Source organism: Dama dama, chromosome X, assembly GCF_033118175.1.
Source record: "Dama dama isolate Ldn47 chromosome X, ASM3311817v1, whole genome shotgun sequence".
Classification (NCBI taxonomy): domain Eukaryota; kingdom Metazoa; phylum Chordata; class Mammalia; order Artiodactyla; family Cervidae; genus Dama; species Dama dama.
Genome location: NC_083714.1, coordinates 92,167,068 through 92,239,156, shown reverse-complemented (window position 1 = coordinate 92,239,156; position 72,089 = coordinate 92,167,068). Strand labels below are relative to the sequence as shown.

Genomic DNA, 72,089 nt, shown 5'->3' with positions numbered 1-72,089 from the left:
GGGGAATTTTTCTTATTTTTCTATTCCCTGAACAAGTTTCGTGTGAGTTTGGATTCATCTGCTTCTCGAATGTGGAGAGAACTCATCTGTGAAATCATCTGGGTTGTGAGATTTGGAGTGAGGAACATGGTAGCATTCTACTATTGATGTATTGCTTTAAGGTTTATAGGTCTATTCAGGTTTTCCATTTCTTCTGCAGTTACTTTTGTCAAGTTATGTTTTCCCAGGATATTGTCCATTTTGTTTAAGATTTCAGATTATTGTCATAAAATAGTTCATGGTAATAACATTATTTTTTGGTAAAATATGTAATTTTACAGAAGTAATTCTTTTAAAATTAATAAAAATATTTGTGCATAATATAGAAAGAGTAAGAGAGGGACATAAAACAGTAACACTTAACACTACCCAGCCCACTCAAATTAATCACACAATTTTTCTATTTCCTGTGATGCACTCTGTGTTACAAAATGAGAATCATCTCCCAAGCATAATCAATGATCCTTATTGTTATTTTGTTTTGTTTTCCTTTCTTTTTCTTTTGGCTCTAACTTTATACCTAAAAATATTTTGGAACTCAACTATACATACATCTCCTTTCCTGATTTACCATCAGATATAGTCTACCTCCTTAGATAACTTTTAATTTCAAAAAGCTCATTATTGCTGCTTCTCTCATATTGTTTCTATTTAATCTTATTATAATGGTATAAATATCAGTTTTGGCTGCTCTACATCTACCAGGACTATCTTCTTAAAGGATGCTTTCATTTTCTCCTTAGCTTGGTATTTCTCAAAGCATTCACTCCAGAGGTCTGCATACACTTTCATAAATGAGTGTCAATTAATGGAGTAAAAGGATAAATAAAAATGGTAAAATAATTCATGAATGAATAAAAATATTTAAAGAAAAGTTAACACCTTATTTCTAAATAAATATCACCTTGAAGTGTGGCCTATTAACACCAAGGTGATTCAGATTTATCTAACAATAAAAATGTCTCAATATAGTCAACACATACAGCAGAGTAAAACTGTATTTGTAAAGCCCAGGACAGAGTCAAAATCACTTCCATGTTTTTATATGAAGAAGGTACACATTATGCATTGTTTCTACTTTCTCTGCTCTAATTATCCACTCCCCCCTTATTCAGTTCAGTCAGTCACTCAGTCATGTCCGACTCTTTGTGACCCCCATGAAGCACAGCACGCCAGGCCTTCCTGTCCATCACCAACTCCCAGAGCCTACCCAAACTCATGTGCACTGAGTCGGTGATGCCATCCAACCATCTCATCCTCTGTCATTCCCTTTTCCTCCTGCCTTCAATCTTTCCCAGCATCACATCTTTTCAAATGAGTCAGCTCTTCACATCAGTTCAGTTCAGTTCAGTTCAGTTGCTCAGTCATGTCCGAATCTTTGCGACCCCATGAATTGCAGCACGCCAGGGCTCCCTGTCCATCACCAACTCCTGGAGTCTACCCAAACCATGTCCATCAAGTCAGTGATGCCATCCAGCCATCTCATTCTCTGTCGTCCCCTTCTCCTCCTGCCCCCAATCCTTCCCAGCATTACCATCTTTTCCAATGAGTCAACTCTTCGCATGAGGTGGCCAAAGTATTGGAGTTTCAGCTTCAGCATCAGTCCTTCCAATGAACACCCAGGACTGACCTCCTTTAGGATGGACTTGTTGGATCTTGTTGCAGTCCAAGGGACTCTCAAGAGTCTTCTCCAACACCACAGTTCAAAAGCATCAATTCTTCGGTGCTCAGCTTTCTTCACAGTCCAACTATCACATCCATACATGACCACTGGAAAAACCATAGCCTTGACTAGACAGACCTTTGTTGGCAAAGTAATGTCTCTGCTTTTTAGTATGCTATCTAGGTTGGCCATAACTTTCCTTCCAAGGAGTAAGTGTCTTTTAATTTCATGGCTGCAATCACCATCAATCAATCAGAATGCAATCAGCACTCTTTGGCATTGTCTTTCTTTGGGATTGGAATGAAAACTGACCTTTTCCACTCCTGTAGAGACTGCTGAGTTTTCCAAATTTGCTGGCATATTGAGTGTAGCACTTTCACAGCATCATCTTTCAGGATTTGAAATAGCTCAACGGGGATCACCTCCACTAGCTTTGTTCGTAGTGATGCTTCCTAAGGCCCACTTGACTTCACATTCCAGGATGTCTGGCTCTAGATGAGTGATCACACCATCGTGATTATCTGGGTCATGAAGATCTTTTTTGGCTGAAGATCAGCCTTCTTTATGGTCCAACTCCCACATCCATATATGACTACTGGAAAAAACACAGCTTTGATTATACGGACCTTTGTCAGCAAAGTGACGTCTCTGCTTTTTAACACACTGTTTCTCATAGTTTTTCTTCCAAAGAGCAAGCATCTTTTAATTTCATGGCTGCAGTCACCATCCACAGTGACTTTGGGGCCCAAGAAAATAGTCTGTCACTATTTCTACTGTTTCTCCATCTATTTGCCATGAAGTGATGGGACCGGATACAATGATCTTAGTTTTTTGAATGTTGAGGTTTAAGCCAGCTTTTTCACTCTCCTCTTTCATTAAGAGGCTCCTTAGTTCCTCTTCACTTTCTGCCATAAGGGTGGTGTCATCTGCATATCTGAGTTTTTTGATGTTTCTCCCTGTGATCTTGATTCCAATTGTGATTCATCCAGCCTGTCATTTTACATGATGTACTCCGCATATAGTTAAATAAGCAGAGTAACAATATACAGCCTTGCTGTACTCCTTTCCCAATTTTGAACCAGTCCATTGTTCCATGGCCAGTTCTAACTGTTGCTTCTTGACCTGCATACAGGTTTCTTAGGAGGCAGGTTAGGTAGTCTGGTATTCCCATCTCTTTAAGAATTTTCCACAGTTTGTTGTGATCCACACAGTCAAAGGCTTTAGCACAGTCAATGAAGCACAGGTAGATGTTTTTTCTGGAATTCTCTTGTTTTTTCAATGATCCAACAGATGTTGGCAATTTGATCTCTCATTCCTCTGCCTATTCTATATCCTGCTTGTACATCTGGTAGTTCTCAGTTCATGTACTGTTGAAGCCTAGTTTGAAGGATTTTAAATATTACCTTGCTAGCAAGTGAAATGAGTGCAATTGTATGGTAGTTCAAACATTCTTTGGCATTGCCCTTCTTTGGGATTGGAATGAAAACTGTCCTTTTCCAGTCCTGTGGCCACTACTGAGTTTTCCAAATTTGCTGGCATATGGAATGTAGCAGTATAACAGCATCATCTTTTAGAATTTGAAATAGCTCAGCTGGAATTCCATTGCTTTCCCTAGCTTTGTTCATAATAATGCTTCCTAAGGCCCAATTATCAATTTAAAATTTCAGTACTTTGGTGGATTTCATCCAATTACATTTATTCTTATCACTGTCATATTTTTCATTTATTCATATCATCTAAATTAATGCTTTATATTTACTCTGGTTTTTTATGCTTCTTTTTTCTCCTTTTCTGTCTTATTTACAAGTAATTGAAGTTTTCTTGTTAAATTTTTCCGTCTACTAGTTTGTATGTTGTATGCTCTATTTTCTATTCTTTTAGTAGTTACTATTAAATTTCAATATTCATACTTAAATGAACAAAGTCTAAATTTAACTACTATTTCTACCTTCTGGTTTCCCTCATGGCTCTGAAGGTAAAGTGTCTGCCTGCAATACGGGAGACCTGGGTTCAATCCCTGGGTTGGGAAAAGTCCCCTGGAGAAGGAAATGGCAACCCACTCCAGTACTCTTGCCTGAAAAATTCCATGGACGGAGGAGCCTGGTAGGCTACAGTCCATGGGATCGCAAACAGTCGGACACAACTGAGCAACTTCACTTCACCTCACATTTCTCTCAAATGATACAAAGATCTTCTAGTGCTTTAATGCTGATCACCCCCTCAGCTTACTCGTTGCTGTCCAATAAATTAATTGCACCCTTTTAAAACTCCCAACTCAGTCACTATAGTGTCTCACATAGCAAATGGTTGTTTATATTTATCTAAGTTTCTTTGCTCATTATTATTCTTCTCATCTCATTCTTCTTTCTGGAAATTTGATAATATCTTTAGTGAGGATCTGATTTTATATATATATATATATATATATATATATATATATATATATATGAATGACTTTATTTGGCTCTTATTTATCAATATTAACTTTTCAAGGATGAATATTCTAGGTTGACAGATATTTTCCCTTGGCACTTTGAAAGTATTATCCCTATATCTTCTGACTTTGTTGCTTTTGAGAAGTCTGTTCTCAGTTTAATAGTCATTGCTTTGGAAATAATTCCTTATTTCTGCTTGGCCCCTCTATCTTTTTACCACAGTGTGTCTCTATCTTTTTACCATACAGCTTTCTTTGTCTTTGTTCTGCCTGAGATTTATTATAATTCCCAAATCTAAGTATTCATGTCTTTCATCAATAATGGAAAATTATCAGCCATTTTTCTTTGAATTTTGTTTCTCTCTCATTTTCTTCATTCTCTCCATCTAGAAATGCAATTAGATTTATGTTATATTAGCTCATTCTACTACCCATATCTTTTAATTTCTTATTTATAATTCCTATCACTTTCTCTCTCTTTCTGTTGCATTCTGAACAATTTCTTCAGATCTATTTTTCTAATCACTAACAGTCTATTTCTGTCTAATTTGCTATTTAATCTGTCAGTTGAATATTTTAAATTAAACTAACAATTACGTTTTTCAGTCTGAAAAAATGTATTCAAGTTCTTTTTAAAAGTGATCTAGGCTTCCGTGACACCAGATGTGATGGTATAGGTTAACTTATCCCTACTCTCCTTGTGGCAACTAGAAATCCTAGAAATAGCACGTGAGGAAATAAAAAGAGAACTGTGAAAGGTGGAAAGATGACAATGAAATGTTTAGAGAGCCATGGACTTCAGGAAAGGGACATCAGCAGGGCATCTAAGAATCTCCTACCCGACAGATGTTGACCCAGGCCTATCATAATTGACCCCCAATCTAGTAACACAAGGAAACCAGGTAGGTTCATTTCTTCCCCAGATGGAGCAAGAGTCCCAGTAACAACCCCAAGTGATCTTAGCAACACTGGCAAGGGAGATTAACAAGGATCACCTCTGAAAATAAGTAACCAGAACAAGTTTCTCCTTCCACACCAGTTCCAAGAATCTCCTCCACCACAGAGACATAATATGTGGCCAGATAGTATCAGCATGGGGTACCCCACCATAACAAATGACATAGGCCTGAAATTTATTGTACCCATGGGCCTGAGACTCCTCTGCCCCAACCAGGGACATGGAATATGGCAGCTCATGGGTACCAACAAGGAAAATCCCATTGCAACAAGTCATCTTGGCCTGAAGCCACTCAATCTCCCACAGACAGGAGGGTAATCCTGCCACAGGAAGCACCTGGCCAGAAAGAAGTCTCCTTCTCTCACAGAGCCAGAGACATCCCTCCAAAATAAGTGAGAGGCAGGGCCAGTGGTGAGGGAGACCCCACCACAAGTGGCTTGGACCAGGAAGCATCCTCCTTCCCTGTAGAGGATCGCTTTCCCCATCAACAGGCACTAGGCAGTCTGACTTGAGAAAAGTGCTTCTGCAGAGACCAATGAGAACCCAAGCAGCACCAGATAAGCCAAGGAGATAAATGGATAATAGCAAAGGCTATGAAAATTAAATTATCATTGGAACCAGAACCTACAAAAGTAGGCCAGGACCAGTATGCTGTACCCAAACAGGATGAAATGCCTGCTAAAATAAGAGATTTAAATAGGACCCACAGTGTTTCAACATAATGGCCAAAATGTCCAAGATACAATAAAAATCATCTGGCTCTTCATAAGAAGAATCAGAGCCAGAAAAATCACAACATGAATAAGAAAAAAAAAAAAAACAATCAAATAACACCAACACCAAGATGAATCAGATGTTAGAACTATCTGTCAAGGATCATAAAACAGCCATCATAAAAATGCTTCAACAAGCAGTTCAACATCCACTGGGAAAAAGTGAAAAACAGAAAATCTCAGAAAATAAATGGAAGTTACAAAAAATGGAAATTATGGAACTAAAAAATGCCATACAAAACTTGCCACATGGGCTAAATAGTAGAGTGGAGATGACAGATAATAAAATCAGTCAATTTGAGGACTGGTCAATAGAATTCACTATTTCTGACGAACAGAAACAAAAAGGATTGAGAACAAAATTAAGTGAATCTCAGATGCCTGAGGGACAAAACAAAAATCCAACATTCTTTTCATCAGAGTTCCCAAATGAGAAGAGAATGCAACTGAAAGAATTGTTGAAAAAGTAATCTCTGAAGCTTCCTAAAATTAGTGAAATACATAAACCTATCCATGGAAGAAGCTGAGTGAACACCATAAAGGATAACTCTAACAAAATCCAAACCAAGGCACATCACAAATGAACATCAAAAGCCCAGTCTGTAAAAGGAAAAACTAATAAATTGAACTTCATAAAAAATTAAAATCTATTGCTCTGCACAAGACTTTTAAGAGAAGAAAAAACAAAGACTGGGAATATTATTTGCAAAGCACACATCTGACAAAGGATTAATACCTAGAATATATAAAGAACTCTCAAAACTCAATAATTAGGGACTTCCCTGGTAGTCCAGCGGCTAAGATTCCAAGCTCCGAATTTAGGGGGCCTGGGTTCGAACCCTGGCCAGGAAACTAGATCCGACATGATGCAAATAAGACGTGGCACAACCAAATAAATAAATAAATATTTTTTAAAAAACTCAATAATTGAAGAAGAAAATAATCCAATTAGAATATGTGCAACAAACATGAATAGACATTTTACTAAAGACTGTATACAAGGACAAATAAGCACATCATTAGGGAAATGGTAATAAAAACCATAATGAATTATTACTACACACCTATCAGAATGGCTAAAATAAAAAATAGTGACAATACCAAATGCTAGCAAGGATGCAGGGAGAAGGCAATGGCACCCCACTCCAGTACTCTTGCCTGGAAAATCCCATGGATGGAGGAGCCTGGTAGGCTGCAGTCCATGGGGTCACAAAGAGTCGGACATGACTGAGGGACTTCACTTTCACTTTTCACTTTCATGCATTGGAGAAGGAAATGGCAACCCACTCCAGTGTTTTTCCCTTGAGAATCCCAGGGATGGGGGAGCCTGATGGGCTGCTGTCTATGGGGTTGCACAAAGTCGGACACGACTGAGATGACCTAGCAGGAGCAGCAGCAGCACCAAGGATGCAGAGAAACTGGATCACTCATACATCGCTGATGGAAATATAAACTAGTAAAGTCACCCTGGAAAGTAGATTAGTAGTTTCTTTTTTTAAAATAATGATCACATGATCCAGCAATTGCACTTTTGTGCATTAATCCAAGAGAAATGAAAACTTCTATTTACACTAAAACCTGAACACAAATGTTCATAATATCATATAATAGTCAAAAACTAGAAACAATCCAGATATCCTTCATCTGGTGAATGGGTAAACAGACTGGTACATCCATATTGTGGAACAATAAAAAGGAACAAACTATTAATAAAAAACAAATTAGATAAATTTATAGGCGATTATGTCAAGTGAAAAAAAAGTTAACCTTGCAAGGTTACATACTGTAGGATTCCATCTATATAGCACTTTTGAAATGATGAAATTATTGAGTTGAAAAACAGATTAGTGGTCATCAGGAATTAGAGAGAGGCATGGAGGCAGGAGCGTAATGGGTATGTTTATAGAAAAAAGAAACATAAGAGATCCTTGGGTGATAGAACTGTTCCATGTTTTAACTGTAGAAGTTGATACACGAACGAACCTAACACACATGATAAAATGGCATAGAATTAAACACATATGCATACAGAGAGAGACAGACACACACACACATGAATACAAGCAAAACATAGGAAATCTGAATAAAATTGGTGAATTATAACAATACTAATATCTTGTTTATTTTTGCTTTTATTTCCAATATTCTGGGAGGTGGGTCATAGAGGATCCTGCTGTGATTTATGTCGGAGAGGGTTTTGCCTATGTTCTCCTCTAGGAGTTTTATAGTTTCTGGTCTTACATTTAGATCTTTAATCCATTTTGAGTTTATTTTTGTGTATGGTGTTAGAAAGTGTTCCAGTTTCATTCTTTTACAAGTGGTTGACCAGTTTTCCCAGCACCACTTGTTAAAGAGGTTGTCCTTTTTCCATTGTATATTCTTGCCTCCTTTGTCAAAGATAAGGTGTCCATAGGTGCGTGGATTTATTGCTGGGCTTTCTCTTTTGTTCCATTGATCTATATTTCTGTCTTTGTGCCAGTACCGTACTGTCTTGATGACTGTGGCTTTGTAGTAGAGTCTGAAGTCAGGCAGGTTGATTCCTCCAGTTCCATTCTTCTTTCTCAAGATTGCTTTGGCTATTCGAGGTTTTTTGTATTTCCATACAGATTGTGGAAATTATTTGTTCTAGTTCTGTGAAAAATACCGTTGGTAGCTTGATAGGGATTGCATTGAATCTATAGATTGCTTTGGGTAGTATAGCCACTTTCACAATATTGATTCTTCCAATCCATGAACACGGTATATTTCTCCATCTGTTTGTGTCATCTTTGATTTCTTTCATCAGTGTTTTATAGTTTTCTATCTATAGGTCTTTTGTTTCTTTAGGTAGATATACTCCTAAGTATTTTATTCTTTTTGTTGCAATGGTGAATGGTATTATTTCCTTAATTTCTCTTTATGTTTTCTCATTGTTAGTGTATAGGAATGCAAGGGATTTCTATGTGTTAATATTATATCTTGCAACTTTACTATATTCATTGATTAGCTCTAGTAATTTTCTGGTAGAGTCTTTAGGGTTTTCTATGTAGAGGATCATGTCATCTGCGAACAGCGAGAGTTTCACTTCTTCTTTTCCTATCTGGATTCCTTTTACTTCTTTTTCTGCTCTGATTGCTGTGGCCAAAACTTCCAACACTATGTTGAATAGTAGTGGTGAGAGTGGGCACCCTTGTCTTGTTCCTGATTTCAGGGGAAATGCTTTCAATTTTTCACCATTGAGGGTAGTGCTTGCTGTGGGTTTGTCATATATAGCTTTTATTATGTTGAGGTATGTTCCTTCTATTCCTGCTTTCTGGAGAGTTTTAATCATAAATGGATGTTGAATTTTGCCAAAGGCTTTCTCTGCATCTATTGAGATAATCATATGGTTTTTATCTTTCAGTTGTTAATGTGGTGTATTACAACAAAGGAAACTATAAGCAAGGTGAAAAGACAGCCCTCAGATTGGGAGAAAATAATAGCAAACAAAGCAACAGACAAAGGATTAATCTCAAAAACATACAAGCAACTCCTGAAGCTCAATTCCAGAAAAATAAATGACCCAATCAAAAAACGGGCCAAAGAACTAAACAGACATTTCTCCAAAAAAGACATACAGATGGCTAACAAACACATGAAAAGATGCTCAACATCACTCATTATCAGAGAAATGCAAATCCAAACCACATTACACTCCAGTCAGGGTGGCTGCTATCCAAAAGTCTACAAGCAATAAATGCTGGAGAGGGTGTGGAGAAAAGGGAACCCTCTTACACTGTTGGTGGGAATGAAAACTAGTACAGCCGCTATGGAGAACAGTGTGGAGATTTCTTTAAAAACTGGAAATAGAACTGCCATATGACCCAGCAATCCCACTTCTGGGCATACACACTGAGGAAACCAGATCTGAAAGAGACACGTGCACCCCAATGTTCATCGCAGCACTGTTTATAATAGCCAGGACATGGAAGCAACCTAGATGCCCATCAGCAGACGAATGGATAAGGAAGCTGTGGTACATATACACCATGGAATATTACTCAGCCATTAAAAAGAGTTCATTTGAATCAGTTCTAATGAGATGGATGAAACTGGAGCCCATTATACAAAGTGAAGTAAGCCAGAAAAATAAAGACCAATACAGTATACTAATGCATATATATGGAATTTAGAAAGATGGTAATGATAACCCTATATGCAAAACAGAAGAGACACAGATGTACAGAACAGAATTTTGGACTCTGTGGGAGAAGGCGAGGGTGGGATGTTTCGAGAGAACAGCATCGAAACATGTATATTATCTAGGGTGAAACAGATCACCAGCCCAGGCTGGGTGCATGAGACAAGTGCTCGGGCCTGGTGCACTGGGAAGACCCAGAGGATTTGGGTGGAGAGGGAGGTGGGAGGGAGGATCGGGATGGGGAATACTTGTAAATCCATGGCTGATTCATGTCAATGTATGACAAAAACCACTACAATGTTGTAAAGTAATTAGCCTCCAACTAATAAAAATAAATGAAAAAAAGAAAAAATAAACACCTCTAATATAAAAAAATAATAATAATAATATCTTGGTTATGATGTTGTACTATAGTTAGGCAAACTCTCACCCTTGGGGCAAATTGGGTAAAGGGTACATGAGTTCTCTCTATATGTCTTACAACTGTATATGAATCTACAACTACTTCAAAATAAGATTAATTTTAAAAGAATTATAATAAATGTGGTATATCCTTATGATGTATTATTCAGCAATAAAAAGGAATAAAGGATATTGACTTCCAGAATTGCAGTGTGAGGAATGCTGCAAGTCCTCTCCCCAGAGAAAAACCAATCTCACTGCTGAAGATTATTTTTAAAACAACCATTTAAAGTCTCTGGAAATTGTTCTAAGCATGTACCCCAAACAGAGAAACATCTATTCAAAAAAATGTGTAACAGTGAGAGTCTGTGATCTTTGAGTCATGACACACTCCCTTATCAACACCCCAGCTATCATACCAGTCATGTGTGGCCAAGAAGACAAGCCTCTCTCTTCATCTACCTCCCAGTCTGGCACTGTGGTTTCATCTTTGGAGGGGCAAGTGTTATTTCTCCAAGATTCATATTTCAGAAGCTCTGCTTTTTGGGCAAACACTGCCAAGAGGACCAGTCTCCTTTCCCCAACCCAATCTCCATTGGTAAAACAGAAGCTTGACTCTCGGCATGAGAGGTTGAGAAAGTTGGGTCCCAAATGCCCTTGTTTCAGCTTATTCACAGGGTTAAGGGGTAAGTTCAAAAGGGGCTACTGTCTCAGCTGTGAGCCTTGCTCATAGAGCAGTACTGTCACAGAAGCAGAAGAATCAGGCCACTGCCCCCACCCTTAACTCCTGTATAAGGGCAAAGAGTTTCTACCCAAAGTGAGACAGACCATAAGAACAGAGAACTCACACTTACATGGGTAATTAATCTACAACAAAGGAGGAAAGAATATACAATGGGGAAAAGATAGCCTCTTCAATAAAAGGTGTTGGGAAAACTGGATAACTATAAGCAAAGAATCAACCTGGGCCACTCTCTCACACTATGCACAAAAATAAATTTAAAATGGATTAAGGACTTAAATGTAAGATCTGAAATCATAAAACTTCTAGAAGAAAACATAGGCAGTATGCTCTTTAACATCAGTCTTAGCAATATTTGGGTGGTATGTCTCCTCAGGGAAAAGAAACAAAATAAAAAACAAACAAATGGAACTCGATCAGACTAAAACACTTCTGCACAGTGAAGGAAACTATCAACAAAATGAAAACGCCACCTACTGAATGGGAGAAAATAGTTTCAAATGATATATCTGATAAGGGGTTAATATCCAAAATATACAAAGAACTCACACAAGTCAACATAAAAAAATTTTTAAATGGGCAAAAGACCTGAATAAGTATTTTTCCAAAGAATTTATATAGATAGTCAATAGGCACAGGAAAAGATGTTCAACATCACTAATCATCAGGGAAAGGCAAATCAAAACCACAATGAGTTATCATGTCACACCTGTCAGAATGGTTATCATCAAAAAGACAATAAATAATAAATGTAGGCAAGAATGTGGAGAAAAGGAAACCTTCATACACTGTTGATGGGAGTGCAAATTGGTACAGCCACCATGGAAAATAGTATGAAGATTTCTCAAAAAATTAAAAATGGAACTAACATACAATCCAGCAATTCCATTCCTGGGTGTTTATCTGAAGAAAATGAAAACACTAATTAGAAAAGATATATGCATTCCTATGTTCATTGTAGTATTATTTACAATAGCCAAGATGTGGAAGCAACCTAAGTGTCCATCAACAGATGAGTGGATAAAGATGTGAGATAGATAAATAGGTAGATATACACACATGAAATATTACTAAGTCATAAAAAAGAATGAAATCTAGCATTTGCAACAACATGGATATAATATGTAGAATCCAAAAAACAAAACAAATGAACACACATAACAAACAAAATTGAAACAGAGCCATAGATTCAGAGAACAAAAAGATGGTTGCTGGCAGGGGGATAGGGGAAGGAGAGTAATAGGTGAGGGAGATTAAGAGGTACAAACTTCCAACTGCAAAATAAATGAGTCACAGGTATGAAATATAGTGTGGAATGTAGTCAATAAATATATAATATCTTTGTATAATGACATATGGTAACTAAATTTATCATGGTGATCATTTTGAAGTGTATAGAAATATCAAAGAACTATGTTGCATAACAGGACTTCAAAAACAAACAAACTCATACAAAAAAGAGATCAGATTTGTGGTTACCAGAGGCAGGAGTGGGAAGACAGGAAATTGGATGAAGGCAGTCAAAAGGTACAAACTCTGTTATAAGATAAATACGTACTAGAGATGTAGTATAGTGGTGGTGATTTAGTTGCCAAGTCATATCCCAGAGATGTAGTGTACAGCATGATAAATATAATTAACACTGCAGTATGTTATAGATGAAAGTTGTTAAGAGACTTAATCCTAACAGTTCTAATCACAAGGAAAACATCTTTTTCCATTTATTATTTTTGTATCTATATGAGGTGATGAATATTCACTAAATTTGTTGTGGTAATAATTTTATGATATATATAAGTCAAATCATTATGTTGTATACCTTAAACTTACATGATGCTGTATGTCAGTTAGATCTCATTAAAACTGAAAGAAAAAAAAAATGTTAAACAGAAGGCTCTGTAGCCCTCCTCAAAGGAACTGACATTACTTGGAATAGAATGTGGGGAAGTTCATGTCTAAGTCTGTTGTTCAAAACAATGGAGACCTTGATGGTAAACAATTAAAAGGAAGTTAGTAGCTCCAGAATACTCAAAGCAACAAGTAAAATAGTATACCATCTAGAAGTTTAACAGAAAGACAGAAAGCCTATGCAGGATCTGAGCAGCCACAAACATTGGCAACACTAGGCTTCTACAAAGGGAATCTACTTTAATCAGATCAGACCATGGAGTGACTCACACCCTAGGGCATCATCACAATCAATAGACTAATCAGCTAGCAATTAACTGAGGCTAACAACTGGGTGGGATACCAGTAGAGGAAGACCATCCCAGGTACTCAAGGAGACTGTGCACTTGTCCAAGGCTGTGCCTCTGAGGAGGACAGAAGAGGCAGCAAACTGTAGGGGAAACAGGTATCACTGAAATAGTCCAGCCAAGTCACTAAACCATAACCAAGAAAACAAGCAAACAACAATAAAAATAAACCCCAGGGAACAGGGGAATCAGTATCCAGGGTTGCTACAATATATTATCTAAAACATTCTGTTTTCAAAAAAAAAAAAATCATGAGATGTGCAAACAGTAGGAAAGTGTGACCCATAAACAGGAAATAAAGTAGGGGCAATACAAACTGCTTGCTAGGAAGCCCAGATGTCAGACTTAGCAGATAGACTTCAGAACAGTTATTATAGGTATGTTCAAAGAACTAAAGTAAACTATGATTTAAAATGTAAAGTAAGCTATTTTGGCAATGTCTCATCAAACAGGAAATATTAATAAAAAGATAGGAATCATTTTTTATGAAAACCAAATAGAAATTCTGGAGCTAAAAATGTAATAATTGGAATTTTAAAATTCACTAGAGGAGTTCAAGAGTAATTAGAGCTAGTAGAAAAAAGAATCTGTGAACTTGAAGATAAATCACTAGAGATTATACAATCTGAAAAACAGAGAAAAAAGAAAGAAGAAAAAATTAACAGAGCCTCAGTGAAGTGTGAGACACCATTAAATACAGCAACATATATGTAATGGGAGTACCAGAAGGAGAGGATAGAGAGAAAAGAGCAGAAAAATACTCAATGAGACAATGACTGAAAACTTCCCAAATCTGATGAAAAACATTAACTTATACATCAAAGAAGCTTGATAAACCCCAAGTATTAATACAATAAAGACAAAGAGATCCATATCCAGATACATCATAGTTAAAATGTTGAATGACAAAGACAAGGAGAAAATCTTGACAGTAGTAAGAGAAAAACAAATCATCAAATGCAAGATGCCCCAATAAAATTAGCAGCTAACTTCTAATCAATAATGAAGACTGTAAACAGTGTGGAGATTTCTTTAAAAACTGGAAATAGAACTGCCATATGACCCAGCAATCCCACTTCTGGGCATACACACTGAGGAAACCAGATCTGAAAGAGACACATGCACCCCAATGTTCATCGCAGCACTGTTTATAATAGCCAGGACATGGAAGCAACCTAGATGCCCATCAGCAGACGAATGGATAAGGAAGCTGTGGTACATATACACCATGGAATATTACTCAGCCATTAAAAAGAGTTCATTTGAATCAGTTCTAATGAGATGGATGAAACTGGAGCCCATTATACAGAGTGAAGTAAGCCAGAAAGATAAAGAACATTACAGCATACTAACACATATATATGGAATTTAGAAAGATGGTAATGATAACCCTATATGCAAAACAGAAAAAGAGACACAGAAGTACAGAACAGACTTTTGAACTCTGTGGGAGAAGGTGAGGGTGGGATGTTTCGAAAGAACAGCATGTATATTGTCTAGGGTGAAACAGATCACCAGCCCAGGTGGGATGCATGAGACAAGTGCTCGGGCCTGGTGCATTGGGAAGACCCAGAGGAATCGGGTGGAGAGGGAGGTGGGAGGGGGGATCGGGATGGGGAATACGTGTAAATCCATGGCTGATTCATATCAATGTATGACAAAACCCACTGAAATGTTGTGAAGTGATTAGCCTCCAACTAATAAAAATAATAATAATAATAATAAAAATAATGAAGACTGTAAGGCAGTGGGATGACATGTTCAAAGTGCTAAAAGAAAACAAAATTATCAACCAAGAAATATATACAACAAAACTGTTTTTCAAAAATGAAGGGAAAATTAAGACATTCCCAACTTGGCAGTTGCTCTAAATGTAAACACAAGGTTACCTTAAGAGACAAGAAAAATTAAAACACATCTACACAAAGACTTGTACATGCATATTCATAGCAGCCTTGTTCAGAACAGCTGAAGGGTGGGAACAGACCCAATGTGCATTGACAGACGAATGGATGAACAAAATGTATATCCATACAATGAAATGTTATTTAGCCATAAAAAGAAATGAAGTACTTATGGATACATGTTAAGCATGAATGAGCCTTGAAAAGATTATGCTAAATGAAAGGTGCCTGTGTGTGTGCTAAGTTGCTTCAGTCTTTGTGACGCTGCGGACTGTAGCCCACCAGGCTCCTCTGTCCATGAGAGTCTCCAGGCAAGAATACTGCAGTGGGTTGCCATGTTCTCCTCCAGGGGATCTTCCCAACCTAGGGATTGAACCTGTGTCTCTTTGTCTCCTGCACTGGCAGGCAACTTGTTAACCACTAGCGCCACCTGGGAAGCCCAAGTGAAAGATGTCAGTCACAATAAAAACATATTATGCCATTGGTATGAAATATTCATAATGGGCAAATCTATAGAGAAACAGAGTAGATTAATGGTTGTTTAGGACTGGGGGTAGGGACAGGGGGAGCTGGAGAGTGGTGGCAAAGGGGTTTAGGGTTTCTTTTTGGGTTAATATTCTAAAATTGGTGTGGTGATGGTTGCATGATTCTGTGAATATACTAAAAATCAGTGTATTGTACACTTCTATGGGTAAATTGTATGGTATGTGAATTATATCTCAATAAAGCTGCTTCCAAAAAGAGGGGGATAAAGTATCTCATAAACACAATAACATGTAGAATGTAAAAACATTATATGACCAAAAAAACCCTAAAAAGTATATACTGTTATTCCATTATATGAAATTCTATAACAGTAACAGAAAATATATGCATGGTGCCTACAGGGGCCGAGTAACTGAAAGTAGAAATGAGAGAACTTTCAAGTGTGATAAAAATGTTTTACACATTTTTGATTTAGAGTGGTAAAAATACAATGTACACATTCATAAAAACGCATTGAGTTATTACATTTGGGATAAGTACATTTCACTGTATGTAAATTTTATCTCAATTGAGACAGAATATAGGAGACAAGAGGAAGGAGAGAAAGGGAGAGGGGAGGGAGCAGATATAGAAGCTATTTAAAGTAAAATCTATAAATTTGGCATTCAGTAGGATACAAAGGGTAAAGAAGAGGAAGGGATCTAAAACAACAAAAGGTGGCAGATTCTATTAGAATCCTGGCTTAAAAACCAGATAATCCTCCAAGACCTGTCTGTGAGACTGGCAATCTCACCTCTCTGAGCCTTGGTTTATTCATCTGTGAAAAAGAATTGTGATCCCTCTTTCACAAGATTTTTATGAGAACTAATGAAATAATACATATAAAGCACCTAGAGGTCTTTATTATTATGACTCCAGATCTCTAACTTTGCCCCTAGATAGGTCAAGTTCTTCCTCTGGGATGGGATAGGGTCTTGGATACAGTTAGGATTTGTATAAGGAATACCTGAAGGAAGGAGCCAAAAGTGAAGATGAGCAGCAGTCTCCCAGCTTGCTGACGGATGGACTTAGAGCCCAAGATGAAAGTCGCTATCTATTGATATTTCCAGGAGCCCTTCCCCCACCTAATTCTTAAGCTGAGAGGTGAGATGCTGGTGGTATCCTTACTCTGCCAGCTCATATTCAGAGAGGCATAAACCCCTCCAAACCTTCTTATCTCTGTCTGGGCGATCAGGCTTGGCTTTAAACTCATTTTCTGGCTCAATAGGTAGAGCAGTACTCTCTCTGAGAGCAATGGGACATTTCTCTGAGGTCCATGGAAGAGCCTACATCATTTGCATCAGATAAAGAGTCTGTTTCCTCTTCCATTCATGCCCTAATGTCCAAAGGTGTACAGAGCCCAGAGGGTGAGAGGTGGGCCAGCTGGGTTCTGGATCATGTTTGACCTATCAGAGCTACCTGGCAAAGAAAGATAGAAGCTAAGTCATGACACCTAAGTTAACTTCAAGGCATACTTAGGATGCCTTTGAGAATACTTGTGATAGACTTTGAGACAGATGCTTGGGGATCTTAAGGGGCTTCATGCTGATAATTTTGAGACTGAGCATGCTTTGAGAGGAATTATAACCTTCCCAGTGTCTTGAACACCCTCTTTCTCCATTCACTTTCCATATCCCTAGAAGAGCTCTGACAGAGGAAGTCTGGGTATAGGCCAAAGTGATGGTCTGAGACTTACCAGTCTCAGGACTTGACCAGGTTGTGTCTTTCTCCTGCCCCGACTGAGAGCCATGTTCTTGGCAGCACTGCAGAGAGTGTTGAGAAAGCCACAAGGAGCTAGAGAAAGCAGCCAGCAGTTTGGAGATCTGACAGCCTTATTTCACAAGTCACCTCAGGTAAGGAAAAGTAACCTCAGTTACCATGGGGGGGCAGCAGAGGCCAAATTACAGAGCCCTTAGCCTAGACTCAGAACTCCTGGGTTAGAATCTGTTTGTGCCTGTGCATGGAGCCATGCCGGGGCAGCTCAATCCTGGGCAGCATCACTCCCTGAAGCCCAGTTCATATGGAACCCAATGTAGAGGATGGAGTCAGCCCAAAGAGCAACCAGCGAAGTTAGAGAAGATGAAACGCTCCAGGACAGTGGGGCAGCCTCAGGGACTGAAAATACTGCAAAAGAGAAGTCCAAAGCATGGTAAAGGAGGAAGGCAGTTATTTGCAAATAATTTAGTTCAGTCCTTACTATGTCTGTGGGGCTTCCCAGGTGGCACAGAGGTAAAGAATTCACATGCCAATGCAAGAAATGCAAGAGACATGGATTCGATCCCTGGGTCGGGAAGATTCCCTGGAGAAGGAAATGGCAACTCACTCCAGTACTCTTGCCTGGTGAATTCCATGGACAGGGGAGCCTGGTGGGCTATAGTCCATAGGGTTGCAAAGAGTCAGACACAACTGAGCACACATGCAACTTACTACGTCTGTGCACAGAAATTTCTCCCTCCCTAACTGACTCTCACATAGAAACTTTCTCCAACTTTTGATATTCTAGGCTGAGCTGTGTAAGCCGAGAACTTCTGATCAGCTGCTTCAACTTCTCCCCCAGATCATCCTAGCAATGACTTTTATTCCATGTCATTGCTGGGAAACCATGCTGGTTTCTCTGGCCTGGAAAAGCCACCTTCTTACTTTTAAGGTCCATAAATTTAAGGTACCCAGATATTGTAAGAAGGCAATGCAGGGACTCTTCCTAGAGTTTCACCTTCCCCTTGGGTAGACCAAAAGAGTGAATAATCAGTGATTTCTTGGGGAAGAAGGTGAGTCTGGTAACCAGTTCTAGCTTAATTCATTACTAAACTCAGAAGACACTGGCCATCCACATCCTGCAAATGAGCTAAAAGCCAGAAGCACTCCTAAAAAATAGGTCCTTATTGGGAGAGTCCAAAACCAAGCTCAGAGTTCAGAATAGGAAAAGAGAGACTGCTAACTGACATATCAGAGCCCCAAAGGGGTTCAAAAGACCATGGAGCTGATAGAATAAACAGGCTCAGATTTTAGACCAACCCATGAAGGTGCTGAGCTTCCCTGAGGGATACCTTGCAGAAGGAAGCCTCTCCCATGCTTTTCCTCCTAAGCTCCCAAACCATGTGTGAACTTCATATCAACTCCAAGAGACCCACTAGCTTCCTTCCTGAAGACCTAGGGATTCAGTCTCCTTTCCTTTTCTGTCTTTTTTTTTTTTTAATATTATTATTTATATGGCTGTGTCAGGTCTCAGCTGTAGCACACAGGATCTTTGTTGCAGCATGCAGGATCCTTCACTGTGTTACACGGGCTTCTCTCGTTACGGCACACAGGCCTAATTGCTCTGCAGTATGCAGGAACCTAGTTCCCCGAACAGGGATCGAACACATATCCCCTCCATTGGAAGGCAGAATCCCAACCACTGGACCACCAGGTAAGTCCCTCTTTTCCTGGCTTACCACCAAGGCAATACAGAGCAGAAGCAACACATTGCACATACTAGGTTTGGTGAAGTATTACAGTGGAATGAATATGAACTGGTGAAGTTTCCATCTTCCAAAGTTCCCAGATTGAGGAGATTGAGATTGAAGAGGTTGTGCTCTACCTCCTGACTCCCTTCTGAGATGCCCACTAGAAGGTCTGTGAGGCTTTCTCCCTCTGCATTATTTATCCTGAGGGTGGGAATTACTTCCCCCAACACCCCTTCACACACATTTCTCCCACTCATACCTGAGCAGCAAGGGCATGGAGGCTCCCTTTCTCTGGATCTCAGAGGATGTTTATCTTGAGGGGCGTGAAGAAAAGCACCCAGCCCACAAGCCTCTAATATACACAGCATTTTCTCTTAGCCGAGAACCAGACTTAATAACCTGCTACTGTCTCAAGCAACAGAATAAAGACGCCATGAGAGACAAAAAGGAAATACCTACCTTGTGCTATAGGGGCTTCTCAGGTGGTGCAGTGGTAAAGAATCCGCCTGCCAATGCAGGAGACACGGGTTTGATCCCTGGGTCGGGACCATCCCCTGGAGAAGAGAATGGCTTCTCCATTATTATTATTATATTATATGGCTTCTCCATTATTATTATAATATTGGCTTACTCCAGTATTCTTGACTGGAAAATCCCATGGACAGAGGAGCCTGGCGGGCTACAGTCCATGGGGCCGCAAAAGGGCAGACATGACTGAGCATGCATGCACCTGGTGCTTCAAGGAACAGTTCAGCGTGGACTCATACATACTGAGGGCCATATAGCAGACACTTCAGAGCCATCATAACATTTTATCTGCACAAAAGCTTTATGAAGTAGCTATTTTTTCCCATTTTGCTGATAAGGAAACTGATAGGCTCTGATGGCTTGTGCTGGGCTGGGAGGCAAAACCAGGCCAGGTCTGCCTGACTCCAAAGTCTGTACTGGTTTTACTACAATGTGCTGCTTCCCAAAGATGGTGGGAGCCATAGACTAGAGCTCACAAGGTCAGCTGAAAGAGGCAACTTTTAAATCACTGTGCATGCATGAGTGCTAAGTCGCTTTAGTCATGTCCAGCTCTTTGTGACACTATGGACTGTAGCCCACCAGGCTTCCCTGTCCATGGGATTCTCCAGGCAAGATACTGGAGTGGGTTGTCATTCCTTCCTCCAGGGGATCGTCCCAACCCAGGGATTGAACCCACGTGGCTTAAGTCTCCTGCATTTGCAGGTGGGTTCTTTACCACTAGTGCCACCTAGGAAGGCTTAAATTACCATGCCATACCCCAAAACTAAGGAGGAGAATCACAGACCCTCCAGGGGACAGGACAGCTACAGAGCCAAAGTGCAGCATATGCCAGGATGCAGACCCCAGTCAGAATCAGTGCAAGAGCAGGTTGTGGGAGGGACTGGGGAAAAAGCTCAAGTCTAGGAAATCCAGGCCTTCCTTCCTTCAAGGTCCCAGATCATAGATTGAGCAGCATCCAAGGTAATTTGGACTCTAGGGCTCAGCCCAGCTCTGTTGCATTACAATCTCCACTCAGTTCCCTTCTATATTCATCTCTGCTGGTGTCAGAAGATGAAACAGGCAGTGACTTGGTATTGAGTTGTGGAGGATGGAGGCCTACATTTCACCACACAACACAAGAAACTGCAGAAGGAGACTTTCTGGCAATCGACACTGGATCCCAGACTGGGAACCTTTTGACCAAGGCCTTGCCCAACCTAGGGGGCTGGTTCCAGAGAAGATCTAAAGGGCAGTGCTGGACAGGCCCCATCTGCCCAATGCCAACTGGAAAATCTACTTGTCTCTATAGATAGGTCCCTTGTTAACCCATAAGAAAGTACTCAGTGAATATAGAAACCAGTTCCCTCATTATGCACTGAAAAGAGCATGGGAAAGAGGCTGTGGTTGCCTCCCAACTCTGGTCTATTAAATCTCCCTTACCTTTAGGGCCCTAGGTCTCACTCTGATCTTACCACTGTCACTCCTTTGGCAAAACAGAATATGGAGTCTCTCAGACTAGAGCAATGACAACCTTGAGAAGGAGGGTATGCAGGAGGGAAGCTCTCACTCCCAGGACCTCCACAGTGGGCCCCATGGTAGGGTTCTGCCTCTTTCTCATTGAACCTGCTGCCATATACACAGCTTCAGAGATATGACACTCTCTTTTTAACACTCTGGCCTAAGAGGGCTACAAAACCAATCTTTGGGTTTTCCTAGGCACAGCAGAGGCAGCGGGAAGCATTTACATGAAGAGCTTCCTAAAGCATCCAGGGGGAAGCACAGGACAATGACAGAAATCCAAACAGCCCAGCTTCCACAGCAACATCTCTGAGCCAACTATGGCTAACTCTTCTCTGGGACTCACACTCTGTCTGTACTACATTCAAGCTCCAAAGGATCAGAGGCCAGGCTCCTTCCCTCTCTGCCCCTGGCCCATGTTCACAGGGTAGACCACTCACCTCCAACTTCAGCGAGGAAGCATTTGAGGGCTAAATTCCCTCCCAGCCAATACCACAGAAACCTGATTCCCAGACTTTCTAGAGGCCTCCTCCTCAGTCCTGGTTCCCTGTCTGACAAATACATTTCTTTCTCAGGTGATCCTCAGGATTATGATAGATATCATTTATTAGTCCACAGTTCAGGTGAGAACCAGTCCCCTACACTGAGAAGCATGGCTTTGACCCCCATGGTTTTACAATAGTTCAATCTTACAAGACCCTTAATATCTGAATACCAAAAGTGGCCCACATACAGTAAAACAGATGGCACCTCAGTTCTCTGTACTGTGAAATGTGGGGACATATATCCAGCCCACAACAATGACCTTTATTAAGAACTCTTTGGAAATAGCTAGGGCAGTGTACTTCTAACCTTACTAGGAGGAACATGAGGAAATAGCTTTAAATTTAAGCAGGAAAGATGAAAATTGGAAGCAAGGTTGTCAGTGAATGACATAATTGAGAGAGCCCTGGAGGTTAAAGAATCTCTAACCACCCCCTAAAGCAATCCTCAATGTAAAAAAAATGTTGGTCTTCCCAAATATGGACTAGGAAAGATCTCAAGGAAGAGATCCTAGGTTTGGTCTTGGATGTGTTGAACTTAAGTTGCATTTTAATCATCTCAGTAGAGATATAAAAATGGGATACATACCATAATCATGGATGAGATTTCCTAGAGAAAGAGAAAGAAGATAATGCAGATTTGAGGAACTCCAACATTTAAAAGTCAGTTAGAGGAAAATGAGCTCCCAAAGGAAACCAATGAGGCATTCTCAGGTAGGAGAGGTAGGAGAAAAACAAGAAAAGAGGCTAATGGGAGAAAGTATCTCAACAAAAAGGAAGCAATCAATAACATCAAATGCCACTGAGATGTTAAGGAAGATAATGACTGAAAGAACTCTTTGAATTTAATGACATGAAGATCATTGGTGACCTGAGTGAAAACAACACTTTCAGGGTGGTGGGGAGGAAGCATATTTGGAGTAAGCCAAAAGTTAATGTAGACAACTCTTTTGAGTTTATTTTGGCAGGGGAGAATAATGACTGATAACTTCAGAAGAGTGTGGAGTTGAGGGGACATTATTTTTAAGACAGGAAAAATTTACCTGCTACTGAGAAGGGTCCATTTGAGAAAAAAGGTTGAAACAATAGACTAGAAAAGAGACTGTTGATAGTGTGAAAAGGAGGGCAGGAAAAGGCTACAAATACCAGTGGAAGGAATGGGCTTCTGAGAAGAACAGACACCTCCTCCACTGTTACAGGAGGAAAAGTCCGACAGAGATGTTGATTAGGTAATGTGGGAAGTGGAGGCTCTGCCTAGTGCATCAATCTTTTGATAAAGTAAATGATATTATCTCTCATAGTCACCTGCTATGGTAGAGAGAGAGTAGACACAAGGATTGGAGGTTTAAGAAAAGAGTGGAGAAGTTTTGAAATAGTCATTCTGGAGTGTTACAGGTACTAAAACAATTGAGTACCTAGTAAGATTATGAAATAGTATTGATGGCTCGATTGAGATTGCTGGTTTATAGTAGAGTAGACCCAATTTGTGACAATAGAGGTAGGTGGCTCAGGTGGAGTGGAAGAGATGACGATGTTTAGGAAGCAGGAGGTCCAAGTGATGGCTGAATCATCAACAAGGATAGTGAAGCTCCTTAGGATCATGACAAGATTTGCAGTGGGGAGAAAGCCAGGGAAACAAAAACCAAAGTCTTCACTGAGAAAGAGGATGTATTCATTTCCTAGGGCTGCTCCAACAAATTACCACAAAATGATTTGCCTAAAACAGAAATTTATTCTCTCACAGTTCTGGAGGCCAGAAGTCCTAAATCAAGGTGTTGGAAGGGTCAATTCCTTCTAGCACCCCTGAGGGATTATCTATCCCATGCATTTCTCCTAGTTTCTGGTGATGGTCAACAATCCTTGGCATCCTTTGACTTGACCTATAGATATCACTTCAATATCTGACTCTGTTATCACATTCCCATCTTCCCTCTGTGCCTGTCACTGTGTTCAAATTTCCCTTGTCTAATAAGGACACCAATCAGGGACCCACCCTAATTTAGTACGACCTTCTCTTAACTTGATTACATTTATAAAGGCTCTATTTCCAAATAAGATCACCTTCACAGGTAACAGGGGTTAGGACTTCAACCCACTATGGAGGATACGTACATGACACCAATGAAAAGGAGTGAGTGATATATCAACATGATGTGAGTCTCAAACAAGCTACAGTTTTTGCAAGAGGGAGGAAAGCTAATGGGCTGGAAGTAGTAGTGGGGAACAAGGAAGGTATCTATCCCACCTCCTGACCCTAAGATACTGGACAAGACACCAAGAAGCCTTCACATAAGAAAGCAACAGGGGAAACAGAGCCTTCTGGGTAGAACTAGGTTTCTAGGTTTCTATGTAAAAGAGGTTGAGACTGCTGATTAGGGAGCAGCTGGTCAAGAGGGCTCTAGTGGAAGACTCAAGAAAGTGAAGAAAAACTGGAAGAATGGATTGGATAGTAGTACCACCACTACTCTGATAGTAATGTGAAATTCAATGGGAGGGTAGAGGTGAGGCTTACACTTTGGGAATGAACTGATGACATCAGGAAATATGGATCAGGGTGGATTTACTCCTAATGTCTATAAGGAGTTATCAGACTCTGGGCCTGGTGGCCAGAAAATCAGGTCTCTTGGCCTGGGTTGGTGGTAGCTGCAGGAGCTGCAGGCCCCAGGGTAGAGGTGGCTGACCATCTCTACCATTGTGGGCTACAGTGGAAGAATCTACAGTGAGGTCACTCTGTCAATTTTCTAGAATTGAGGTTGGATTCCTCACACTAGAAATTGGAAGCAAGAGGGAAAGCCCAAGATGGGCTAAGATACGGACATTTACTTCTCTTGGTTTCAACTGAGAAGCTATCAAAGTATCTAAGAGGAATCCCCTGAGTTGGAGGTCTTAAAATGGTGCCCTATATCTGTCTGCACCATCTATGCCAACTTACTCACCACAGCTGAACAATCAAGCAAGCTGCAAATGGTCTCTGGTATTCAAATCTCAGAAATTACCCAGAATTACCAGCCCTTTTCAAAGAGGAGGTAAGGTGAGCATGAATTCTTACGTTCAATTTCTACCTCAGCCACTTTCTAACTGGATAATCTTAGGCAAATGACTTAAGGTGTCTGTCATCATCTGGAAAATGGAGACAATAACAATTCCTATCTCACAGAATTGCTGTCATAGAGGATTAGTTCAGTTCAGTTCAGTTGCTCAGTCGTGTCCGACTCTTTGCAACCCCATGAACCTCAGCACTCCAGGCCTCCCTGTCCATCACCAACTCCCGGAGTTCACCCAAACCCATGTCCATCGAGTCGGTGATGCCATCCAACCATCTCATCCTCTGTCATCCCCTTCTCCTCTCACCTTCAATCTTTCCCAGCATCAAGGTCTTTTCAAATGAGTCAGCTCTTTGCATCAAGTGGCCAAAGTATTGGAGTTTCAGCTTCAACATCAGTCCTTCCAATGAACACCCAGGACTGATCTCCTTTAGGATGGACTGGTTGGATCTCCTTGCAGTCCAAGGGACTCAAGAGTCTTCTCCAACACCACAGTTCAAAAGCATCAATTCTTCAGCGCTCAGCTTTCTTTATAGTCCAACTCTCACATCCATACATGACTGCTGGAAAAACCATAGCCTTGACTAGTCTTGACTAGACTTGACCTTTACTGGCTTAATATATGTAAATGCTTAGACTGGTACCTAGGACATAAAACAAGTACTGTATAAATGTTTGTTTTTATTGTTATTGATTCTCTCTCCCACTTAATCTCTTGATACTACCCTGGTTGCTATAACATCCCTAGCTCTGAACCCTAACTTTAAAAATTACATCTGAGCCTTCCCCCTGGGTCTATTTACCTCTAGACAAATAACCCCAGGTATTTCAAATGTTCCTCATATAATGTGGCTGTTGGTGCACCACTCTAGTGACTTGCCTTTGGACACTCTGCACTTTGTCATGTATCCTTATTTAAAGGGGATGTCCAGGATGGAGCACAGTGCTCTGGGTGGGATGTGACAAGTGTAGAGAAGGGCAGAACCATCTTTTCTCTTGTTCTGGTTCTACACTTCTATTAATACAGCCTAAAATCTAATTACCTCTTTTGGCAGCATCATCACTCTGTTGGCTCACACTGACTTTACAATCAAATCAAGGTCTTTTTCACACGTGCTGTGGTTAAACCAGGCAGGTCTCTTCTATCCTATGCTAGAAGAACAAACCAGCTGTAGTTGCTGTGAGGAATTTAAGTCCAACAGTCAAAGCCCAGTATCTGCAGAATTTACTGAAAAAGGAAAGGTGGTCCAGGCAAGCAGTTGGTGGTTGGGGTTCATGACAGATGCTTCCAGTTGCCTACTTAGTATGGATTTCTCTTTCCTGATCATTTACAGTATCCCAACTTTGCTTGGAGCAGCAACGTGCCCAACTAAAAGTATTGGATTTCCCAGCTTCCTCTGTAGCTAGGAGTGTCCATGTGACATAGTTCTAGTCAAAGAGATGTAGGTAGAGATCACTAGGTAGAGTGCTCCATTCTGGATTAAAAAAGTAAAGCCTCTCTAGAAGCTCCATTGTCCTTAGCCATCTTGCCCTGTGAATGTTTCCCTTTCGTTCTGTCTATACTATAAACAAGAAGTCCAGAGCGACAGCAGCTGTCTTGTCACTATGAGACAAAAAGCAAGTAGATGAAAGCTGACCCTAAGGGTGGTGGAGATAATAAGCCAGGGTCTGGATGGCATTTCTGAACTTCCCTTCCATCCCTGGGCCATGTACTCAGGGAAATTTTGTTGCATAAGACAAAGAAACCTATCTGTTTAAGCTACTGTTGTAGAGTTGTCTATTTCTAGCCTAAAGCACACCTAACTGACTTAGGGTTATAGTATAGGAAAATTGGGGATCTAAATGGAAGGTAAACATGACTAGAGGCATTTAGACATTTATAAATACAAGTGGGCAGCAGGATCAAAGGAATCTATCAGTAAGCCATCAGCCACTGTGTTAGGGCTTGGGGTTAGGACTCTCTCCCTAGATGGTGAACTAAAAAAGCATGACTGGGCCTAGGCCTTAACATGAAACTGGTGATCAGGTTGCGAGACTCAGACATAGAACATGAGACAGAAGGCCAGGGATCAGAACTGAACAATAAGATAACTTCAGTGGAAACTTGAGATCAGACTCAGACCTGTGGCAAAGGGACTACTTGTTCCTGAGTTCCAGTGCACAGAGTGGGGTTAACTTCAACCCTTCCTGTCTTAGGACAGGTATAGCCTGTAGGTGGGAGGGAAATTAGTCCAACTATGGAGGAAGGAAGGGGACAGAAAGTGGGATCAGGCAACACCTGACAAGCTTTAGCTCAAGTTGTGCTTTAAGCCATCCTGGCAGTCTTCCTATGTGTTCTTCGATTCACTTTTAATTATGGGCTCTCGTTTTCATCTTTTGCCCATGCCCTTTTAAGATCTGAGCTTAACAAGAATGTCCCTGTGTCACCACATTAGTCTATTTAAATGGATCCCACTTCTATTTCTGCCTAATTGTCAGAATTTCACTATGGGGAAAACCCTTTCCCTCTTCCTTCTACTCCAACTTGTCTTCTCCGCTGTCCAGATCGAAGGCACTCTATCACTCTTCTTGGGCTCCCCTCAGAAGTGATCCACCTTTATCCTCCGGCTTTAGACTCTGCTGACCTGGGAGCAGGTATAGAGAACGGGCTGGAAAGAAGGCTGGCCAGGGCCCACAAGCTCTGGGGAGCAGCAGCCACCCCCCAGCCCCCCACCCCACCCACAAGGCTGTTCTGTTCCAGGGGTCTGATTAAAGGCCAATGCCTTCCCTTCCCTATCCCAATTTCTTGTGTCATATAGAGCAGGATAATTCCCTCTGACCACAGATGTGCTACCACTTCTTTGTGTGCACTGGGTACTGTGTGGATAAGTTATTGCTACATTGCATTCCTGTGATAAATGGACCTTTGTGAGACACTTTTCATCCTGTCTGTGCTGGACAGAAGGGAGGAAGTCTTGCCTGAGTGATTTCTCACAGAAAGCTCCAGAGGTGCTCAGAGCTGATAGCCTAGGTCTGGCAAGTTGCTCTTTCACTGGCACTCAAGAATGTCAATCATTGTGGTCCTGCCAATCATCTGTGAACTGGGTATCTGTAAGCCATTAGCCTTCTTTTTAAAACAGAACTCTGAACCCTCCAAGGACTAAACAAAGAATGGTTCTGGAAAGATAGTTCCTAGGTGGGCAGAGGCAATTGTGCCCATGTCACTAACTCAGACCCTTTAGTTTCATCCTCATCCTTCAAGCCCTGTCTCTACTTGATTCCTTATATCCAGGCCAGTCCCAGGTTCGTTCAATTCTACGCCTGTCATTTCCCTCCCGGGTGCATTTCTTATCTCTACTGCTGCTGCTGGCCTTGTTCAGCCTCAATACCTCTTACCTGGACTACTAACCAGTCTCATAATTGGTTTCCTTGCCTTGAGTCCTCCTGACCCACCCCCTGTCCCACCCAACCCAGCTCCATCCTACAGCCAAATCAATCTAAAAATGAAAATCTGATTGTGTCACCTCCTGCTGAAAACCTTTCATCCTCTCCCATGGTGCTTAGTACCCTTGGGATAAAGTCCAAACTACTTAGCATGGCACCCAGGGCCCTTCATGATTTGGCTCCTGCCAAATCTTCAGCCTCATTTTTGGCATTGCTCCCATTTCACACCTAGTCACAATGAACTACTTTGCAGGTTTCTGAGCACGCCATTCTTGGCTTTGCTCCTAGGCCTTTACACATGACATTCCCTCTGCCTGGGACATCCTTCACATCCTTCTCTCCTCTCTGTCTAGCCAACTCTTACTCATTTCTTAAGACTTGGATTAAACTCCCTCAGCCCAAGACACGTATTTTAGTGCTGTCTGTGTCTCTGATGCCTAGTACAGTGTCTGGAATATAACGGATCCTCAGTAGATGTTTGCTGAGTAAATAAATTCATTTACTCAGCGACCCCATGGACTGTAGCCCACCAGGCTCCTCTGTCCATGGGGATTCTCTAGGCAAGAATACTAGAGTGGATTACCATGCCCTCCTCCAGGGGATCTTCCCAACCTAGGGATCAAACCCAGGTCTCCTGCATTGCAGGTGGATTCTTTACCATCTGAGCCACCAGGGAAGCCCAATAAATGAATGAATGCTCCCCAACTCAGTTGGCTGTGTGCAAAATCATCTCTGACAGATGCTGGCAGAGTTGATCAGTCCCTCCCTCTAAGGAGGGAGCCCTCTCTCTGTCTCTTGCATATTATCCTTATTATACTGGGTTGCAATTCTTTCTCTGAAATTCTGCCTCCCTAATTCAACTGTGAGCATCTCAAGGGCAGAGCCATGTTTGATCCACCTCAGGCTTCTACCTAGTCTGCAGCATAATGCTTGAAGTATAATGAATAAGCCTCCCAAACACCTGACAGTTTTGTCCCTTGTCTCATATTCCTTTACTCTCTTCCCCACAAATTCTCACCACTAATACAGCCAAATTGTCACACTTGTAGCTTCACAACCATACAAAACTCCTCCTCATCCCTGAGACTTTTCACCTGCATCCTCTTATTTAATATGCCCTTCCCTTCCACCCACTCAAATTCTGCTACTTCTTTAAGAACCGGCTCAAATTTTCCCTCCTCCAGAAATCTTTCATGCATCTGTCCCAGCCCACCTCTGAGTAACGCTAATGATGCCCACCCATCTCATTCAGCCCTGGGCATCCCCTCATGTTACTCACGGGAAAACCAAAACTCAGAGAGAGAAAGAGGACTCTCTCAAGGGCACAATGCATGTGCAGTGGTAGAACTATTACCTGAACCCAAGTCTCCAGCCCACGAGTCCTCCCAATAACCAAAATATATGTCTTATCTATATTTTCCTCATGAAGACTACAATTTCCTTGAATGTAAGACTATCTTCCACCCATTTATCTTTCCAGGACTTAACTGGAGTCTTGAAGGCTCTAGAGCCAGACTGCCTGGATTTCTCTCTTGGTTTCATTGGTTACTAGCTGTGTGACTTTAGACAATCTAACCACTCTAAATCTCAGCTTCCTCATATATAAACGAAAATAAGACCAATGCCTATGTAATTAGACTGTTGTGAATATTAAATGAAATAATGAATATAAAGTGCCTAGCACCTAGTATACACTCAATGAAGGCTACTATTTTCTTAATTGTTGGTATTCTTAATACTAACAAATCCTTGCTGGTAGTGGTTGATCAAAAATTGGAGGTGGGAGTTACTGGGGTAGGAGGCAATGAGAAAAGGAAGCAAACAACCAGCTCAGTCTGAGATTTGGTGGAATCCAAACAAGGTTAGTGGCGCGGCAGGACGTTTGTACGTCTGAGTTCCTAGTGCCATGTGACTGTGAGGGCCCCAAGCACATGGTTCCATCCTGGCGGCGTAGCTTCCCTAACTCTCGCTCAGCTATTCTCAGCAGTCTGTAGGGGGAGCCAGGAAGCTAGGACAGGGAGAGGTTGCTGGAAATCTTACTAAGGGCAGACACCCCATCGCTACTACCCACTGTCTTGCCCCTCCAGGACGCTCTCCAAGCTCTGTCCTCTGCGGTAGCTTAGCCGGGAGCTGTCCTTCAGCACCAGAGGCCGCGTTGGCCTCAGGCAGGACAGTAAGGGCGACAGCGGAGTTAGGGACAAGGGACTGGTCCGATCCGCAGCCGGCTCCAGCGTCGCCTAGTCACGGGAACGGGGGCGGCGACCCAGGGTGGCAAAGAGACGCTACGGAGGTGCCTCCCGCTTTCTGCCTCTAACAATCACCCTCAGAAGTCCCCTAGCCCTCGGGGGGTAGTGAGTGGCCGCTACGGGGACGAAGGCGGGCGCCCGGGTCTGCGGGGGAGGGGGAGCACCGGGGCCTGGGACTCAGCGGGCGGCGTGTGCACGCGGAGAGCGGGCGGATGAACGGAGGCGCTGAAGTGAATGGAGTTGGGGGTGGACTGGAAACATCCCCAAACAGCACAGGCTGCGGCCGGCTGGGGGGTGGCGGGCGGGGGGGCGGGGGGGGCGTAAGTCCTGAGGCGCAGGCGCAGTCGGGGCCCCAGTCCCGCTCCCTCCTCCTCTTCGTGGCTCTTTCTCCGCCCCACTCCCCCCCCAAACACACTCGCACACGGGCTCTCAAGGTGTTCTCCGCACAGCGGAAGATGGCGACAGACTGAGGGGGCATGGCTAGCGGGAGCCACGGGGCCGTGCCGCTCGGCGGCCGCCACAGCGGTCCGAACGCGAGGCGGAAGCTAGAGGCGCACTAAGTAAAGCCCCGCGTCGGCGTCCGGCGCCTGTGGCGCCGCGGAGAGCTAGGTGGCCCGCCCGAGCCGGAACTCCGGAAACGACGGGCGTTGAGCCGGAGCGGAGCTGGCCCGGGAACGGCCCCGGCGAACAGCCAGAGCGCGAGCGAAGCCCGAAGGGCTGGGCAGCGGGCCGGCCGGCGGGCCTAGGAGGGCGCAAGCGAGGCAGGGAGCGGTGCGGAGCGGGCAGCCGGCCGGCGGGCGGGCGGGTGGACGGGCGGGCGGGAGCGGAGCGGCGCGGGGCGAGCAAGCTGAGCGGAGCGCGGCGACCGGGCCCGCACGGCGGCGCTGAGGGGCGCAGAGCTGCGCCGAGCCGAGACGGCCAGAGCGGAGTGCTAGCCGGGCGGCCGCCGGCGCGGAGTGGAGTGGCGCTGAGCTCGGGGCAGCTGAGGGGCCCGACACTATGAGGAGTGCGGCGCTGCCGCCTCAGCCGCCACCGCCCCAGTGCCCCGCACCGCCCCGCGCCGGGACGCTGGGCAGTGCCTAGCGGGCCGGGCGGCCGCGCCCGGGCGGCGAGCGAGGGAGCGCGGGACGGGCGCGAGGACGGCGCGAGAGCGCCCCGCCACTCCGGCCTGAGCGGGGCCCCGGGCCGGCCTGCCTCGCCATGCAGCCCCCGAGGTAGAGCCTGGACGGCGCCGGGGAGCGCGGAGCGGCGCGCAGCCGCCCGCCCGAGACGGCCGTCCGGCCTCGCGCCCGCCTGCTCCCTCCAGCCCGGACCCCCCTGAAATATGTTCAGGGGCGCTTGGATGTGGCCCGGAAAAGACGCCGCCGCGCTGACTATCTGCTGCTGCTGCTGCTGCTGGGCTCCCAGGCCGAGCGACAAACCTTGCGCCGACTCCGAACGGGCGCAGCGATGGCGACTGTCCCTGGCGTCCCTGCTCTTCTTCACCGTGCTGCTCGCTGACCATCTGTGGCTGTGCGCGGGGGCCCGGCCCCGAGCCAGGGAGCTGAGCAGCGCCATGCGGCCGCCCTGGGGGGCCGGCCGGGAGCGGCAGCCGGTGCCTCCTCGCGCGGTGCTGCCCCTGCCGCCGCCGCCGCCGCCTCCCGGCCAGCCCAGCGCGCCCCCGGGCACCTGCGGCCCGGGATACAGCAACCTGACCAAAGCCGCCGCCGCCGCCGCCGCCGGTCCCGGGCCGGACTGCGGCGGCGTCCCAGAACCCACGGGGCTGGACGCAGCTTGCACCAAATTGCAATCTTTGCAGAGACTTTTCGAACCGACTACCCCAGCGCCCCCTCTGCGGCCCCCCGACTCCCCTTCCCGTGCCCCGGCCGAGTTCCCCACAGCCAAAAAAAACTTGCTCAAAGGCCACTTTCGGAACTTCACTCTTTCCTTTTGCGACACCTACACGGTCTGGGACTTGCTGCTGGGCATGGACCGCCCCGACAGCCTGGACTGCAGCCTGGACAACCTGCTGGGGGACCTGCTGGCCGTGGTGGCTAGCCCGGGCTCCGGGGCCTGGGAGGTGTGTAGCAACTGTATCGAGGCGTACCAGCGGCTCGACCGACATGCTCAGGAAAAATATGACGAGTTCGACCTCGTGCTGCATAAATACTTACAGGCAGAAGAGTATTCAATCCGGTCCTGCACGAAAGGCTGTAAGGTAGGGACTGGCGTCCGCGGCCACAACGGCTACCGCTTTGGCGGCGGGAACGGTGGCGGTGGAACCGGGAGAAAAAAGGTTTCCCCCTGTACCCACCCGACCGCCTCCCATCACCCCCACCGTTCTCAGTGGGCCACGGGTAGTGCTGCTGTGGGACCCTCCGCGGAGAAGGGGCCTCAGGGATTTAGGTCAGGTAACCACCTGGCCAACTTCAATTGATTCTGGGTTTGGGCACCATCGGACAAGGGCTTTCTTGCATCCCGCCCCCTGCATGAGGCGGGAAGGGTTGTGTGAGGGGGAGGGCCCAAGTCAGCAAAAGGGTGGAAAGAGGGCTCTGGTTCCCCCAGCCCCCATCCTTAGCCAGCGGTGCCCCTTTCCTTTCCTGGACTGGAATGGAAGTCCTGGGACTGGCTGCTACAAGGGAAAGGCCAAAGGTGAGGGGAAGAATATTTGCCATCTAACCCTCACTTTTCAGCCCCTGACAGTGGGTGAGGGGAGGGGCGCTTGGTCGTGGGACACAGCACACTGCTGACCTTATATGACCTGAGGTGGCTGGTCAGAGCCTAGGCAAGTGGAGCCCCGGGGTGCCTGTTTTCTCCCAAGAAAGGAAGCTGCTAGCTCCTCTCCCCCGACAAGAGAAGGAGCTGGGAACGGAGCACAACAGCTTGTGAGAGGGTCACTGGAGGCTGGTGCATTACAAGTCTCAGGTGCCTTCCCAGCACACTGGGGTGGCAGTGGAAGAAAAGCCGGCTTTCTAGCTGTTGGGGACAGGCATCCAGAGGAGAGGTGAGGCTGCTGCAGAATGCACCCGCCTGGGGCAGAGCTGAGTGTTGAGAAACTTCTTGACCCTGAGCAGGGTCTTTCTGGACAGTGAGTGTGTGAGGGCTGTAAACATTTGGGACATGGTGCTACTCCTTTGTTTGTGCAGCCTACCAGGTGGCCTGCCTTTGAAAGGAAAAGGAACAGCAAGGTCAAAGGGTCAAGTGAAGAAGAGGCCAGGTGGGGTGCTGGCCTCACCCATCCTAGAACTGGGGGCTGAGAGGGAGACTGTTACCTCCCAGCCTAGCTTGTCTCCCTCTGAGGCTTTGGGGAGGGGCGGAAAGTGCGCCTTGCCATGCAATGTGACACCGTGGCCTTCTGCAGGGTTCCAAGTTCTCGGTGGGCTCCTTAGGGATTTGAGCAGGGGGTTGGGGAGGAAATGGGTAGCTCCTTGCTCCTGACTTCACTTTCTTGTTCTCCTTTTTCCTGTTCTCGTAACCTAGCAGTCTCCCTCCCGCCTCCCTCAGCCTCAGCTGACTCACTGCCTCACTCACACTACCAAATGAGATATTCCACTTCTTAAAGGTGTACAGACAGATAGACATGCACACACTGCCAAACAGCACCACCACCACCCCAGGCAAAGTCACACAGAGATGGAGAGAGGTCGGCACACCCACAAACAGTGCCACTGAATCAGACATGGTGTCATACACTTGCACATCTCCCCAGCATTTCAGGACACACAGGCAGAAAAACCGTCACATGAAAAAAGGACACATTTTGTCACATAGGGATAGACATACACCCTTGATGTCAGCCACAGATACACACACTCAGCACAAACAGAAGGATGCAGCCCACTAGCAAGTAGAATAAAGGATGTCTGTCTTTTTGTGGTCTTCACTCTGACCCCATGGCCCTGACATTTTCTTTCCCACAATCTGCAGGATAAAAGAGAGACCATGCCACAACTTTCCCATGGGGTTTTCTTTTTCTCCAGGTCACAGTTGGCTTCAAACTCTGTCTAATGTGGCACTAAATAATAACCCCTCCCATTGATTATTTTTATCAGGCAGTTTGATGGAGAAAGGCAGCTGGTCTCTTGGATTCAGAAGGCCTGATTATCTCTACCACTTGTTCGTAGTGTGACCTTGGGCACGTCACTTCACTTCTCTAAGCTTTTGTTTCCTCATTCATAAAACAAGGATAATAACCCTGGCTCTGCCCACATCCTGAGACTTTTGTGAAATTGAAGTGGGAAGAGGTAGCTGATAATATTTTGTAAGAATAATAGAACATCTGATGGTGATGTCCTGCTTAGGGTTTTTATCCTCTCTCACATATATTATGAGATCACAACTGCCTGGGGAGGCTGGTAATACCAGCATCATTAGCTCCATTTTACAGATGGGGAAACTGAGGTGCAGGCTCAAGCAGTTTACCCCAATGCCACTCAGCTAACGAGCAGGAGTACCAGGCCTCTAACCCTCATGGTGTTGGTGCTAAGCCCATGCTTTGGCCATGGTGTCTTATGTAGTCCACAGTGGCCTGGGTCCTCCCTGCTCTCCTTTGTCTCCTTGTCGTTTTCGCTCTCTCACTGTCTCTCTCTCTCCCTCTCAAGTGAACTCCGCCTGCTCTCTTGCTGCCTGCTGTGCCGGGAGAAGGGCAGTGCAAGCTCCACGGCTTTCTTCCTGTCTTTCCCACCCTCTCCGAGAATGTGCTCTCCCTCCGCTGAGGCCTACACCCACAGGCCTCTCAATCCAGCTGTATTACAGGCCCTACAGGAAAAGACAGCCCTGTTCCCCTCCTTCCTGCAGCCTTTCTCACTTCACCCCAGTGCCCCATCTCTATCCCAGACCTTTTTTGCAGATCCCTAGTCTGACCTGCAGCTTCAAGCCCTCCTGCCCAGCCCCTCCCCCAAATGGGACCCCTTGGAGATAATGCCCCGTCCTCCAAGCTTCTCCAGGGTGGAGAGCCCACAGCCCCAGGCCAGGGTGAGGAGGCCTCTTCTGCTGCTGGAAAATAAACCTAGAGACTTTGCTCCAGGGCCAGGTGACACCCCCCCCCACCCCATCCCCAGGGGCCTGTCCCGAGTATCTCAGATCTTTCCGGGGCAGCCCCAGAAACCCTGTTCTCTCCCTTTGCAATATCTGCCCCTGTTTTGGGCCACACAGGGCCCCACGCATCATACCTGTCCTCACTGCTGCCTGTGACACCTCCCAATTTAGTACCAGCTGCGACATTTCCTTAATGTGCGACTGACTTCCTCTCTTACAGCCTGGCGATGATAACTTAGACTGATGCCCATCCCCACCCTGGCCTCTCCCAACCCCCAGGGCCACTCTCCACCCCTCCCTTAAGTCCCTGTGCAGGTACCCCCTCAGGCTTTGCCTTCCCGCTCTGCTTGGCCCTCCTGGCCCTGCCTACAGTTACTGGACCACCCCCTCACTCCCCCAGCCCTCTCCATCTCCCAACCCTGCCAGGCCCTGCCTGGTTCTGATTGCATCTTCCTTCACCCCTGCCCCTTCCCTATTCTAAATTCAGTATAGTCTGATGGGGACAGTGGTGAAGATGAGAACAAAACCCTGACCTCTTCTCTCATAACTCTGATCCAGGAGGAGATAGAAGCCCAAGAGAAGGCCAGTTCTCAGCTCTCTCACTAGCCATAGGGCCAGGGAAGGATGCAGTAGTTCTCTTCTCCTCTAGACTGACCTGCACCCACCTGGCAGATTGTATATTTGGTTCCGGGTCTCACACTGAGCAGGTAGGAGGAGGCTGAAACCCAAGTTCTCCTGGATATAGTTGAAGGAGCTATTTCACCACAAGAGGAGACTCAGGAGGGTATGGTCTCTGACTTCAGACCTCAGAAGAGTTGTCGGGGTGCCAAAGAAGAGGCATGTCCTGCTTAACCCCAGGGGGACTTCATGGTTAGAAAGTCCTAGGCTCAAACCCAGCTCTTTTATGTATTACCCATGTGACCTTGAGCTAGGGACTTCAGCTCTCTCATCCCCACTTTTCTCATCTGTAAAATGGAGCTAATTCATTAGAATGGCCCTGTGAGCTCATTATTAATGAGAAATCTGCACAGTACTTAGACCTGGCATATCAGAGTTGTTCAGTTAACAGTTTTTTTCCTTCCAGAGAAGAAACAGAGTACCTTGAGAGGTGAGTTCCTGCTCCCAGGGGAAAGGTCTAGGCTGATTCAGGCAGACCCCTGGAGGACTTGCTGTGGAGATGACTGACTCCAGTTTATAGGGCAGGTTGGACCAGCCACCTCTGAGGTCTGTGTCAGCTCAGAGCTCAGGCTCATGAGCAGAGGCTGCTCCCTCAGCAGCAGTATTGAATAGAGAGGGCCAGGAAGGAGGCCTAACACCCACAAGCAGGGGAAGGGGCTGCCGGAGCCAGCACCTTGCCTTCTGCCCTTACTCTAGGGGCCCTGCTCTTCCTCCACTCCGGCTGGCAGCTGTTTCTGCCTCGCTGCCTTCCTCTCTCCTCCCACCTGCCACAGCTTTCCTGCCAATCAGGACTCCCAGGCTAACACTGGTGCTGCGAGCAGGAAGCTCAGGGCACTGGGCTAAGAGCAGGAGCCCCAAGTTGGCAAGTGGTCCCTGTTGTCACCCAAGCTTGGAGGCAGGAAACAGTGCCCCACAGTCAGCTTCCCTGACCCAGGGTTCTTACAGGCAGAGAACCTGTTCACATGTGAGGGGTGGAGGAAGGAAGGGGGGGTCAGTCAAGAAGCAGGCTCCTAGGAACCACGGCAAAGCTTCGAGGAGGGGCATCCAGATCCGTGGAAGTTCGTTGGCCACAGACTTGAGCACTGGGCTTCTGGGAAGGGCCAGAGATAGGGAAAAGGCAGTGTTTGTAGCTCAGACAGGATGTAGGAGTGTAAATGTGGGAGTGGGAAAGTGGCCTCATGCTGCCCACACCACTCTGAACCCCTTCACCCCATCCTGACCCACCCCACTCCCAATCCCCACATTCACCCCAATTCTGACCCACCACCAACATCCCCTATCATTACACCAAGGACCACACAAATTTCCCAACCTCCTGCTAGAAGGTCTCCCTATGTTAGTCACTCAGTCGTGTCCAACTCTTTGTGACCCCATGGACTGTATCCCCCAGGCTCCTCTGTCCACGGAATTCTCCAGGCAAGAATACTGGAGTGGGTAGCCATTCCCTTCTCCAGGGGATGTTTCTGACCCCAGAGATCAAACCCCAGTCTCCTACATTGCAGGCAGATTCTTTACCGTCTGAGCCACCAGGTAAGCAGAAGGTCACCCTAGACCCTTCCCAAACCACACCTGCACCTCACTCTCTATTTCTTATCCCCACACCTACACTACTCTAGTCCCCACTTCTCCCCACAGTTACCCCCACCTGCTCCCACCCCTTCCTTTCCCCCTCGCCCTTCACTGCTCCCTTCTAACAGCCAGCCCTCTCCCCTCTCCCATCCTGCTCCATTCCCCTTGTCTCTCACACTCCCCAAACCTTTACCCTGCCCCACTGTGATCCTCTTCTGGCCTCATCCCCTAAGCACTATACCTCTTGCCCTTGTCACCTCCATGCCCCCTCACCCCTCGCATCTCTCACACCCCACTCACTGTTTGCCTCTCTGATCCCCATCCATCTTCCTGCCCCCTTTGATCTTCTGGTCCCCTCTTCTCCTGTCCTCTCTCTCCCTCGCTGCTCTTTTTCTCCTTCCTGCCTTCTCTCCTCCCCACTCAGGGTGGACATGTGCACACATGCTTAGACACATAGATACACAGACACACAGTCTTCTTCATGGCAACTTCCCATCCTTCCCACAGGCTGGTGCCTGACTACTATAGTCACCATAGCAACGGGAACCTCCAGGAAGGATACACTGGTATCTCCTGAAGGTGGGGGCGGGGGGAATTAGGTGGAGGAAGGGAGCCCAGCAGCCTCCCACCCATCTCTTGGTCTGGCTGGAAGAGTCTGCTGAACACAGTGGAGGGAAGGGTGAGGAAAGGGGAGACAGTGGGTGCCGGTGGGGCTTAGACTAAAGGAAGGCCAAGGATCTCCAAACACATCACAAGCACGGGAGGGTGCTCCTAAGCCACGTGGCTGTGTGTTGGTCTCCTCCTGCAGCATCAGTATCTCAGGGAAAGGGCACACCTACCCTTCAGTATGTGGGTACATCTATAGGACACCTTAGACTCGAGGGTGGGAGTTTGCCCTAGAAAAACTTCTCCCTCAGGGCAGTCTTTTCTGTTCCCACCCTGTGAGGCTGTTTACCTGTTGTGTGCCCTTGCACATGGGAATCAGACCCGCCCCTCCCTGCCCCCAGCTCACATCTCAGCTGCATGTGGATTCCAGCTGCAGGTGTTTGTTGGAAAGCCAGAGGCAGCTTCTGAGGCTGGGGTAGACAAATGTGGGCCTCCAGGAGCACCATTCTCTGATGCTGACCCAGGAGGCCTCTTGGGAACAGATATGTTATTCCTGTGGTTACAGGGGTGCAAACCAGGGTGTGTGCAGTGATGCTGGACCAGACTTTTCTTCCTGGGCATGTAAGGGGGTTCAGAAAAGCCTGAATTTTTTAGCCAGATAGGTGCTTAGAGGGGAGAGCAAGGGTACCAGGTGAGTTGCAGCTGGCCCTGGGGAAGGGAGAAGTTACTGTGGAGTAACAGGAGCTGCCAGGGCCAAAGCTCCTGTTTGAATGGATTCTTGAAAAAGGAGCTGGAACCTGAACTACAAGTCTCTGGGCCAGAAGGCAAAAGGCAGGCTTGCACCAAAGAAGAAAGAGAAAGGGGAAAAGAAAACTGCCAGCTTTCAAGTGCCCAGGAGATGCCAGGGGCTTTATGTGTGTCCATGAACTCAGTTAGTTCTGACAGTCATCCTAGCAGGCAGGTACTCTTATAATCCTTTTTTTACAAATGGGACAACTGAGGTTCATCAACAGAAAGGGACCCATCCCGGCCACATAGCTGAAAGGTGGGAAGATGCCACAGAAACCCAGGTCTGTCCGTTGTCTCCCCAGTCACACATGGATAAAGACGTTCTTAATAAACTCCCTCCAGCTGTCAGAGGCAATGCCCAGCTGACTACTGAGAGACTGGAGCAAGAAGCTGACCAAGTGCCAGGGGATCCAGCAACACCTACTGCCAACTTGTAGGGAGCCCCTGGAGCACCTCAGATCCAAAGTGGGGACCTACCAGCACCATCTTTGTTCAGTACCCCAGTCTCTCACCCTTGAGCCCCAGTGATAATCACTGGTATCCTCTTGGGATGGTGACAGAAGATGAGAAGAGAGGTGTTTACTCCCTTCTATTTCTAAAGGCTCTTCCAAGGAGATGGGAGGAGCTGGATTCCTCTTGCCTGGAGGGAAGGTATCTATTATATTCTCAACCCAAATCTGCTAGAAGGATCAACCAGGACAGGAGAGGAGTACTTCCCCCTAAACAGGCCTGAGCCCTGCCCAGCCTTTGCTGGGAGAGAAAACTAGAAGACCTTGTTACCCCAGAGCCTCTGGGCTTTGGACACACAGTTCCCATGCCAGGGTTTTGGTGAGCCCTGGCCTAGGATGGCTAAGCTTCTCTTAGAGGTAGAAGGAAGTGCAAACTCACCAAGCTCTGCCTGGAGAAGGACATGTGGCAGTGGTGGGTGTTACTATTGTTCCCTGTCTCTGTATTTGGTTTCCAGCAGATAGCATGGCTACCTGGCTGATCTGTGGAAGGTGAGCATATCTGCTTAGTGCTGAACTCAACTAAAACTTCCAACCAGGTTAATCCTTCAGAACTATTATAGACTCAGAATCTTAAAAAAAACTTTTTTCTCAATTACCAAAAAAATGATCTTTGAAATGTTTTGAAAAATAGAAATATAACAGTTTGAAAAGGGTCCTTGAGATGTTCTTAATGTTAGTGTATTTCCTCCCAATATGTCTTTTTGTGGCATAGTTTTTTACTGTAGTAAAATATACATACATCAAATTTACCATTCTAACCATTTTTAGGTGTACAGTTCAGTGGCATTAAAGTATATTTGCAATGTTGTACAACCACCTCCACTATACATTTCTAAAATGTCTTTATTCTCCTAAATAGAAAGTCTTTACCCATTAAACAATAACTCTCCATTCCTCCTCCCCCAGCCCCTGGTAACTTCTATTCTTCTTCCCATCTCTATAAATTTGACTATTCTAGATAATTCATTTAAGTGGAATCATATATACTTTTTGTCCTTTGTGTCTGGCTTATTTCATTTAACATAACATTTTCAAGGTTCATCCACATGGTAGTATGTATCAGTACTTCATTCTTTTTTATGGTTGAATAATATTCCATTGTCTGGATATACCACATTTTTAACGTAGGGCCAGGCGCACCCGCCCCGACGCCAGATATACCACATTTTTAAAATTCATTCATCTCTATGGACACTTGGGTTGTTTCCACTTTGGGACAATTATGAATAAAACTGCTATGAATGTTCATGGACAGGTTCTTGTGTGGACCTATATTTTCATTTCCTTCCATCTTTTGGCTACTGTGAGTAATGTTGTTATGAACATTGGTATACAAATATCTATTTGAATCCATGCTTTCAGTTCTTTTGGTTGTATACCTAGACTTGCTGGATTGCATGGTAATTCTATATGTAACTTTTTGAGGAGCCTCCATATTGTTTTCTACAGTGCTGCGCCATTTTACATTCTTACGAGCAATGTACAGGGTTCCAATTTCTCCACATCCTCATCAACGCTTACTCTTTTCCTTATTTTTTTTGATAGTAGCCATCCTAATGGATGTGACTATATATTTTTTACATAGTTGAAATCATCTAGGTTTTTTACTCTTCTCTTTCTAACTTATTGCTAAAGTTATACTGAGTATCTTTCCATGTAATTAAATATTTACAAACCATATTCTTTTCTTTTTTTGGCTGCACCACATGGCCTGTGGGATTAGTTCCCTTATCAGGGATTGAACCCAGGCCCTCGGCAGTGAAAGCACAGAGTCCTAACCACTGGACGACCAGAAAATTCCCACAAACATCATTCTTGATGAGCATATAATATTCCATCCCATGAATTTAGTGCAGTTTATTTACCTAGTCCCCTATTATTAGATACTTACTTTCAACTTTTATAAATAATGCTGTGATGGATAACTTTGTCCATAAATCTTTGTCACATCTACAATTTTCTTTTTCTAATAAATTTTCTACCTCAGTCATTTTTTCTTATTTCTGTACTTTGCTAAGTTTCTTAAATCACAAAATAATGCACCTTCATTATACCAAATCTAACAATACAGAGGTTTATAAAAAAATATTTAATAATCTTCCTGTTCCCTCCTCTCCCAGTCCTACTGCCCTGAGGCCACTGATGTTAACAATTTGGTGTGTATCCTTCCATCCCTCTTTCTGAGCTTACATCAGCATTTGTACACAAAATGATTCTTTCCCTTGTTTTGCATACACATGAAAGCATATACATTAATTCTGCAGAATGAGCTTTTGGGATGAGTCTTATGGAATCAAAGAGTATTAACCTTTTTAAAGCCTGTGGCATACAAATTTCTTTCTTACCAAATTTCTTTCCAGAAGGGTGATTCTAATTTAAATCCTCACCACAAATGTGAGACTAATTTACCACTCTTGTCCAGTATTGAGTATCATATTTTTAAAAACTTTATTAATTTGGAGCTAAAAATGGTATATCATTGGTTGTAATTTGCATTCCTTAGGTCAAACATTTGTTTTTCTTATTTATGGGCCATTTGTATTGCTTGCTTTGTGAATTGTCTGTTTATGTCTTATGTGTTTATTATTGATTTGTATGTACTCTTTTATGTGTATTAATGAGTATTAATGAGTTTTTTCTGATTACATTTATGGCAGTTTTTTTTCATTCATTATTTGACTCTTAGAGCTGAAAGGGGTGCATTGGAAGGAAAGGAACTATCCCAGGCACTTTTATATACTTTATCTCACTTAATTCTTATATCTGTCTTGTGCCTATATATTTATCCCCATTTTACTTAGAAGACTGGCTCAGAGGTTAGGTAACTAGCTCAAGGTCATCCAGCTAGTAAGAGTTGGAGCTGGAATTTGAATCCAGGTCAAATCCAGGGATTTAGTTACCAGAAGGCAATGGTACTACCCAATCTGTACCAGTGTAATTTTACTATAGGTAAAGCTTTGTGCTACTTGATTTACAGACATCATTTACAGAAAGTTTAAGGATATATGCTCTTACTATCTCCATATTGTAGATGAGGAAAGTATAGATCAGGGAATTTAAGTAACTTGTGTGAGGTCTCATAACTAGTGACAGCAGACCTGACCTTTGACCACAGGACTGTATGAAGTTAGAGATGTTTGACCCTGTCTTCTCCCTATACATGCTGCCTCCCTAGGGACCATCTTCTTGGATACAAATTGAGGCTCAGGGAGAGAGAGTACTTTGCTTACAGTCACATAGCAAATTAGTGACTGAGTCTCTCCCTCCTTACAGATGACTTGTCTAAGTTTATACAGCCAGTTAGTGGCAGAACCCAGCTCTGGCTAGCTACCTGACTGGAGCAAAGGCTTTTCGATGAAGAACATTTACAGAGCAAACTGGGGAGAAAGAACAATCAGGTAGAGTGTGTCGCTGCCCTGAAACCTTTCTAAAGGAATGAACTCTGGTATTGGAGCCTTCTAGAGCAAGGCAGTTCCAGGAGCCCCTACATGATAAGACCTAGGACAGGAAACCTCATGTCCAAAGACAAGAAGACCTTTCTACAAGGAGACAGCTGCCTTCCCATCACCAGTTGCTAAAGCAGGAACAGTTGCCTCTTTTCAACACTCCCAGGGTGTGTGTGTGTGTTTGTGCTTGCACACATGCATACATTTAGAGAAAAGAGGAAAGGGAGTGCTTTGATGGAGGAATGGAAATGGTCTTTTGTAGCCCCTCATACTTGAATGTTCTTCACCCCACACCCCCTTACAAAGAAAACTTATATCAGGAATGAGCTGCATACACAGATTTTAGAAAATCACTCTCCCATCCAGTCCTAGAAATCTCTCCCCCAACTTGACCTGAAATTCCATCAAAAAGATTTGAGTAACAAGCTAATTACTTCAGTGGTCATAGTGAAATGGAGGGACCATCCAAGAGGCAATATCATATATAAGAGCTTGGGCACTGAAGTCCAGGTAAACCTGACTTCAAATTCTGGCTCAAAACCTGCCTACTACATAAAAATCAGTTATTGAGACCTTTCATCTCTCTTGGAACCTCACTTTCTTTGAATTCAAAACTAAGAAATTGGGTCATTGTGAGGTTTCAATAACATATAACATGCTAATCTCTCAAGAACACAGTGCCTATGAAATGGAAAGTGCTCAAGAAATGGTAGCCACCATTATTGTTATTGTCTGTGTGGCCTTGGATGAGCTATTTAAATTCTGGTCCTTCCTGTTCTTACCTGTAAATATGTCTCCATCTCAGGAGGTGGTTGTGAGGATTCAATGAGTTAATAAATGTCAGTTGCTTAGAACAGAGCCTGGCATATAGTAAGCACTTAATAAATGGTAGCTATTATTATTCTCACCTTAATTAGATGTGTTTAATCTAAACGACTGCTTAATACTCAATTGAGATCAACAACACTTTCCCTTAGGAGGAGGAAAAGGTAATTTGGGAGCAGGAGGTGACGTGTTCAGTGTGGAGGTGGAAAGTTAGGAGCCAGAAGGCAACTGGAGAGGGTCTAGTGAGTGAGAACACAGAGACGTGTTCAGGTAGGAGAGTGTAGAGCCAGAGATGGAAAGACTCCAAAGCCTTTGTTTACCTCACCCTCAGAGACCAAGCACAACTGACAGGTCCTTTTAGTAGGTCTCTGTTCTCCCCATCCTGTCATCTGTTGAGCAAGGTTCTGTGTCTGAGGATGGAGTAAGGTAAGGGCAAGGAGCTGGTTTCAGAATGATCCCCGCAGGAAGCTGGAGATGCCTGCCTGAGCCTGAGCCTGAGCCCAGGATTAGCAGCGTGTGGCAGACAGGCATGCCTATGAGCGGGCAGTGGGATTTCATGCCCAGCACATTTGTGTGCAGCTCAAATGAAGCTATGGTTGTCAGTGTCACAGTGGCACCATTTCTGTGGTGGGTAGCCTGCCCTTCTTGGGTGCAGAGGCCACCAAAGTTCCCCTCCTCTCACACTAGTTCTTCTCTTTGGCTATGGGACCACTCATTAATTTCACTGGCCTGTTAACCTGGCCCAAGCCATGGCCCAGACAGTGGTGATGGAATAGATGATCCACGACTGGACACTAGGACCTGGGGTTTTGGGGCTGAGTCTGGTAAGGTTGATCAGGTCAAGTTTTGGGAACTTTGTTTTGTTATTTTTGAAGTTCATGGCTGCATATTAGTTTATATTCTTATTTTATTTTCATTTTATCAAAGTAATATTTGTTCATAGTTTTAAAAGACGTATAAGCTATACATATATTACTGAATACTAAGTTAAACACTTAGCTTTTTCTTTTGATATTTATTGTCACATTTTTCATGATGTGCCAATACTGCTGCTATTTTTTGACTTTTCTGTTTGAAATATCTTTGTGCATATGAAGATACACACATATACATATATATATGTATATCTATCACATATATACATATATATCCTTGTAGCATCTATCTCTTTTAAATTATATATAATGTAATATCTTTTAAATAATAAATAGCAATCTCAATGCTTATAATTAAAGCAGAAGCCCTCTGTTCCAACCCTAAGCCTCATTCTTCAGAGTCAAATACTTCTAAACTTCTTAGCTGTTTCTTCTGATATTTACCTCCACATCTCTAAATAATATGCCAATACTATTATTTCTTGTTTTTTTCTGATTTAAATATGTACTGACTTTTTATAGAGGGGGATTTAGCTGTCTTACTACCAGTAGCACCATATGCACATTCCTCTCATATATCCAATATTGTCATATCATAATTTCTGGTTTTAACAGTATCCCATATTTATATTATTAGGATTATAAATATTGTTCCTAGCTGAGTCATGTAGAATACTGTGATTATATTTTCTTCCTTGGCCAACTTGTTTTCCTGGAGTTAATAATTGCCTCTTTTTTCCCCCATTTGCTTAGTTTTCTATGATTTTTTTTTTTTTTTTGCTAATGCATTCCCAATTTCTCCATCATAGCTGTAAAATTCATGTAGCACATTACATAACCCATTACTTCCATCCTTTTCTTGGAGATCTCCACCTTCCTCCAGTCTGGGCTAGTTGCTAGAGGCTTGGCTTTTAAGTGCTTGGATTTCAAGTACTTAGCAAGCATCTCTTCTATACACCTAGTTCCTTGTGAAGTCCTGAGAGAAATACACAGATATGTAAGATACAACCCCTGTCCTCAGGGAGCCTACAGTCCCAAGAATGTTAATAATTCATTCAGATATCTCACCAGAAGGCTTGAGCACCTTCCAGGGACTTTGATCTAAGCTATGTCTTTGATCCCACACTCTAGGCAGAACTTCCTCCCTCCATTTCCACTAAATTATCAGAAGAATACATATAGTCTCCCAGAGAGCAAATGTGTTCTTAGACTGTATTAACAGAAACAGAGCTTCTAGGATTGGAGGATTGATACTTCTACTTGACTCTGTTGATAAACTCTGTCTAGGGATTGCGTTTAGTTGCAAGGGACATGGAAAAATAGGAACTTGTCAGAAGATGATGATGGCATAGCAGCTTGGACCAGTCAGAGGGCCCTGAAAAAGGTGGTTTGGGGATATTGTCCAAAGTTGGCTGTAGCAGCCAGAGCCCCAGCTCCAGCACAGGGGCCTGCACAGAATGTCAGATATTTAGCTCCCTGTGGTATACTGATGAGCAGAACACTTCCACTACACACTTCAATTTTGCCTAAGGAGATATATGCAAGAACTTTCTTCAGAATCACTGCACCATTAATAAACAAAAGAAAAGAATATTCAAAGAGGAGAATTATAGGATGTTCTATGCAGGAAATATATGATGTAGTATTAGGAATGGAGGATTACAAGCGTTTTGCTCCTTGGTGCAAAAAATCAGATGTAATATCAAGGAGATCTGAATACTGCAAAACATAATTAGAAATTGGGTTTCTACCTGCAGTGGAGCACTATATATCAGTAGTAACCTTAGTGTAACCACATTTGGTAAAGGCATACTGTGCTGATGGGAAGCTCTTCAATCATTTGGAGACTGTTTGGCATTTTAGCCCAGGTCTTCCTGGCTACCCAAGAACTTGTACTTTGGATTTTTTTTATTTCTTTTGACTTTTGCAAACTTCTACCACAGCTTTCCACCTGGTTTTTCAATGAAGTTGTAAAGCAGATGATGTCTCCCTTTGAAAGAAGAGCATGTAAGCTGGTATGGTCCAGAAACAAATATACTTCCGGAATTAATGCTTCATGAAGTTCATCACACATAAAGAGAAAAACAAAGGTCACCTACTTGCAACTAGTTTATTTACTTTTAGGAAGTGCTTTCATCATTTGCTTTTAGAAGTCAGAAAGAAAGAAAAGTGAAAGAAAGTGAAGTCTCTCAGTCATATCCGACTCTTTGCAACCCCATGAATTGTAGCCTACCAGGCTTCTCTGTCCATGGGATTTTCCAGGCAAGAGTACTGGAGTGGGTTGCCATTTCCTTCTCCAGGGGATCTTTCCAACTCAGGGATCAAACCCAGGTCTCCCACATTGTAGGCAGACACTTTACCATCTGAGCTACCAGGGAAGTCAGAAAGCATTTGTCAAACCTAGCTTTGATTATAAACTTGTACCATTGAAAATTTGCACTTGAAATATGGAACCACGTGTATGTAGAATTTAATCAAGTTTAATTCAGGCTAATATGTATATTAGCATATTTATAATAATGGGGTGTCATCACTGTTACTAGAATACTGACATCACTCTTCTGAACAGAAATCAAAACTGTAAATTTAAACCTTTTAATTATCATGTCACCTGAAGAGGCTGGTTGAGATACTCATGAAGTGTGTATAATATTAACCATATCATGTTTAAATTATTGAATTCAGACTATTTATAACTTATTGTCTTAGGGCCTGCCTCATGGCTTAGGATATTGAGTAGTCATCAGACAAAGTAAAACTTTGACTTAAAAATATTGTTAATGAAGATTCCCTGGCACTTTTCTTATTTTTAAATTGTTCCTATGGGTAGAGTAGATAATTCAATGTTAAACTGAGTTTAGCTTCCAGATAAATAATTTTTTGTTGAGTGGTCCAGAGTTTTAAGCTACTTTTCTCTTTGTTTGCAACCCTCTCCCCAGTCCTTTGACTGCTATTTAATAATGCTGAATCGGTGTCAAATTTTGTCTATAGCAATGGACAATAGATGAAGATAAATTGGTTGATATGTCTGCAGCACCATGCATCCTTATTTTCTATTTATTGTGTGTATTCACTTTCAATAATGTATTTCAAACTGATATTTTTGTAAACAAATCAATGTAAGGACTGAAGTGGTAACTTAATAAAGTTAATTTGTTTAAAAAACGAAAAAAAATAGGAATTTGTCTGAATAGGAACAACCAGGATAAAACAGAAATGGAAACTACATCCCCCAAAATAGTTGAAAAACTAGTTTGGCTTCTTGGAAGAGTAGTGTACGCATAGCTCTCTCCATTTTTCTTCCTCACATTCCCTTTTAAATTGGTTTCTGTCCCCACTGCTCCACTGAAACTGCTCTCACCATGATGAAACTGCCAGCATGTCCTCATCTGCTGACCACTCTTATTCTTTGAAACTTTCCTTCCCTAATTTACAGAATGCCACTCTCTTCTGTTTCTTTTCCAAGCTCTTTAACCACTCCCTCATCTTCATCATACTCCTTCTTCTACCTACCCCCTAAATGTTAATGTTTTCCAGGGATCCACTGTTGGTCCTTTTCTCTATGTATTCATTCTCCCTAGGCAACATCCTCTACTTCTTTGGCTTCCACCATTGCTTTATCAGTCAGAGTGAGCTAGGTTGTGCTGTAGTAGCAAATAATTCCCAAATATCAGAGGCTTATCACAACAGTTATTTCTTGCTCATAATACATGTCCAAAACAGGTCATCAGGGAGCATCTGTTCATGATAGTCACCAAGAGACCTAGGCTAGTAAAAGACCCATTTCAACATCACTTCCACAGTCAGCAGCAGAGGGAAGAGAACGTGGCAAATCATACTCCAGCTTCTTAAAGCTTCTCCCCAGAAGTGATCCAGGTCACTTCAACTCACATTTCATTGGCCAAAGTCTTATGGCCACAGCTAATTTCAAAAGATGTGGGAAAGCATAGTCCTGCTATGTTCCTAATGATTAACTCCTTAACCATTGGTAACTCCCAAACCTTTATCTATAGCCCAGACCCTCCTTCTGAACTCAGACCATTATGTCCAACTGCCTCCTTGACATTCTACCTTGCCTAGTATATATTGACCTATACTTCAAAGTCAGCATGACCAAAAACTGAATTCATCTTATTGACCCCCAAATCTACTTCTCCTGCTTTCCCTTCCTTAATGAATGAAACTACTGTTCATCCTGCCACCCAAACAAGAAACCTGGTAGTCATCTTGACCCCCTCCCTCACCCTCAATCCCCATATCCCTAATTTATCTCTTCTCATATCCATCCCCTTCTCTCCATTTCTAAATTCTGCTGCTACTGCTTCAGTTGAGGCCCCCACCATCTCTCACTCAGATTGTGGCAATAGTCTCCTAGCTGATCTCTCTACCTCCAGTCTTGATGCCTATAATCCATCATCCACATTTTCAGAACATAAATCTAAAAAGTTAGTCATAGAAGTGATAAGCAGTCTTTTAAAAAGCAGTTATTTAACACTCACAAAAGGTTCTCTGTTGCCTATAGGATGAAGCCTGGCATCCAGAACATATAATATATTATGATATTATGGGCATGGCCTTCCTCTGCAGCCTTATCTCCCATAATGGCCCCCTTTGTATCCTCTAACTATGCTGAACTACCAACAGTGTCTGAACCTGGCAGTATTTCAAACCCCCAAGCCTTTATACCTGCTTATTCCTTTGCTTTAAGTGCACTTATTCCTGCCATATTCTATCCAGTGAACTTCAACTCATTTTTTCCAAGCCCCAACTCTAGCCTCTCCCATATGGAAATGTTTTCTTATGCTTCACCCCTCAAAACACAGTTGATCCTTCCTCCCTTTATGGGATCACTTGTACCAAGTACATACTACTTATTACAGTGACTTCTAATGATTGATACACAAGGTTTTCTCTCCTGCTCCTTAAAGATAGCAATCTTGTCTTCCCTATCTCTATCATCTTTAGCTCTCCAGCACAGTGCCAGGCACTCAAAACCTGTTCAAAAAGTGATCATTGCAGGAAAAAAATGAATTGGAAGACCTGGCCTGATTCAAGGAAGTTTACAAATACCTCCTGCAGGGCTGGCATGGAGACAGGAAGTTTATGGCCCCAGAAGAGCTAGTAGGAGCCATGAGTAATGCCACAAAGAGGCATTATGTCAGCTCAAAAGGAGAAAGAATTCTTTAGCTGTGAGAGTTGTCTGAAGGTACGGGCTTCCCTAGGAGAATGTGTGCTATGACAAGAGGTTTACAGTCAGTAGCTGGATAAGATGTGGCAGTGCTGTTAAAGTGGAACTTCCAACAGCAGATAGGGAGGTGGGGTTATGATTGTCACAGTCCTTTCCACTCTTGCATGGTCATGAACCTGCCTCCTCTGCTCACCTGATTGATATGGGTCATCTAGGCTCCTTCAGAGAGCTGCTCTTGTACCAGGGACACCACTTCTCCACTAACCAGGCTGTCCCTGGTCTTGGAGCAGGTGGCCTAAGAGGCTTGGAGGTAACTGGCCCCTCTGGAACTACACTGACTCTGGGTTCTTATACACCTCTCCAGCTATCTCCCCTGTCTTTCCTCCAGGCCAGGCCAGGCCACTCTGACTCATGACTGCTCATTCTCAGCAGCAGGAAAGCTATTGCTTATTTTTATAGCCACTTAAGTAAAGCCATGTCAGCCACCTGCATTTGCTCTGCAATGCCTCTAATCTCAGTCTGACTTTGCCAGTCCCAAAGAACTACTCCCAGAGTCATGTCCATTATCTCCCTCCCCTGGGTTGGAGAGACTGACTTTAACCCTACCCTGTTCTGATCCAACTCTTTGAAAGCCCAGAATCAGGAATAGGCACACGTGGCTCTTTTCAGACCTGCCCGCGGAGGTCCTTCACACAATGCTAGGTGTGGACGCAGTGCAAAGAGACCCTGGAGTAATCATCAGAGTAACTCCCTTCTAGTCCTGGCTTTATATTAATAGTTGATTTCTTGCATGTTTCTGAGTTGGCTGAAACAAGTCCCTTTTCTGGGCCTCAGTTTCCCCCTAGGTAAAATGTAGAGGCAGGGTGGTTTACTTGTGTGCTGTGGACAGTGGGTTTCATCCCCAAGCCCAGCCCAGACTGCCACTCTGCCTGCACAGTCTCTGCAGGTGCAGCTCCTGGCCAAGTGTCCCAGGGGTGCGTTAGGACAGCAAGCAGCAATGAAGAGAAGGTCTATTGGGAATATTTGGATGGGAAAACAGGCCCTAGGGAAGGAAGCAAGTTGGAATCCAAGAAGGAAACTGCCAACTTTCTGGTTGGCAAGAACTGAAGCCCTCCTTTCTGGAGGGTTTTCTGGCCCCAAAACAAGGAGTCCAGGGTGGCCTTCTCTTCCTAAACCTTCTGGCCCTGAGTCTTGGCTGTGGGCTCTGTATGTACACACATACATTCCTGCAGCACCCTGGGGCCCTGGACAAGTCACCTGCTTCTTCGCAGGGGAGCATAGGAATGAGAATGCCTGGGCCAGGGCTGCACACCAGGGAGCAGGAAGTTAAGGCTCTTTAGGTCCTCCCACTCTACCCTAAACTAGCAGCTGCAGAGCCCAGGATGGGTGGGGATCCCTGTCATCTTACCCGCTCCCATTTCAAGAGTGGTTTAACAGCCCAGCCGGGAGGAGGGGTGGGATAGCCTTCTCAGCTTCCTTTTTGGGTTAATTGGTGTTCCCTCTAGTTACTCCCTGCTTCCTTCCCCTCCCAGTTCCCATAGCAACTTGGCTGTATCTGCCAGAACTTGAGTGAGCCCAGCAGCAGCCTGCTGGACGTGGGGAAGGGGCTTCTGTAGGGAAAAGAGGGCACTGCCAGGTCAAGGCTTCCACCCCACCCATCGTCTGCTGCTACCTCAAGGGTCCAGGATGCTTAAGCACAGAGTACAGGGTGTGATAAAGAAGCCTTTCCTGCCAGAGCTGGAGTTTGAAGAAAAGCCCAGAGCAGGCCTGGTTCTCCTCAGCTGTCCTCCCCTCCCCACACACCTGTGTCCTGAGTTTAGAATGCAGTCACTGATAGGATGGTCCAGGGGGAAGAACCCTGGAGTTGGAGTCGAGAAACTGGGTTTCAAGTTCCTCTCTCTGCCACTATTTGGTGTGACTGTAGACAAGTCCTTCCCCCCTTTTCTGAGCCTCAGTTTCCTCAGCTATAAAATAAAGCAAGGCTAAGATCTCTGCATATTAAAATTACCTGAGCTGTTTTGAAAAACTCTAGATGTGTAGGTTCCACTCACAAGGATTCTAACTGCTTGGTCTGGAGTGCCATGTGAGCCAAGCAGGAGCATTTTTAAAAGACTGAGTGATTCTAATATGCAGCCAGAATTGAGAAATGGGCAAAAGATCTCCAAGGGTCTCCCAACTGACTGTTGTCTGGTTCTGAGACATTTCTTCCTTTGCCCTGCATGCCCCATCTCCAGCCAACCCTACAGGTCTCGAACCTGGCTCTGTCAGCTCTGCCCCTTCCTTGTGGATGAATGCCCAGGACCCCTGCAGCTGCCCAAGCAACACAATCCCCTCTGGCTCAGTCCTAACACTGATGAGATGAGGCAAGTGACTTAGGCCCGTCTAGGGAAGAGGGCTGCAGAGACTAAGGCAGGCTTGCTGTCCAGGTGGTCGCCCTGAAAGCCAGACTTTTCATTTGAGAAGGATCCCAGCCCCTCTTAAAGCATGTAGACCAGTGCAGCGACCTCAGCTGGCCATCTGCTGAGCCAAGGAACTGGATTACCTCTCAGCCCCTTCTTCCTCCATTCCCCTCACTAGTTCCTTGCCTGTTCCTGCCTTGCCACCCACAGGCCTGGTGTCTTCCTCAGGCAGTCTGCTCGCCCACTTGTTGCCATGGTGACTCTGGGGAGTGGGGCTTGAGGGAGGGTCATCTAACTAAGGAGAAAGGCCTCCCTCCCACAATCAGGCCACCTCTCTCCCTGCCTCATCTCCCTCAACTCCCTCCCTCTCTCCTAGGGCAGAGACAGGGAGTGCCCAGCCACCAATGCCTGCTGTTAGGCTAATTGCAGTTGCCTGGGAGGAGGGCTGACCCTCCACTGCAACCTCCTCACCTGGGAGCAGGAATATTGAACCAGAATCGCCCAGGGAGAATCCCGAGGGGGCCACTGAACCCCAGTGGTGGAGAACTGGGCTGTTCCACACAGTCCAGGGTGAGGATGGAGGTAGACTGTGGGTCCAGTCTATAGAGATTGGGGAAGAGGCTGTGGACAGAGAGATTTCTCTTGGAACTCTGGGGCCCACAGGATGGAGGGGGGTCTCTGAGGTCCTGAGGCCCTTAGCATTATGGATTTCCTTTTGTCTTTTCTTTCTTTCTTCCCCGTATCCTTCTGCTCTTATCCCTCTTTCTTATCTCAGCTTTCCTCTGCTCCCATCTTTTTCACCTTCCATATTCCCATGCTGGCTCTTAAACCCTCTTTCTTACTCCTCCTTTCTTGCCTCTCCTCTTCACAGCCCCTCTTCCACCTCTCCTGTACCTCACCATTATCCCCTACTCTTTCTTACCCTTCATCTTCTCTTAGCCTCACCACACCTGTTTGCCTCCCTTATACCCTCCATCTCTCATTCCCCTGCTTCCTCCCCAACCCTTTTTTTCCTATCCCTCAAGTACCACCATTTCTCCCCCTCCAACTCCCTACTCTTTGTTACCCTCTCTTTCTTCCTCTCCTACTCCCTTGTACTGCTGACCCCACTACCATTCTCTCCAACCCCTGAGCCCCTCTCGTACCACTCCAGCTCCCTCTTCCCCTGCCTCTTACCTTTACTTGTCACTTTCCACCCTCCTTCCACTCCCTTCTCACTCCATTGCACAGATCTTTTATGCCAATAATTTCACTTTTAAGAGTTTATGTAAATAAAATATAACACAAGTATTCAAGAGAGATGTGTATAGACCTATTCACTGAAGCATTGTTTGTGATCGTCAAAACCTGGAAATAAATGTCCGTTTACAAGAAATAGGTACCCTTTGCACTTTATTCATACAAAACCATTCTCCATTCTTCCAACACATTGTACACTGCACTCATGTCCGTACCTTTGCTTAAGCTGTTGCCTCAGTCCAAAATGCCCTTTTGTCTCTGTCCCATCTCTGCCTTTCCCATCTAAAATCCTACTTTGAATCCCTGCTCAACTCTTATCCCCTTATTGAAATCTTTCCCAGCTTTCCTATTTGCTTCCCTCCCATGGCCAGTGATTTAATTTCTCTTATAGAAAATGTGCCATCGTTTCAAGTTAGATGAAACCAGAATTTCTCTGAGAGTAGGAACATGTCCTCATATACTTGTCTGGTTCGTTCCATTAACAGTTGTGTTTTTTTACATATATTGCACTGAGTACATAATGGTAGTAAGACACGCCTACATCTGCTTTCATGCAACTCACATTTTAGTGAGGCTGACAGAGAAAAACAAAACAAGGATGCAGACAAACTCATACTTGTGGCAAAGAAACAGTTAAGGAAAAGAATGATGAGGGGTCATTCTCTAGCTAGGGTGGTCAGAAAGACCCGCTCTGAGGAGATAACATTTGCACTGAGGCTTCAAAGTTGAGAAGGACCCAGGCAGACCAGAAATGGGGAATCAAGAGCATATCAAGCCAAGAGAACAGTGTGTGCCAAAGCCCCAAGGTGGGAAGAAGTAGGGCATGTTCAAGGAAAAGAAAGAAAACCTCAGCGTGTGGAGCATGATGAGCTGGAAGGGAGAGGTAGAAAATGAGGTTGGAGAGACAGACAGAGGCCAAGTTATGCAGGAATTTGAAGTCTGTGGTTGAAAGTTTGGATTTTATTGTAAATGCATTGAAGGATACGAAGTAAGGGAGTAACATGATCAAATGTCATTTTGAGATCCCTCTTACTCTTGTGTAAACAGTAGATTGGAAAGAGCAAAACTGGAGGCAGCGAGGCCACATAGGAGACTGTCATACAGGTGACAGATGACAATGGCCTGCACAGAGTCGTGGACATAGAGGGAGACTTGGCATGCCTTGCTGATGGACTGTGTGTGGGAATGCCTATTAAGAGAAACATGATGGCCGACACCTAAGTTTCTGGCTTGAATATTCAAATGCATGATTGTGACACTTAACTGAAGTGGTCAAGACTTACTGGTGTGGGCAGATTTGGAGTTAAAAAATAGAAGACAGAAACTGAATTTTAAGATTTAGAACATGTTAAATTTGAGAGGCCAGTGAGATAGCAAAGCTGTGTTCCTCAGGGGGATAATCTGCACCACAACCCACTACCACCATCCCCCACCACCACACCCCTGCCCCCACTTTGGAAAAGGCCAGTGTGGGATTACATTGCCAAAGTCCAGGTTCATAATGGAGTTATTTGCATTTGAGTGTAAATGTTTAATGTCTGTGTAAGAAACTCTGACCATGTTGCCCAGAGTGTGGTGGAAAGGAGTCTGGAAGCAAAATGACCTGGACCCTTGTTCCAAAGGCAGATTCCTGAGCCCTCCTCAGTCCTCTTGAAGCTGAATTGGAGGGGGCCTTCTGCCTATTGAACAAGTATTCCAGGGGATTCTGAGGCACACTGAAGTCAGAGAGCCACTGCTACAGGGAGCAACTGAAGACATGAGGACTGGATGTGGGCAGAGCTCTGGGCATCCTGTTAAAATGCAGGTGTGACTTGTCAGGTCTGGGGCAGAGCCTGGGAATCTGCACTTTTCACAAGCTCCTCGATGATGGTGATGCTGCTGGTCCAGGTCCACACTTTCAGGAGCAAGAAGTTAGATCAGTGGTTCTCAATGGGAGATGGTTTTGTGTCCCTTGCCCCCCACCCTGCTCAGGGGATATTTGGCAATAGGCAGAGACAATGGGGGGGGGATTAGAGGATGTGACTGGCAACTGCTGGGTAGAAGCAAGGAATGCTGCTCAATACTCTACAGTGCACAGAACAGCCCACACTACAAAGAATCCTGCAGTCCAAAATGTCAGGAGTGTCACCATTGAGGAACTCTGGTCTTGACGATAGCCAAATAGTACAGAGCAGGAAACCTTTCTTAGCTAGGACCCAGGGCCCGGTAAGAGAGGGCTAGATGAGGGGCAGAAAGTATACCTGTGAAGTGAAATGGCCAAGCAAAGTTTGAAGCAAATGAAATGTGGTGTCTGCTCCACTCCAAGGCCGAAGTCAACAGGACAGAGCATGGATTAAGTAGAGCTTGAAGGCACATCTGGTGCTTAGTAAGGCAGATTCCTGTTTTTATTAAAAAAATAACCCCTCACATTTGTACTGCACTATAGAATATAAAAACATTTTCATACGTGTCATATTATTTGATCCATACAACACCTTAATGAGATAGAGCAAAGATTATCCTCTCCATCTCTTTTCTTGAGTTTAGAAACTTAACACCATTAGCCAAAGAAATGTTTGCTGAATCGAATGCAAGTGAAATTTACCTCAATATAAGTAACCTCAGAGAAGTCCGGACATCTCTTGGGACCAGTTATAAAATGGTGCAGTTGGTTGGGATGACTGGTAAGACCTTTTCCAGCTCAGATACAGGAGTCATTTTGTGATTTTACCAGTGAATAAATTAAAAGTCTTCGATTACTGCAGACTGGGGACTCTGAGTTCTGGCTATGAAATGTGAGATTTTGGGGTAGGAGGTAGTGGTTTTGACCCAAACCCTTCTTCCCCAGCCCCTGGATCTTGGGGTTGGCTTAGTAAGCACACAATACCCTCCCCCAACAGACTACAGGTACACCCCTCCTCATCACTTTCCTCTGACGCCGGAAGGGGCTGGCACCTGGGCTGATGCTCTTTCCTCTCCCCACAGGCTGTCTACAAGGCCTGGCTGTGCTCAGAATACTTCAGCGTGACCCAGCAGGAATGCCAGCGCTGGGTGCCCTGCAAGCAATACTGCCTGGAGGTGCAGACCCGGTGCCCCTTTATCCTCCCTGACAATGAGGAAATGGTATACGGAGGGCTCCCTGGCTTTATCTGTACAGGTAAAGACAGGGCCCTGGGAGAGGGGGAGGCTGGGGGCCCAAGGCAGGCACCAGGTTAGGGCTGTGGTCTGGGAGGACAACAGGGAAGTTGGGTTAGGGGAAAGTTAGTGGCTGCTGGAGTGGGTAGTAAGACCCCAGGCGGGGATGGGATGAAGTAGAATAGGGCCAGGGAGTTATCCCAGAGAAACTATCTGGGGTCCCTGGGAGATAGTGTCCAGAAAGGGATTGTACTAAGGGACAGGGGGAAGAGTCTTGGGCAGGACTGCCAGAGCAGCCCCAGCTTTGACAATCACCTCTCTCAGAAAGGCATAGCCAGCAGCCCCCTTAGCACCCCACCCCGCCTTCCTTATCCATTGGCAGGGTTGCTGGATACTTCACCAAAGCGGCCAGAAACCAAGTGCTGTGACGTGCAGTGGGTCTCCTGTGAGTCGGAGAAGAAGAAGTTCAAGGAGTCTGAAGCCCCCAAAACCCACCACCAGCAATTCCACCACTCTTATTTCCACCACTACCACCAACAGTACCACCACTACCATCCCCGCCACGAGCCCCCAGGCCGTCTCGGCCACAAGCCCTCCCTGCTGCCGGTTTCTGGGGGCTCCCGCCTCAGCCCCAGCAGGATCCGGCTCTACATCCTTGTTCTCGTGCTCCTCCATACCATGGTGTCCTTCTCCAGCAGCCAGAGTGGTGGGGGACCGGGCCTGGAGGCACTGCCTGCCCTAGACGAGGGCCTGGCTCGGGAAGAGTGACCGCAGGGAGGGAGATCAGACCTCCACCACACACCGACATCAACTCCAGCTCCCCCAGGGGGAGGGGGAGGGGGCCCCTCCCATGGGAGGTGTAGGACCAGGTAGGGGGCAGGGGAAATGGGGGATCACACATCACCCCCAACCAACCCCCACCCCAAAAGCAGCTCCAACAGAGCCGCCAAAGGGCCCCAGGAAACTGCAAAACTCATCCGGGAGAAAAAGGCAGGAGCAGCAGGTGCCCCCCTCCCAGGCTCCATATATGGAGCTTAGCCAAAAGAAAAGGGGAGGGCGGGTGGGGGCTGGAAATGCCCACCCCTACTGAGAGCCCTGACCCCAGGGAAGAAGGCTGCTTATCTGATCTTGGCCCTGCAGGGAATGTTGGGGGGCACAGAGGGGAGAAACTCTTTTCCCCCCTCTGCATTCCTTTTGTTGCCACGATCCTTAATTCCCTCCTGCCCATACTCCTACAGGCAATGGCAGACGTTGCAGTGGCCTTCCTCCCGCTCCAGCGCCCCTTGTCCCATGGCAGAGGGGGGCCTGCCACAAGGAAGGACCAGGCTGGGACACAAGGTGTATGCAGTTGCAGCTAGGTCGGGGCCCCAGTTAAGCTGTGCCCCAGAACCCTAGGTGATAAGAATAGTGGAGGGCGGGAGTGAAGAGGAGAGAGGAACACAGAGGGCTTAAAAAGATGGCTGAATGGCCTGTCACCACCTGGCACTGGGGAGGCAGATGATCAGTGTTGAGGCAGGCTCAAGGACATTGCCCCAAATCAGAAAAGGTTGCAAAAGGAGCCCTCTGGGGAAGAGAGCACAGGGACTGGGGTCTTGGGCCTTGAAACCGAAGACTGAGGGCACATGGTCAGACTGCCACTGTCTGAAGGGCCATATCTTACAGAAGGTGCACATACTCCCAAGGGCCACTCTTGCCCTGGAGATCTTGGCCTTGGGGCCAAAGACGTTTCCATTTCTGATCTCCATGGGGAGGAGGGACTTAAGCCCAAGAGGGTCAGGCCTGGCCTGGGTCCCCAAACTCCCCCAACTCATCCTAGCCCAGGCCTCAATGAAGGAAACCCTGGTGGTGTTGCCCCAGGGCTTTCCAGAGATGAGCCTCCCCATCCCCAGCCTGTCCCCGTTCCCAGCCTACCAAAGAGTATTCATCCTTTCCAATCCCTGACCCCATGGGTTACTGCCCTAATTGTGGAACCACCAGACTGCTCCTCACCCTACAGCGGGTCCCCTAATCCAGCCACCCTTGCCCCTCGCTGGAGAAAGTCCAGAAACTGGCAAGAGGACCCACTGGATAAAGACAATGTGCTGCGGTCCCTTGGCCAAGAGACTTGAAGTATTTAGTCATGCTACAGTGCTGCAGAGACCCTTGGGGGCCATCAGCCTCGTGCTGATCTCCTGGGAGTGGAAGGCCTGGGACATCTACAAACCAATAGGCACAGACAAGAAAGGGAGCCACAACTATGTTTCTGGGACAGGCCAAGTGGCTTTCGGTGCCAGAAGGGCCTGTGTCTGGGATGAGATGCCAGTGAGTTAAGGCAGGGGGTGGGGAGTGGTGGACCTGTAACTGCATTAGGCAAAACAAAGAGGGGGACAGCTGGAACCAGTTGGCTGAGGGATAAATAAGAGACCTCAGTAGTAGAGAGGGAATCATTCAGGGGCCTCATCAGGGTCCCCAAATAGGCTTTGTGAGGCTGCAGAATCTTTCCACACCAGGTTTCTCATTTCTCACAGCGTGTCCCCCCACCCACCCCCAGCCCTGTGCCCTGGCCACACGCTCCCTGTTGGACCTTCAGCATTTCAGGCCTAGCCACATACCCCATCTCTAGAGTGCTCTTTTCAGCTGGGGAGGGTAAGAGGTGCTGGCTCCTTTCCAGAGATGCTTCTGTAGACGTGAGAGACCCTAGGTACTGCCTTCTAATTCCTGCATCCTCAAGAGGGGCAAAGGGACTGGGAAGTAAAGGGGGGGCTTTAGGGCCCCAGGAAATGGACCCTTGGAGACTCCCACCCCACTTCCCCCTCACCAAGTGCCCAGGAGACCCCTGGCTCAGACCAGCCCAGGGCCTTGCCCAGTGGCAGGGGAAAGGGGCACCTCACTCCACTTCGAAGTCATTTGACTGTCCCCATCCACCCCACTGCCCAGATCTTCCACCACCCCTTCAGTTGCCTCTGCCCTTCGTCACAGGCAGCGGAGCTGGGCAGCTTTCTTACGCCATTTTCTACACTGTGCTTCATGAGTAGGACTTTCTTGCACTAGTTCCTATGACTGAGTCTCCAAGTCGGATTCCTAGTAGTCCCCCTCCCTCACCTGGCTATGACTCACTTGTTGCCCTACCCCTGCCTCTGTGTTTCAGTGAGAGTCTGTATGTGTACCGCTTTCTGTTTTGTTGCATTGTGGGGCAGAGGCCTCTCTGCTCTTGTTTAACCCCATAAAGAAATAAATGGTAAAGAGTTGATGATAACCCTTCCTTCATGGTTTTCTTCCATGGCGTCAAAATTGCCCGAGGAAAAAGTCTGTGGCTTGGAGAGGAGGCGGGACCAGGAGATGCTGACCCCTCTGCCCCGCTGCTTGTCAGCTCAAGTCTCAGAAAAAAAGAGTAACCTCTGTAGCAGGCCATTCGAGAGAAGGAAGTCCAAATTCAACCTCCAGCAGGGATCAGGCAGATAAGTGTGAGTGAAGGAAGTGGACCAGGCTGGGCTGAAGTACAGACACACCAAGGCTGGAAGTGGTGACAAGTGCAGGGTGCAGGCATCTACATGGACAGCTCAAGTCAAGGATTGACTTGTGGGAATATGGGCCCAATGTTGACAGGTCATCTCATTCTTCAAGGGACATCAAGACTTGAGATTTTTATGTGAAGCCTTGAATGTTGAAATGTTGGCTCAAGTCTAAAACAAACAATAAAACCCACATACCTCTCTGTGGGCTAAATATGCAGGCCCCACATGGCCTAGGGATTAGCAGTTTTTCACCTTCATGGCAGCCTTTGTTTTTAGTCTCCCAGCCTCATCTCTCCCACACCACCTCACCAGGCCCATCTTCCCATCCCAGGTGGGAAAGCGCTCAGGTAGCAGAGGAGAGGCGGCAGACAGAGCCCTCCACCACAGACACATTCTCACATACCTAGGATAGGGGAGAGTGTGACCTGGGAGGGAATCTTGGCATCCTTACTGAGCTGCCGAATTTCTTCACTGAGAAAACCCAAGTCCCCCAACTCCCCCAGAAAGCAGCAGAGCACCGAGTTTAGGGCGCAGTCTCTGGACCCCGACTGTATGAGTTCACAACTTGGCATGAATTCCTTGACTTCCTTGAGCCTTAGTGTCCTTATCTAGCCTGGTTATTGTGAAAGATAGATGATAGACATCAAGGGCTCTGCACAACAGCTGGCATGAAGGAGCTGCTGAACTATGGGTCATTATTATTGTCATCAGTCTCTTAATCTTTCAACTCTTTCCTTGAACTCCACCTAAAACAGTCACCAAGTTCTATCAATTCTTCCCATATGATGTATCAAATCCTTCCCCTCTTTCCCACCCCTGCTTCCCCACGTAGCCACTTCAGGCCCTCTGCAACTTTTGCTTGGTCTACTACAATACCTCCCAACTAATCTCTTGTTCAATTACTCCGATTCTGATCCATCTTCCCCAGCACTACATGCTTTGGCATTTAGGAGATACACTATAAATATTTTGTGAAAGAACTGCTGTGGTAAAGTACACATCTAATCTTCCCAAAGAGAACATATTATACATCAAAACAAACAGATACATCAAAAACATCAGATGGCTCCACATTGCCTGTAGAATCAAGTTTAAACTTCCTAGCAAGACTTTCAAGGCTCTTTGAATTCTGATTCCCATCCAACCAGTCTGAGACTGTCAAGCACTCCCATCCCATACACCTTCACTGAATGAGCTCTGCACCTTCTCACCTCTTGTCCTTGGCTCACATGGCTTCTTGTGACCAGGATGTCCTCTCTCCATCTCTACCCATCACTACCTTAGCTAGTTTTCAAAGTCCAGCTCAAATGCCACCTCTGCTACAAAGATTTCCTTATTCCCCTTCTCCCAGGCTAAACACTCTATTCTCCTCTTCTGTACTTCTACACCACTTTGTACCTGAATCATGGTACTTATCACATCCTGCCTGTATTCGACTTAGTCATTCTTTCATTCAAAACATACCTATCAAGGAATTACGATAAGTCAAGTACTATGCTATGTGCTGGGAATACAGCAGTAACAAGACATAGACATGTTATTGGTCCACAAGATAACATGATGTCATGTGCTCAGCAACCATAACATACTTACTATAACATTCAAGTTTTTGTCTCACCATATGTCCATGAGGGAGCCAGGCTCTCTTGACCAAAGCACAGGAAAGTAAGGCAAGAGACTGGGGGAGGCTATGTACCCACAGTGCCAAGAGAGTAAAGGGCACAACGGCTTTGCCAAAGAAGTGACCCTACCAGCCCTACCAGCCCTTTGACTCCTGGATTTTGCCCTGCAGCTGCTCCTTCATCCCGGGCCTGCGCCCTGGTGCACTCCCTTCAGAGCAGTCCAACTGCAGGCAGCCTCAGTCTCTTACAGTCTCAGCATGTGCAGGAGAGGTGGCAGCAGTCACACCCCTGGCCATGCTACAGAATCACCTGGAGAATTTCCACTCTGGTCTCACCAGCAGAGATTCGGATTGAATTAGTCCAGGTTGGGGTCCCAGCTTCAGTATTGTTTAACAAACTCTACAGGAGGTTCTAATGTGCAGCCAGGCATGCCAATCACAGGATGAAGAGATGATTGGGGCTACATGAAGTCCTTGTTATTCTCAGATAAGTGGTGCTAGAAAAAGGCCTCTTACAATGAGTCCATTTGAAGTGGTGACCAATATTTCACAACAGAGAAGGGGAAAAGGAGGAAAAGGTTTGACTGTGACTTTATCTTGGAAAATAAAATGAAATGGTGAGAAACATTTTTATTTAAATTTAAAAAGTGTAAATAATTGCAAATATGTACTAATTCTTTGAACAAAGAATGAATCAATCATTGGGGGATGACAGTCTTCCTGACCAAAGTGCATGACAACACAATATTGACTTTTGCCACACAGTCATAAAGTTTTGTTTTGTTTTTCCAAAATTAGAGGCTTCTTCAGTTATCCCTAGGACCTCCTGTAATCCTTTAAGAGTTAAATCATTCTCTCGGAAGCCTTGATCCTGTCATTACCCAGGTCAATTTTCTTTTCTGACAGTGGTAGTGACTGGTCTATCTCTGCCAAATCCCATTTTCAAGGACCTTACATGACGTTAGAGATTGTCTTCTATGTCACTCTCATTGTCTTCATGAAACCCTGAATCTTTTTCAAGACCTGCAGTTTCACTATGAAATTTATTAGCATTGCATAATACTAGCAATTAACAAGAGGCTGAAAAAGACCTTAGCATAATGGGTTTGGATAAACAGTATTAGGCTATGAAATGGGGGCAGAGGGACTTATGTGTAGGACTCAATTAGTGAATATTTAGTGCTAATAATGACTTTGCCTTTCATAAAGTCACTTTTCCTTTTTGGGCTTTTAATCTACTTATCTCTAACATGAAGGAATAGGGTTAGGTGTTTTTATAAAAACTAAATAAATTTTTTAAAAATTAAATAAATTAACATATGAAGTAGTATATGTGATAGCGTTAAGTGCAGTGTCTGGCGCAGAGGAAGAACTCAAAATCCCTGCTTTTCCTTCCCTCCAAAAACATTCTTAGATTCTTTTAGGAGATACTGAGGGACAAAGAAGGAAAAAGGGAGATATGCATCAGAGTAACTAGAAAGGAGACCCAGAACTTCTGCCCTAGGCCAAAGTTTCTATCTTATTATGATTCCCTCCTGTCACATTCTCTGCGGAGGGTCACAGAGATCTAGTCACTAAACACTAAGCACTGATTAGACTGTTTAGGGGTGTAGAGTGGGAGTTCAAAGATCACTCAGATAGGGAATGTGCCCTCAAGAAACTTCTGGGTTGGTCAGGAAGAAAACACATGAACAGAAATCACTCAAAAATACCTCTAGAAAAAAAAAAAGAAAGAAAGAAATACCTCTAGAATCCGACAATTTCTCCCACCTCCATTGTCACCACTTAGACCAGGCCACCATCAACTCACTTCTGGACCTCTGCAATGACTTCCTAAATGGTCTCCCTGCTTCCAACTTGGCATCCCACCCCCCCCCCCAACATACACACATAGTCCACCCATAGTGATCTTCCAAAAATGCAAATCAGACCATGTCTTTCTCCTGCTAAAACATTCCAGTAGTTTCCCACATTAATCAATGGGAAACCCCTTACCGTGACCCACAGAGCCCTACATATCCTGTCACTTGCCTACCTCCAATCACCCAATACACTCCCTTTAGTATCCTTCAGTCACTGTGCCTTATTTCTTTTCCTCTGATACACTAAGCCTGTTTCTGTCTCAAGACCTTTCTGTGTGTCCTTCCTCAGCCTTAAATGTTCTTCCCTTAGATTTTTGCATTACTGACTCTTTCTTGTTATCGGATCTAAGCTCACATGTCACTTTCTCAGAAAGGCCTTTCCTGACTCTTCTAGGTATGGTACTGCCCTTCTTGCCCCCAGACACTGCATCATACCACTTGTTTCTCCATGATCAAGTGTTGGTAACTATTTGAAATGATCTGTTTATACATCATCTTTCTTGTTCATTGCCTCTCTTTCATTTGAATGTAAACTCTGAGTAAACAAGAGTTTTCTGTCTACTCCCTGCCTCCCCAGTGCCTTAGAAAAGCTTCACTACCTGAATGGATATTGATGCAGGTGAGTGGTTCATCTGGGTAAGAGTGAGTGGTGCTTGGATGTGTGGAGTGCATGGCAAAGGATGAAGACTGAAACACAGCTTGAGGTCAAAATATGGAAGGTCTTGAAGGTCACGCTAAGAAACTTGAACTTTATACGGAGGCCCACGGGGACCACGGAAGATGGTTGAGATTAAGAGGAGTATTATCAGCTGACCTGAAGAAATATTCATTTAGTGCCACCTGCCGGGTGGATTGGTGAGCGAAGCGAATGGGGGCCCTGGTCCACTCAGCTCCCCCCACTCTTCTGGGGCCACTCAAGAGCCCTAACTGCCGTTCCCCGACACTGGCCGCTGGGTGGCGCTGTGGCTCCTCCTACCCGGGCAGGAGGCGCCAGGGAGGCGGAGGCGCAACCGCCGAACCGGGCCTTGGCGCGGGGGGTCCGTCGGCGCCTGCCCAGCGGGCTCTTCCTAGTCCGCCTAGTTCTCCCTCCTCCGCGCTGCTCCACGTCCAGGCCCGTCCCGCCCCAGCCCCCATCCTCACCCCCATCCCACCCCCACCCCAGCCCCGGGGGCCCCTTCTGCCTCTGGCGCTCCTCTGCTTTCCGACCCGCCAGGCCAAAGTGGGGCCAGAGGCGGGCGGGCCAGAGGCTGGGGGCCGAGCGGAATGCAGGGGCTCGTGGGGTCCCGGGGGCGCCCTCCCTTGTCAGCGCATTCGGTCTTCAAGTCTCCCTGGACCCCAGGGACGAGATAGAGCTCCCGCGGCCACCGCCCTGAGCTGCCCCGCCACCCAGTCCAGCCAGACCCGAATTAAAGCGATATCAGGGATGCAGGGATAGCCTTTTGATGAAAAGAGGCCCCAGTTATGAAAGGGCCAATTCCTCATTTGTGTTAACAGCCCTGCTTTACATCTCGGCCCCCTGAAACTAGAAGTCATTCATCTCGGACTCCTCCTTTGGCCCTTCTACTCCCCTACTATAGGCCCAGATATCTGATAACTCTATGTATATTATATATCCTAAACTGATCCTGCCATCCTTGTCTGCCCAGTGCCTCGTTACTTCCCGACAGGCCTCCCTGCCTCCAGCCTCCTGCCCCTGCAGCCCAGACTTCTTGCACAGGACTAGGAGCCTCCTGGAGCACCAGTCTGGCATCCTGCCCATATAATGGCTCCCATCGCTTGGAAAAATGGAAAGCTGGCGTTCAAGACCCTCCACTGACCTCACTGTTTTGGCCTCTCCTCAACTTACATCTAGAGTAAAAGCCCTACCCCTGGTATGCTGCCCTGAGTAGAAGAGGAACTAGAAGGGGAAGTGAACACAGTGGGAGGCTCTGTAGGGCTCTGTACAGGGCTCCATAGGCATCTGTTTGAACAGCTTTAGCTCATGATCACACTGTCACAGCTGGAGAGGTGCAGAGAATGGAGCACCTGCCTCCCTTAGAGCAGCAGTCCCCAAACTTTTTGGCACCAGGGACTGGTTTCATGGAAGATAATTTTTTCCATGGATCAGAGGTGGAGGGGGATGGTTTGGGGATGATTCAAGTGCATTATATTTATTGTGCACTTTATTTCCATTATTATTACATCAGCTCCCCCTCAGATCATCAGGCATTAGAAACTAGAGGGTGGGAACCACTGCCCTAGAGCATGAGAACATATCCATGTTTATTCCTTTGCCCCCTCTCTTTGTCTCCTTTGTCCCATGGATCTGTTCTACTCTCCTGCCATCTCCCTGTCCCCCTTCCCAACCACATTGCCCACTCCTTTATGCCCCCTCCTGCGGATCCATGAGGCTTTTTTTTCAACAAGGGCACACCATCCTTTCACAAAGTGGTTGATGACATGCATGACCAGGTTTCTCCATGATGTTCAGTCTCACTTTCAGCAGTTTTTTCTTGAGTAACTTAATATTCACAGATGCTAAGACTATAGGGAGCTCTTTGTGAGTAAAGGCTGCTGCTGCTGCTGCTGCTAAGTCACTTCAGTCGTGTCCGACTCTGTGCGACCCCATAGATGGCAGCCCACCAGGCACCCCCGTCCCTGGGATTCTCCAGGCAAGAACACTGGAGTGGGTTGCCATTCGCTTCTCCAGAGTAAAGGCTAGAGATGCCTATATTGAACTTAGCCTTGTTGAACCTGGCACATAAACATGGGAATTAACAAGGAAAAGCATACAAGTGAACAGGAAAACTGGCAAAGGCAGATGTATTGGCAAACAAAACACTGATGGTTAATTCTAGGCTGCCCTGTGCCCTTGAAATCTGTGCCCAGAGTTAGATATGGCTCATTCATGGTCTTAAAAATGGCCTGATAGATGAAAGAGCTTGGGATCAAAAACATAATCCTGAGAAGAGTGGGATAAGAGGAGGCAGCTCATCTTCCCTTACTCCATCGCAGGGTAGCTTCCCCAAAGAAATGACAGCTTTCTGTTTCCCAAACAAGCTCTACTGCTAAGAATACCCTCTTCCATTTGCACTGAACATGTACACACAGTGTCTTGTGCTCCTCACAATAACCCTGTGCATTAGGTATTATCATTTTGAGTTTACAGATGAAGAAACTGAGGCTCAGAGAGGCTACAAGCCCCACCCTCACACCTACCATCCTCCAAAGAAAGAAAACCATAAATAAAATGCAGATCAAAAGGCCAGGACTAGAAGCCAAGAATTCCACCTCCCAGACCAGTGCCAGCACCCTTTTACCCACAATTTGGTGACCTATTGAGGACCCAAAGGTAAGCCAGCCGGCCCAAGCCCTGGACCATCACTCTGTTTTCAAGAGTGGTTGAAAATGCAGGCAGTTTGAGTAAAGTAGAGGAAAGGGCTTTTACCTGGATCCTGGGCTATGCTGACACCCACCCTGGCTCTGAATGATGACAGGAGAGCTTAGTGAAACATTAAGGTTTACAGGACCAACAAAGCAAGAACCAGTCTTGCCAGACAGCCTCTAAAGCCAAGGTCTCCAATCAGAGGCTTCCAAAGACATTTTGTTCAGTTTGGCACTGTTGGTCTGTGCAGTGCTTAAATTTGACTTTGGTTCCCTCAATAAGAGGTTTAATAAGAATGTTAAATGAAAGTTCAGTGAGAATATAGTCATTAAGAGCATGGCCCAGTTTTGCCTCCTGACTCTGCCCGTTGTTCTGTATTACTCTGGGAAGGTTACTTAAAACTCTCTGTGCCTCCACTTTGCTCATCTGTGAAATGGAGATACACCATAGCCCACTACCTCATAGATCTACAGCAGTTTTTGAGTTAGGATATCTAAAACACCTAGAACAGTGCCTGATATGTAGTAAGTGCTATATGCATGTTTGCTATTACTATTACTATTTTTATTGTCTATAAATTGAGGAGTGTTCACATAAAATCCTTATTTTCTCTTCTTAAAATGTCAGCAGTTCTGATAGTACTGGGGCCCCATTGCCTGCTGGAACAGAATTGGCCCTCTTCAGATGGAGTGCACCGTTGCTTAGTAAACCACTTGGCAAAGTCACTACTACAGTCATTATTCCACGTCCAAGTGTACTTAAGTTAGTTTCACTCTGCTCCTTCCTGCCTGGGCCACTTCTCTACTCTGGTTGGCTTGGCTTTACTCAGCCTCTATGGAGTCCAGGTTTGGGCTGCCTCCTTGGCAACTAGAAGTGAAGCCTTCTGAGCATTTCAGCTGAAGTGAAAACGGATTGGCAAGAGCAATGACCAGAAGACCAGGACTTAAAAACCATACTTCTCCAAAAACATTTCTCCCAGTCATCTGGGAGAGGGGGAGCTCCAAAGTGGGCAAAGTACTTGCATCTGAGTTGGGCACCCTCCCAACCAAGGTACCCCTCCTTTACCCAACCAAAGGTCCCTAGTTCAATCCAACAGACTTCTTTCTTTTACCTTTTTCTCTTTCAAAATTTGCATGAAGCCTTGGGCCAGTGTAAAGGTCCAGAGGTACTGGAGAAGCAAGGTAAAGGAGACAGAGCACCTGCCTTCTAGAGACTCGCAGTATAGATTCTGAAAAAGTCTGAGTTGAAAGGACTCTGGAGAGGTAACTGAGGTGATGATGGCTTTCCCTCAGAGTTCTGTGCAGGCCTCAGGCTTTATAGATGTGCTTTAGGTGTTCTGCAAACACTGGATGTGTTGGTAGATATCAGACAGCAACCCTTTATTTCAGATCACTAATTTAATCAAAGTTGCCCTGTAATTCAGATTGGTTTACATTCTAATAAGGTAAATGAGATAAATTTGAACTCAATAAAAAAGTGGGAAAGTGGAGGAAGTGTTAATTCTTTAGTTGTGTATGACTGTTTGCGATCCCATGGACTGTAGCCTTCCAGGCTCCTTTGTCTATGGGATTCTCCAGGCAAGAATACGGGAGTAGGTAGCCATTCCCTTCTTCAGGGGATCTTCCCGACCCAGGGATCGAACTCAGGTCTCCTGCATTGCAGATTCCTTGCTGACTAAGCCACCAAGGAAGCCTATTAAACACATTTTTATTCACAAAGCGCTGCTTTGATCTGCTTTATATAGTAGGGTTCTGTGTAAGAGTTCATGAAAAGTGGGAAGGTTCAGCTGCTTTAAAAGGTTCTTGTATGACAGAAAAGGAAATAGATCTAGAGGAAAGGAAAAGACTTACCTAAGGTCACCCAGCCTGGTCCAGAAGCAGGGCCCCCTGCCAACCAGTACTGGGTGATGACTACTTTAAGTATGGAATACAAAATCCAATTTAAGAATTGAGTTGGGTTAGGAGCATCCTTCCCTGTGGGATCTTAGCATGGCTAGAACAGATCATGGCTCCAGGGTACTTTGGAGCTCAACCATTTTCTCCATCATATGACTTCCTTATGGGGTCTGAGCATTCAACAAGCCCCAAGTGTAGGCTTCTTTCTGTCAGAGGCACCACCCTCCTGCTTGCTCTGTTTTCTGGGGCATCCTGAGGTTCCTTCAAGCCAGAGCCTGGGCTTGGAAAGCCAAAGTTTATTACTTGTTCAATATAGCCTGACTCCCAAAGGCTGGATCTGAGCGCTGAGCCTCTTGCCTACCCTTCATTGGAGCTTGCAGCCCTTGCCATGTTCCTGCTCGTTCCACACCCTTCCTCCCAGGCGTTGGACCCCTTCAACGCTCACTTGCTGGCAGACGTTCCTATGGACCCTCCCCTTTAGTCACCACTCCCCCTGAAACCACTACTGCTGCCTCAGAGCTCCTGCCTTTTATCTTGCCCCAGAAGCTGAGCCCTCTGGTCCCTTAATTGTTTGGGTTGCGCTTTTCTGAACTCACTCCAATTGAGCTCTATAAATTGAAGATAATTGGACTGTCTCGTTCAGGTTATGAGTCCCTGGGGCAGTGTCTTCTGGGTCTGGTACAGCCCTGCCCAGAAAAGGTGGGAGCCAAGGGGAGGGGCACAGGGGAGACCAGCCTAGGGGTCTGGCTCAGATCCCTGGGGAGAAAGCAGAGGGTCAAGGTACAGACATTCCTCCACCTGCTAAGCTTTGCAGCCTTAATATGCCTGCCCTATTCCTCCCAGGCCAGTAACTGTGTGAAAAGCCAACCCTTCACCACCAATGATGTTGGCAGCAGTTGTGTGCTATATAAAATTGTTTTTCAAATACTGTCCAAGAAGTTCTAAAATTCTACACAAAAGATCCTCCTTGGAGGACTCCTGAGTCACCAGTGAAGAGGTAGAAGCTTATAGGAGGAAACCCAGATTGAGAAGAACCCTGGGCAACTTGCCCCTCAGTGAAAGTGCTCCGTTCCATACAATAACATCTTCCCAGGTAAGTTGATGCTGCCACCTATCTTGGAAGGTTGACTTGGCCACATCCAAGGTATCCAGGGAGATGGGATTTATTGCTGCTCTAAGAGGTGGTTACAGTAAGGATTGAGGGGCTAAAGTGATACTGTTTGGCTCTACACTCATGACTCCCTTTCTGCCCATCATCTCATGATGTCATATTGTCATGATGCTGCAGTGAGCCAGGACACATCCTAGAGCATCCCTCTGGCCATTATCCCTGGATGTGGGACATGCTCACTCCCCACCACTACCAAGATTGTGCTCCAATGGCTCATCCCCCTGCACTTCCCACTGTGTCAAAACCTTCCCATTGCTGTCCAATTCCTGAAGGTAAGAGAGCCCACATCATATCTTCAGAGCCTGGCACAAAGTAAATGTCTGTTGAATAAATGAATGTGAGTTAATGAATGCAGGATTATAGTCTGAATTCTTCCATGCTTTACACCTTGACAGAATCTATCTCTTTCCTTCTTTTGTGAGTCTAACATCATAGCATTTCCTCAGAGGAAGTGACAAGGGGACGTATATTGCCTGTCCTCTTGTCTCCAGTTGGGACTGTAACTGTATGCTCCCAAGTAGAAGGTCTTTTAGGGTTTCCACGGCTGAAAGGGAAGCAGCTGGGCTGTGGTTGAAAGAGCACTCAAGCTCGGAATCAGAAGTCCTGTTATGAGATCATTGTTCTTGCACTCACTAGCTAGAGCTAAATTGCAAGAGAAGAAATGAGGCTGGAAAGTAGGAATAGGCTTTGTGCATCACTTGAGAGAGAATTTGGACCTCCATTCATTCAACAAAACTTTACTGAAGATCTGATCACTCTGGGTGCTGGGTGAAGCAATCATTGAGGAGCAAGACAATAGACAAGAGGACAAATTAGAAGGCCATATCATTAGTTATGGCAAAATGTAAAGATGGAAAGTGATAGGAGCAGAGAGCAGTAGAAACATTGAAGAGTTATTTAGGAAGTAAAATTGATAGGATTTGAGGGAGAGAGGACAGTCTAGACAACTACACTACGCCTGGGTTTTTGTTGTGAGAGACTTAGTGGATAATAGTATCACCAATAAACCTGAGAAACGATGGGCTCTGGTTTCACAGTTTGATGGGAGAAGATGCAGGGAAGTTAAGAGCTTGTTTGGGACATGTGAAATACTAGGAGGAGGAGGAAGAGAGAGCCAATAGACAACTGGATATACAGGTTTAGAGCTCAGGCAAGAGGCTCGACTGAAATGAGAGTTTGAAAACTCTTTGGTATGAAGTTAGCTAAGGAGAAGGTCCCCTTCATGGATCACAGCCTTGTTGTGGCAAAGGGGCTTGCATAACTCAATGAAGCTATGAGCCATGCCATACAGGGCTACCCAAGATGGAAGGGTCATGGTGGAGCGTTCTGATAAAACATGGTCCACTGGAGGAGGGAATGGCAAACCACTCCAGTATTCTTGCCCCGAGAACCCCGTGGACAGTATGAAAAGACAAAAAGATATGACACCAGAAGATGAGCCCCCCAGGTCAGAAGGTGTCCAATATGCTACTGGGGAAGAGTGCAGGACAATTACTAATAGCTCCAGAAAGAAGGAAATGGTTGGGCTAAAGCAGAAATGACGTTCAACTGTGGTTGTGTCTGCTGATGAAAGTAAAGTCTGATGCTGCAAAGAACAATATTTGCATAGGAAGCTAGAATGTTAGGTCCATGAATCAAGGTAAATTCGAAGTGGCCAAGCAGGAGATGGCAAGATTGAACATCAACATCTTAGAATCAGTAAACTAAAATAGACAGGAATAGGAGAACTTAATTAAGATAACCATTACATCTACTACTGTGGACAAGAATCCCTTAGAAAAATTGAAGTAGCCCTCATATTCAACAAAGAGTCCAAATGCGGTGAAAGTGAAAGTCCCTCAGTCATGTC

At 45.3% G+C, this 72,089-nt stretch overlaps 1 protein-coding gene and 1 pseudogene across 1 annotated transcript; both read left to right on the top strand.

Moving 5' to 3' along the window:
- Positions 1-31,860: 31,860 nt before the first annotated feature.
- NALF2 (NALCN channel auxiliary factor 2) lies at positions 31,861-60,068 on the top strand. The gene is made up of 3 exons (XM_061136388.1): positions 31,861-32,777; positions 56,684-56,855; positions 57,216-60,068. The coding sequence occupies exons 1-3, from the start codon at positions 31,905-31,907 to the stop codon at positions 57,599-57,601; spliced, it is 1,431 nt and encodes a 476-aa protein (XP_060992371.1). The 5' UTR covers positions 31,861-31,904; the 3' UTR covers positions 57,602-60,068.
- Positions 45,712-48,217, top strand: LOC133051752 (coenzyme Q-binding protein COQ10 homolog B, mitochondrial-like; annotated as a pseudogene).
- Positions 60,069-72,089: the final 12,021 nt, after the last annotated feature.

Coding starts and splice junctions, on each gene's coding strand:
- NALF2 (XM_061136388.1), top strand. CDS start 31,905: ATGTTCAGGGGCGCTTGGATGTGGCCCGGAAAAGACGCCGCCGCGCTG. Junction 32,778..56,683: donor CCTGCACGAAAGGCTGTAAG/GTAGGGACTGGC, acceptor CTCTCCCCACAG/GCTGTCTACAAGGCCTGGCT. Junction 56,856..57,215: donor CCCTGGCTTTATCTGTACAG/GTAAAGACAGGG, acceptor ATCCATTGGCAG/GGTTGCTGGATACTTCACCA.